Source organism: Chiloscyllium plagiosum, unplaced genomic scaffold (genome assembly GCF_037043375.1).
Source record: "Chiloscyllium plagiosum isolate Xiang-an unplaced genomic scaffold, Cpla_swu_hap1 HiC_scaffold_45, whole genome shotgun sequence".
Lineage (NCBI taxonomy): Eukaryota > Metazoa > Chordata > Chondrichthyes > Orectolobiformes > Hemiscylliidae > Chiloscyllium > Chiloscyllium plagiosum.
Genome location: NW_028270183.1, coordinates 20,827,141 through 20,899,229, shown reverse-complemented (window position 1 = coordinate 20,899,229; position 72,089 = coordinate 20,827,141).

Sequence of the window (72,089 nt, the reverse complement as noted above, 5' to 3'; positions counted from 1 at the left end):
CCTCCTCACTCTCCACAGGAGTCGTACCGGAGCATTGGAAGGAGGCGAATGTTGTTCCTTTTTTCAAGAAAGGTAATAGGGAAATCCCTGGCAATTACAGACCAGCCAATCTTACATAATTAGATTAGATTACTTACAGTGTGGAAACAGGCCCTTTGGCCCAACAAGTCCACACCGACCCACCGAAGAGCAACCCACCCAGACCCATTCCCCTCTTCACCGAACACTATGGGCAATCTAGCATGGCCAATTCACCTAACTTGCACATCTTTGGACTGTGGGAAGAAACCGGAGCACCTGGAGGAAACCCATGCACACACAGAGAGAACGTGCAAACTCCACACAGACAGTTGCCTGAGGCAGGAATTGAACCCAGGTCTCTGGTGCTGTGAGGCAGCAGTGCTAACCACTGAGCCACCGTGCCGCCCCTTACATCTGTGGTCAGTAAGGTTTTGGAAGAATTCTGAGGGATAGGATTTATGACTATTTGGAAAAGCATATTGTGATTAAAGGCAGTGAACATGGCTTTGTGAGGGGCAGGTCATTCCTCACAAATCTTACTGAGTTCTTTGAGGAGGTAACAAGACAGATTGATGAAGATGGAGCAGTGGATGTAGTGTAGATGGACTTCAGCAAGGCATTTGATAAGGTTTCCCATGGTAGGCTCATTCATAAAGTCAGGATGTATGGGATAAAGGGAGATTTGCTATCTGGATTCAGAATTGGTTGGCTGACAGAAGGCAGAGAGTGGTTGTAGATGGAAAGTATTCTGTCTGGAGGACAGTGTTGAGTGCGATCCCACAGGGCTCTGTTCTTGGGCCTCTGCTCTTTGTCGTTTTTATAAATGACTTGGATGAGGAGGTGGAGGGGTGGGTTAGTAAATTTTGCAGATGACACAAAAACTAGCCACCAGGATACATGAACACCAACTAGTCACAAAAAGACATGACCCTCTCTCACTAGTATCCTTACATATGGATGAGGAAGGACGTCACTTCGACCGGGGCAACACACCCATCCTAGGACAAACCAAACACAGACACGCACAAGAATTCCTAGAAGCATGGCATTCCAACCGGAACTCTATCAACAAATACATCGAGTTAGACCCCATCTACCACCCCCTGAGAAAAGGATCAGGAAGTGACTTCACCACAGGAAATAACATCACCACAGGAAATGACATCACCAACTCAAAGAAACCCAAACATATAAATAGAAAGCAAGAATTTTCAGCAGTGCTTCGCTTGAGGCCCACGAAATGTCTGGAAACGATCCTTCAAGCTTGGCGAGCAAACCTATGTCCAAAAGATGTCACAAAGGTTGGAGGTATCGCTGATAGTATTGAGGGCTATTGCAGGCTGCAACACAACATGGAAAGGATGCAGAGCTGGGCTGAGAAATAGCAAATGTTGTTCAACCTGGATAAATGTGAAGTGATGCATTTTGGAAGGTCGAACTCGAATGCTGAATATAAGATTGAAGACAGGATTCTTGGCAGTGTGGAGGAACAGGGGGATCTTGGTGTTCAAAGTAGTCATCCTAGTGGATAGGGTTGTGAAGAAAGCATATGGTGTTTTGGCTTTCATTAACAGGGAGATCGAGTTTAAGAGCCACAAGGTTTTGCTACAGCTCTACAAGTCCCTGGTGAGACCACACTTGGAATATTGTGTTGAGTTCTGGTTGCTCTACTATACGAAAGATACAGAGGCTTTGGAGAGGGTGCAAAGGAGGTTTACCAGGATGTTGCCTGGACTGGAGGGCTTGCCTTATGAAGAGAGGATGACCAAGCTCAGACTTTTCTCTCTGGAGAGAAGGAGGAAGAGAGGAGACCTGATTAGATTAGATTAGATTAGATTACTTACAGTGTGGAAACAGGCCCTTCGGCCCAAGAAGTCCACACCGACCCGCCGAAGCGTAACCCACCCAGACCCATTCCCCTACATTTACCCCTTCACCTAACACTACGGGCAATTTAGCATGGCCAATTCACCTGACCTGCACATTTTTTGGATTGTGGGAGGAAACCGGAGCACCCGGAGGAAACCCACGCAGACACGGGGAGAATGTGCAAACTCCACACAGTCAGTCGCCTGATCGAGGTATACAAAGTAATTAGTGGAATAGATAGAGTCAATAGCCAGAGACTTTTCCCCAGGGCAGGATTGACTGGCCACGAGGGATCATAGGTTTAAGATAATTGGGGAAAGGTATTGAGGGGACGTCAGAGGTAGGTTGTTTATGCAGAGTTGTGAATGCATGGAATGCGTTGTCAGTGATGGTGGTGGAAGCAGAATCATTAGGCACATTTAAGCGATTGCTGGACATGCACATGGATAGCAGTTAGTTGAGGGGTGTGTAGGTTAAGTTATTATATTTTACATTAGGATTAATGCTTGACACAACATCATGGGCCAAAGGGCCTGTTCTGTGTTGTACTTTGCTATGTTCAACCACTTCTGCTGGCAGCTCATTCCATATGCATATTGCCCTGATATACATGAATAATCTGGAAGAGGGCACTGTTGGTATGATCAACAAGTTTGCAGATGACACAAAGAATGGTGGGGTAGCAGAAAGCATAAGGGACTGTCAAAGAAAACAGGAGGATATAGATAGACTGGAGAGTTGGGCGAAAAAGTGGCAGATGGATTTCAATCCAGACAAATGTGAGGTGATGCATTTAGGCAAGTCTAATTCTACAGCGAATTATACTATGAATGGAAGAGCCTTGGGAAAAGTTGATGGGCAGAGAGATCTGGGAGTGCAGGTCCATTGTACCCTGAAGGTGGCTGCACAGGTGGATAGAGTGGTCAAGAAGGCATATAATATGCTTGCCTTCATCGGACGGGGTATTGAGTATAAGGGCTGGCAAGTCATGTTAACATTGTACAAGACATTGGTTCGGCCGCATTTAGAATACTCTGTACAGTTCTGGTCGCCACATTACCAAAAGGATGTGGACGCTTTGGAGAGGGTGCAGAGAAGGTTTACGAGGATGTTGCCTGGTATGGAAGGTGCTAGCTATGAAGAGAGGTTGAGTGGGTTAGGTTTGTTTTCATTAGAAAAAAGGAGATTGAGGGGGGACCTGATTGAGGTTTACAAAATCATGAAGGGTATAGACAGGGTGGATAGAGACAAGCTTTTTCCCAGGGTGAAGGATTCAATAACGAGGGGTCAAGGTTTCAAGGTGAGAAGTGGAAAGTTTAAGGGGGATACACGTGGAAAATACTTCACATAGAGAGTGGTGGGTGTCTGAAATGTGTTGCCAGCAGAGGTGGTAGAGGCAGGCACGGTAGATTCATTTAAAATACGGCTGGACAGATGAATGAGTAGGTTGGGAGCAGAGGGATACAGATGCCTAGGAATTTGGTGACAGGGTTAGACAGTAGATTTGGATTGGCTCAGACTTGAAGGGCTGAAGGGCCTGTTCCTTCGCTGTAAATTTTCTTTGTTCTTTGTTCTTTATTCTCTATATAAAAAAGTTGCCCCTCAGGTTCCCTTTCATTCTTTCCCCTCTAACCTTAAACTGATGCTCTCCAGTCCATGATTCCCCAACCCTGGGAAAAGAATTGGGTGCATTCATTGTATCCTTGCCTCTCATGATCTTATACACTTCCATAAGTCCTGACTTGTCCAACCTCTCCCTGTAGCTCAGACTGTTGAGTTAAGGCAACATCCTTGTAAATTTCTTCTCCACTGTTTCCAGTTTAATTACATCCTTTTTGTAGCAAGATACTGATAAACATGAAACCATTGCTGATTATCAGAAACACCCATCTGATTCAGTAATGTATTTTAGAGAAGAAAATTCCCATCCTTATCTGGTCTGGCCTACATGTGACACATTTTCAGCTACATGTGACACATTTTCAGCTACATGTAACACACTTTCAGCTACATGTAACTCCAGACCCACAGCAATATGGTTGAGATTTAACCACCCTCTGGGCAATTAGGGATGGTTATTAAATGCTGGCCAGTGAAGCCCACATCTCATGTACGAATTAAACATATGATTTGATCCGTTCTGTTCTCACATTTATATAGGCCACCTGAGATAGCAACAGTCACTGCAAAGTATCTTAAGTGCCTTCTAACAGAGGAATTGCTTTCCTCAGCACATCCAACCCATTCAATGATTGCAGGTTAGTCTGAGCATGAAGTCTTCCTTAGCGAGTTGATGGAGAGCTCCTCTCTGTTCTGAATCGAGGAGACAGAGCCTCGAAGGCATTGGCTGGTGAAGATTAGAGAACAATGGATGAATAAAGATACTGAGGTTCTGGTCAAGAATAAAAGTTAATCATATGTTGATCATATATATATTGGGTTCAAATGAATCTCTTTAAAAATATAAAGAGCTTGGGGCCTTCTTAAGAGGGAGATCAGGAAGGCAAAGAGAAGATCTGAGGTGGCCTTAGCAAATACAATAAAAAGATAATCCAAATAGATTCTACAAGTACATTAACAGCAGGAGAGCAACTAGAGAGAGAGAGAGCAGGACCATTTAAAGATCAAAGAGGTTGACTTTATGTTGAATCTCAGGAGATGGGAGCAATACTAAATGAATGCTTTGCATTAGTTTTTTATTGTGGAGGAAAATATGGAGGCTAGAGAACTCAAGGATATAAATATTGATGTTTTGAAAACACTTTACATTAGAGATGAGGAAGTGCTGGAGGCCTTAGAAAATACCTCAGTGGATAAATCTCCAGGATCTGATGTAAAGTATCATAGGACGTTGTGGGAAGCGAGGGAGGAAATTGCTGGGCCCTTTGCAGTAATATCTGGATCATCTATAGCCATGGGTGAGGTGCTGGATGATTAGCAATGGCTAATGTTGTGCCCTTGTTTAAGAAAGGCTGAAAGGGGAAGCTTGGGCACTGTAGACCTGTGGGTCTGGCATTGGTGGTGGGTGAGTTGTTGGAGGTGATTCTGAAAGATGGGATTCATATGCATTTGGAAAGGGAAGGAATGATTAGGAATAGTCAGCATGGTTTTTTTTGTGAGAGAAATCATGTCTCACAAACTTGATTGAATTTTTTGAAGATGTAATGCACAAGATTGATGAGGACAAAGTGGTAGACTTTATTTACTTGAACTTTAGTAAAGCCATTCTGCATGGTAGACTAATTAGTAAAGTTAGAGCTGAAAATGTGTTGCTGGAAAAGCGCAGTAGGTCAGGCAGTATCCAGGGAACAGGAGAATCGACGTTTCGGGCAAAAGCCCTGAAGAAGGACTTATGCCCGAAACGTCGATTCTCCTGTTCCCTGGATGCTACCTGACCTGCTGCGCTTTTCCAGCAACACATTTTCAGCTCTGATCTCCAGCATCTGCAGACCTCACTTTCTCCTAATTAGTAAAGTTAAGTCACATCGGATTCAGGGTGAGCTCGCTAATTGGACACAAAATTGCTTTAATGGCAGGAAACAAAGCGATGGTGGAGGGTTGTTTTTTGAGACTGGAGGTCTGTGACCAGCGGTGTTTCACAGGAATCGGCGTTGGGTGCACGTTTATTTGCAATTTATATAAATGATTCAGATGAGAATACAGAAGACTTGGTTAATAAGCTTGTGGATAACACCAAGATTGTTGGTGTAGTGGACAGTGAAGAAGGCTATCTATGATTACAAAGAGATCTTGGTCAATTGGGTCAATGGGCTGATGGAGTTTAATTTGGATAAATGCGAGGTACTGCAGTTTGGTTAAACAAACACAAGTAGGACTTATACAACTAGAAGTAGGGCCTTGAGTAGTGTTGGAGAATAGAGGGACCTAGGGATTCAGGTACATAATTCTTTGAAGTTTACACTATATGTAGACAAGGCGGTTAACATTTAGCTTGCTTGCCCTTATTGCTCAGATCTTTGAGTACAGTAGTTGGGACATCATGTTGAGGTTGTCCAGGATGTTGGTGAGGCCTCTTCTGGAGTACTGTGTGCAGTTCTCATTGTCCTATTCCAGGAAGGCTATTATAAAGCTGGAAAGGATTCAGCAAAGATTTTACAAGATGTTTCCAGGAATAGAGGGTTTGAGTTATCATGAAAGGCTGGACAGGCTGGGCTTTTTTTCACTGGTGCACAGGAGGTTGAGGGGTGACCTTAAAGAGGTTTATAAAATCTTGAGGGGTGTGGATAAGATGAATGGCAGCTATGTTTTCCCAATATTAAGTGAGTGGGCAAGGGTCTGACAGATATGGCAGAGTACAGTATTGGTCATCCTACCTTTTGGTAGGGATAACAGCAAAATGGACCAGCACTTAAATAGTGTATAGTTGCAGCATGCTGCTGTGCAGAGGGACCTGGGTGTCTTTGTACATGAGTCACCAAAAGCTGGTTTGCAGGTGCAGCAGGTAATTAAGAAGGCAAATAGAATATTGTCCTTCATTGTTAGAGAGATGGAGTTTAAAAATAGGGAGGTTATGCTGTAGCTGTATAAGGTGCTGGCGAGGCTGCATCTGGAGTACAGTGTGCACTTTCAGTCTCCTTACTTGAGGAAGGATGTACTGGCATTGGACGGGCTGCTGAGGAGATTGTTCCAGAATTGAGAGGGTTGGCATACAAGGAGATATTGAGTAGACTGGGACTATATTAATTGGAATTTAGAAGGGGGGGGGGGCAATCTTATAGAAATATACGACGCAGGGAAGTATTTTCCATTGAACGGTGAAACAAAAACCAGGGGGCATAGCCTCAAAATAAAGGGGAGCAGATTTAGATCTGAGTTGAAGAGGAACTTCTTCACCCAGAGGGTTGTGAGTCTGTGGAATCCCCTGCCCAGTGAAGCGGTTGAGGCTCCCTGGCTGAATGTTTTCAAGGCAAGGGTACATAGATTTTTGATCAGGAAAGACATGGGATGCGGTGAGTGGGCAGGTAAGTGGCAATTGAGTCCATGAGAGGATCAGCCATGATCTTATTGAATGGCAGAGCAGGCTCAAAGGGCCAGATGGTCTACTCCTGCTCCTACTTCTTATGTTCTTATTTCAAGACGAGAGGGTATATTTTTGAGGCGAGGAGAAAGATTTAAGAAAGACACGAGGGGCACAGACAGTGGTTCACTCGTGAAATGAACTTCCAAAGGAAGTGGTGGTTGTGGGTACAGGTACGATATTTAAAAGACATTTGGATATGTTCATGAATAAGAACAGATATTAGCCAAGCGCAGGCAGGTGGAGCGAGTTTAGTTTGGAATTATGATTGGCATCTGAAGGCTCTGATTCCTTTCTGTATGACTCTTTGACTCTCATCATCTCCCAATTTCTTTTTTATATATAGGTATTTACAGGATGTGGACCTTGCTGGCTGAGCCAACGTTACTGAACCATCTCTTATTCCCCCTCGACAAAGTAGTGGTGAGCTGCCTTCTTGAACTGCCGCAGTCCATGTGCTGGAGGTAGTTGGACAAAGACACAAGGAAATTGATTTGACAAACATTGCTGGGGCTCCCGTGATGAGCAGGAATATGTGGACCTAACCTTTGAACATTATTGGCCTGGGCAAGCAATTTCAGACCTTTTTCCTGGAATTTCCCAGGCTTTGTTTCTGGGAAGGCACATCGTTATAGATAACCCTTTAATCTCTAACCCAGTAGTATTAGACAACAATGCCCAAGCTATTTGTAAGTATTAAAGCTACACAATGAAACAACACAAATCTCTGATACAATTTGGGGATAATATTGAACAATTGCAAATCTTCCACCAATGTGGGCTGTACAGTGTTGCGTTATCTCTTCACATATGGGGAGTGATGAATGGCAGTAAATTAGCACTGCATCACATTACTTTTGTAACCAGATCTGCAATCAACATAATTTATTTTTATTGACAGGAAGTTACTGTGGGGAATGATGAATGACATCAATTCAGTGCTGTTTTAATTTTATATAAACAGCTCCGAACAGTGAGATCTTGATTGATGTTCAAGGGAGATTGCAACAGTTTGCGAAGGCTTTCGGAACAGCTCCTTGGTTTTCCATGTGAATTCATTCTCAGGATGTGGCCATCATTGACCTCCATTGCTGTCCTGAGTTGCCCATCAAAGGGGGCAATGGTTCATCTGAAGTGCAGCAATTTGAGAGGCGCACCAGCTCACTTTAAAGGCAGTTCACAGTCACTCCTTGGTGTGGGACTGAAGTCACATACAGGTAAAGAAGGGTGGGTCCCTCTGCTTCAGGATTATTAGTGAATCATTTGGATTTTAACTATGTTCTGACTATGTCATGATAACGTTACACATTTTGAAATAACTCCACAGAGCATCGTCTCCTGTCACCAAGTCACCTTTGATTAACACAAGAAGGGTCTTTGACACTGATCCAGCTCCTTCAGAGCCAGCTCTCAGAACAAAAATAACCTCTCATGCTTTTGTTTATATCTGTCATACACAAGAACGTACGAACTGGGGGCAGGAGTAGGCCATCTGTCCTCTCGAGCCTGCTCCACCATTCAATAAGATCATGGTTGATCTTTTTGTGGACTCAGCTCCACTTACCCGCCCTCTCACCCTAACCCTTAAATTCTTTCCTGTTCAAGGGTCTATCTTTGCCTTAATAACATTCAATGAGGCGGCCTCAACTGCTTCACTGGGCAGGGACTTCCACAGATTCACAACCCTCTGGGTGAAGAAGTTCCTCATCAACTCAGTTCAAAATCTGCTCCCCCTTATTTTGAGGTGAAGCCCCTTGTTCTCGTTTCACCCACCAGTGGAAACAACCTCCCTGCTTGTATCTTATCTATTCCCGCTGTAATTTTATATGTTTCTATAAGACCCACACCTCATTCTTCTAAATTCCAATGAGTATAGTCCCAGCCTACTCAATCTCTCCTCATCTGCTCGAAATATCGATTCTCCTGCTCCTCGAATGCTGCCTGACCGGCTGTGTTTTTCCAGCACTACACTCTTTGAATCTGATTTCCAGCATCTGCAGTGCTCACTTTCTCCTAATCACTCCTCATAAGTCAACCTTCCCAACCCCAGAACCAACCTGGTGAACCTCCTCTGCGCTCCCTCCAGTGCCAGCACATCCTTTCTCAAGTAAGGAGACCAAAACTGCACACAGTATTCCAGCACCCTATATAGCTGTAACATAACCTCCCTATTTTTGAACTCCATCCGTCTAGTAATTTGTTTTCTTAAAAACCTGCTGCACCTGCAAACGTTTTTGTGATTCATGCACAAGTAAACTCAGGTCCCTCTGCACAACAGCATGCTGCAATTTTTTACTGTTTAAATAGTAGTCCATTTTGCTGTTATTCCTATCAAAATGGATGACCTCACATTTGCCAATATTGTACTCCACCTGTCAGATTCTTGCCCACTCATTTATCTGTATTTCTCTGCCAACTTTCAGTCTCCTCTGCACCCTTTGCTCTACCACTCATCTCATCTGTCAGTCGGGGCTCCCTGACACGACCAGATTATTCTGTGAGGTCCACCTGGCTGACCTAGATTAGATTAGATTCCCTACAGCGTGGAAACAGGCCCTTCGGCCCAACAAGTCCACACCGACCCTCCAAAGAGTAACCCACCCAGGCCCATTTCCCTCTGACTACGGGCAATTTAGCATGACCAATTCACCTCACCTGCACATCTTTGGCCTGTGGGAGGAAACCGGAGCACCCGGAGGAAACCCACACAGACACGGGGAGAATGTGCAAGCTCCACACAGACAGTCGCCCGAGGCTGGAATCGAACCTGGAACCTTGGTGCCGTGAGGCAGCAGTGCGAACGCCTGAGCCACCGTGCTTCCAGAAGTCACATAGTTGCCTGACTACGACCATTAAAATGGTGTTGGACCGCTATTACAGGTCACATTGGGAAAGAGATCATACTTGCAAAAGAAATCAGATAAATTCTGTTCGTGATTATTGTACTGAATTGTAAGATTCTTGTCCTGGAGCTCCACTTATATGTTGGAAACAAATTGATTGTGATCTCAAAGTTAAAAATCACACAACACCAGCTTATAGACCAACAGATTTATTTGGAGGCACTAGTTTTCGGAGTGCTGCGTCTTCATTTGGTGGTTGATCACAACCAGGAATGGTCTCATTTCGGATGAAGGGCTTTTGCCTGAAACATCGACCCTCCTGCTCCTCGGGTGCTGCCTGACCGGCTGTGCTTTTCCAGCACCACACTCTCTAATCAAATCTCTAGCATCTGCAGTCCTCACTTTTGCCTCTAGCCTGGTGCTGTGTGATTTTTAACTTTGTCCAGTCTAACACCAGCACCTCCAAATCATTGTTATTTCAGCATCAATTACAATGGGAACTTTTTTAGAATTCAACTAATCCTCGGGCCACACAATGGATCCTACAACTGGTGTGAGGATTCAAAGTTTGTGAGTAAGCAGGCGATCAGAAATGTGTTATAGGGAATCCCACCACAGCTGACTTTGCTGCGGGAATAATGATTAATGAAAGTTGACATGGCAACATTGGTTGTGTTACGACTGGCTTTGAGATAGTTTGTCAACACACCAAGCGTTACTCTGAGAGACATCATCAGGGAGAGAATATTATCACCAGGGAGACGGAGAAAGACAAATCAGCTGAAGGACTGTTGTATGAAACATGATTCCCAAAGGCCATAACCTGCAGTACTGTAAAAGCAAAACAAAGGAGCCCTCAATCCCTCCCAAAGTCCATCTGTCTTTCAATTATTCAACTACAGAAGCCATCACAGCTGTTAACTTTTAGCTTCACTTGTCAATTTCAGAAAGAGAAATCTTCAAGCAATCAAGCCTTAAAATGAAAGCAATACTTAAATATAACTATCGTTTATCCGTACCTACTTTTAATCTTTGTAGCTGTATTTCAGCTAATAAGGGTCATTTTCAACTTGGTAGCTTTCAGTAACAGTTGTGCCATGAAATAACCTTTTCACCTTGTTTGAGACAAACGCTTTGCTTTTCAATTGTAAGACTCAAAACTGAGAGGGTGCTCAAAGAGCTATGCAAGTTTAAACGTTATAGGCCACTCATTTAGGGTGGCACGGTGGCTTAGTGGTTAGCACTGCTGCCTCACAGCACCAGGGACCTGGGTTTGATCCCAGCCTCAGGCAACTGTCTGTGTGGAGGTTGCACATTCTCCTCGTGTCTGCGTGGGTTTCCTCCGGGTACTTTGGTTACCTCCCACAATCCAAAGATGTGCAGGTTATATGGAGGAAATGGCTTGGCTCAGGGATAAGCATTTGTCAATGGAGCCAACTTAACCCAGAGTAAGGTTGAGTCCATGTCTTAACAGATCGGTTCAGAGGGAATGTTTAGGCGGGTTGACCATGCCAAATTACCCATTGTGTCCAGGGATGTGCCAGCTAGGTGGGTTAGTCATGGGAAATGCAAGGTTTTGGGGAATAAGGAGAGCGGCTGGGTGTGATGCCGTTTGGAGGGTTGGTGTGGATTTAATGGGTCGAATAGCCTGCTTCCACACTGTAGGGATTCTGTGACTCTGCAGACACCCCTGGTGTTTGTAATCAATTCAGGTTCTTAAATTTCCCTGTGGGTTTTGAACCCATGTTCATTGCGTTCATACACCAGTGTGCCAGCTGCATCCATTCAAGGTGAAGGAAAGTGGATAGGAAAGTGGAGTTGAGGATGAGATGAGATCAAACATGATCACATTAAATGGCAGAGCAGGCCAGAGGGGCTGAATGATCTCCTCCTGCACTGATTTCATACATTCCTACTTCACAATCAGCAACACCTCTCTTCTCCCATTCTTTCTCAATAAATGTCCTCCTGCGATGCTGCTTAATGTTCTTTTGCCTGAATGAGTCCATCAAAACTTTGATTTGGAGGTGCTGGTGTTGGACTGGGGTGGACAAAGTTAAAAATCACACAACACCAGGTTATAGTCCAACAGGTTTATTTGGAAGCACTTGCTTTCAGAGCGTCGGTCCTTCACAACAAGCTGATGAAGGAGTGGCGCTCTGAAAGCTAGTGCTTCCAATTAAACCTGTTGGACATTAAAACCTTCAATGCTTATGCTTGTCTTTCGCTGGTCTTATTTTCCCATCTTTCACTTCCCCAAGGTCGTTTGCAGGTTCAATTTCCTGTCTATTATCATGCAGAATGATTGTTGGATTAGAGGCAAATTTGGACATGGGTGAACAAAACACACAGTGAGGTTGTAGTGGGAATTACAGTATTATTATTTATTAAAACCATATCAATGCACTTGACTGTCTTGTGCTGGGGTAATGCACTCAAGAGACACTCAAGTATTAGCTGTCCCGCAGTACAGGGAGCACTTGTCTAGTGTTTCTTGCCTTCTGTTTGCACAGGCTGCCCTTTGGAAATGGCTTGGCTCAGGGATCAGCATTTGGCAATGGAGCCAACTTACCCCAGAGTAAGGTTGAGTCCATATCTTAACAGACCGATTCAGAGGAAACATTTACAAACATTTGCACCAACACATTGCTCAGAATTGTGCACCAGCATTATAGATATTTTCTAGTCAACCTGGTCATGGTGGCTCAGTGATTAGCACTGCTGCCTCACAGTGCCAGGGACTCAGGTTCTATCGCACCCTCGGGCGACTGTCTGTGTGGAGTTTGCATACTCTTCCCTGCGTGGGTTTCCTTTGGACGCTTTGGTTTCCTCCCACAGATCAAAGATGTACAGATTAGGGTGGTATGACGATGCTATATTGCTCATGATGTTCAGGGATGTGTAGGCTAGGATGGTTCACCATGGTAAATTGGGTAGGGAGTTGGATCTGAGTGGGTTCCTCTTCAGAGGGTTGGTGCGGACTCAGTGGCTGAATAGCCTGCTAATACACTGTAGGGATTTGTGTCACGAAATAGCTTTGGAACATGTGGCATTTGAACCTAGGTTTCCCAGCTCAGAGGTATGGACACTATCGGTGTGCAACAAGAGCACCAGCATTATACACTTCCCATCACTCACACCAGTCCACCTGGTCCCCTCAATGTAATTGTAGCCTGGAGGGGTGGAGAAGGCAGCATACCTGGATGAATATCGCGTTGTTAACCTCTTATCTGTTTCAAGAGAAATAATAATGAGAGCTTACTTTTATATTGCATCTTTCATGATCTATCAGAAGGTGGTGGGCTCACCACAACATGGAATGGATGGGTTTGAATTAGAGATGGTGCAGAGGAGATTTGCCAGGATGTTGCCTGGCCTGGAGGGTCTGAGCTATGGGAAAGATTGGATAGGCTGGGATTGTTTCCTTGGAGGTCGAGCGGGGACTTGACAGAGGTGTATAAGATTATGAGGGACATTGATAGGGTGGATAGGAAGGCAATTTTTCCATTAGTAGAGGGGTCAATAACCAAGAGTACAGATTGAAGGGAAGAGGTAGTAACCTAAAAGGAGAGTTGAGAATTCTTTTCACTCAGATGCTGGTGGGCGTGTGGACCCCTCTTCCTGAAAGGGTGATTGAGACAAAAATTTTCACAATATTGATGCAGAGTTTAAATATTCACTTACATTGCAGTAGCCTTCAGAGCTATGGGCCAGAAGCTGAAATCTGGGATTGGTGTTGCGTGATCTTTGTTGATAGGCATGGACATGATGGGCTGAATGGCTTCCTTCTGTGTTGGAAATGTCTATGAGTCAGGTCACAGAGAGTGTAGCACTGCAATCTTGGTGCAGTGCAGAGGGTGTGCACTGCCAGAGGTGCCATCATTTTAATGAGGTACTGAAATAAAGTCCCCTTTGACATATGGGATAGACCTAAAAATGTCTGTAACAACCTGAAAACGAGCAAGGGAACTCCCCTTGAAACAAAATTTACTCCTCAGCTATTATGAGCAAAGCAGATTTTCTGGTGATCTGTACATTACATTTGGTTGAGCTCGCTGTGCACAAGTTGACTGCCTTTTTGCTACGTTGCTACACTTCAGAAGTATTGAATTGAGAGTAGATGTTTGGTGATCTCTTGAAGTCACACAGTCATAATGCTCTGTAGCACAGATAAAGGTCTTTCGGCCCTTCACGGCTGTGCCTGTTAAAAGCAATTACCTGATTATTCTAATTGTATTTCTAGCACTTGACCCCTAGCCTTTTGTGCTCTGGCATCTCAAGAACAAATCTAAATACTTTTTCAATGTTCTGAGGATTTCTGTCTCTCCCACTCCTACAGACAGTGATGAAATTTTCCTCACACCCCCCTCTAAACCACCTAACCCCTACCTTAAATTTATGCCTCCTTGGTCATTGACCTCTCCGCCACGGTTCTTCCTGCCTACCCTATCTATGCCCTCCATAATGTTAAACAACTCAATCATGTCACCTCTCAACCTCCTCTGCTCCAATGTCTGTCCAATCTCTCTCACCTCAATCCATTCAAACCAACAAAGGGTGCAACAGAAATGGGAATCCCGCATTCATATTCTTCTCTCAGTTTCTAACTTTAATAAGATGAACATCATCATTGTTGGTAGATCCTCGCAGATGAGGGTGACTCTTTTCCACTCTCGGGGTGAGTCTGTAGGAGGCCGTACAGAGTGTTGAGACTACTGCAGGTTCTGTTACACTTGGGGCAGAAGGTGGTTGTGGGAAGGGGTGGGTGGGGCGTTGGTGTAGCAGTGCACTCCTTTTCCTGTTTTCGCCCGGCGTCCACTTTCTCCCGACGGCGAATCCCGAGGTGCTCGACGCCTTCCTGGATGCTCCTCCTCCACTTCGGGACAGTCTTGGCCCAGTGATTTTCCAGGTGTCGGTGGGAATGTCGCACTTTGCCAGTGAGGCCTTGAGGGTCTCAGCTTCCTCTGTCTGCCTGGGGCTCACCTGCCGTTTCCAAGCTGGGAGTAGAGCACCTGCTTGGGGAGTCTGGTGTTGGTCATGGGGACAATGTGCTCAGCCCAATACGGCCAATCAAGAGTGTGGTCAGCGCCTCGATGCTGGGGATATTGGCTTCAACATTGTACACTGCTGCGTGCCACCTTTGACTACACACGCACGCACACACACACACGCACACACACACATGTGTGCATACACACACACGCACACACACATGCACACACACGCGCGCGCACACACACACGTGTGCATACACACACACACACACACGTGCACACACACACACACGACTGGAATTTGTCAATTCTTCAGCACTCAGATCTCACACCGATAGAGAAGGAGCTACAAATAAACTGGGGGGGAGGCAGCATTTATCTGGAGCTGGTTCAATTGCACTCGCTCACTGATAAAAGGATCACGTGCTGAAGTAGTGAGCTCTGTGTCGATCCTCCCGTATAAATCATTCGCAGCACAGCCCGTGCTCATCCAGCATGGTTTCTCTTCTACCTGGATGCAATATGCATTATGCAGAGCAGTGTGCAGGAGGCTGTGACACTCTCTGATAAGTACAGCACATTATCAAAAGGAAGCTGTGCGTTTTGTCACAATGAATTTAATCGTACATGGATTCCAGAGGCAGCCGGCCATATGACAAGCTGCAGTTAGTGATGGTTCTCCTGTCGTTAACTCTCTCACTTAACACCAACTTAATGCCTAGCCCTAAATATGTTCCCAACTAAGGCGCCTTTCTGAAGAATACAGGCAGCCGGCTGCTGGTAATCGTGACTCTGGCAATATCAGGGTTGATGGTGCTGGTTTTGCAAGCAAACACATGGGCAGTTCAAGGCCCACTCGCAGTTATAAAACTGAAACCAATAATTGGAGCTGTCTGTGGATCAGTATCAATGAGGAGGAAGTGGACAAGAGCTGCTCAACGAGTTCGGTTCTCTTATCCTAACGTGGCTGTGGAGATTCTGATCGATTTAAGTACAAGTCATTCTTTAATACGCGTGTTTCGTTAATGCAAATTCACTGTAACGTGAATACAGCGCCAACACTTTAAGCGTTGTTTCTAAAGGGCGATTTTTTGACAACGCAGGGTTGCACAAGGATGTAACCATCGCGTTATGGAATAACTGATTGCAGAACAATTTTCACACCTTCCAAAGTGATTTTACATCCATACTTACACAAATAATCATTATCAGGAATTCTACTGTCAAGATCTTATATACTGATGACTAAAATATCCAACCCCATTCCTGCTGTAATTTGCGAACATTTTTTTTTTCCTTTTATTTATTGCAACTTTGTTTGAGGTCCAAGAATGATTTTCTTTAGTTTTTAACAAGCTTCAGAAATATCATCCAGTTATATACTGTCCCCGTCAAACACTCCCAGGACAGGGACAGCACAGGGTTAGATACAGAGTAAGGCTCACTCTTTACTGTCCCCGTCAAACACTCCCAGGACAGGGACAACACTGGGTTAGATACAGAGTAAGGCTCCCTCTGTACTGTCCCCATCAAACAGTCCTAGGACAGGGACAGCACAGGGTTAGATACAGAGTAAGGCTCACTCTTTACTGTCCCCGTCAAACACTCCCAGGACAGGGACAGCACTGGGTTAGATACAGAGTAAGGCTCCCTCTATACTGTCCCCGTCAAACACTCCTAGGACAGGGACAACACTGGGTTAGATACAGAGTAAGGCTCCCTCTATACTGTCCCCGTCAAACACTCCCAGGACAGGGACAACACTGGGTTAGATACAGAGTAAGGCTCCCTCTATACTGTCCCCATCAAACACTCCCAGGACAGGGACAACACTGGGTTAGATACAGAGTAAGGCTCCCTCTATACTGTCCCCGTCAAACTCTCCCAGGACAGGGACAGCACAGGGTTAGATACAGAGTAAAGCTTACTCTACACTGTACCCCATCAAACACTCCCAGGACAGGGACAGCACAGGGTTAGATACGGAGTAAAGGTCTCTCCATTTGTTTAAACTGAAATTAAAGCCTCCTCCAAATTGTCCTCATCAAACACTCCCCAAACAGGGACAGCATGGGGTTAGACACAAAGTAAAGCTCTCTCTACATTGTCCCCCATCAAACATGCCCAGGACAGGGACAGCACTGAGTTAGAGACAGAGTAAAGCTTCCTCTACATTGGTCCCATCTGACACTCCCAGGTTAGGGACAGCTTTGGGTTAGATGCAGATAAACAAAGCTGTACCAATTGGACTAATTTGTCATTTAAAGCACATGCACGTACAATGATTAATGGCAGGGTCGGGTTCTGATGTTTCTACAGCCCAATAGCCAATCACACAGTCATGGCCTGGCTCTGTTTACATCCTCCTGTTGCCTGACCCTCACAGGGGGACTCTGACAGTTCACAGCTCCACACTCTATTTTAAGCTCCAATTTAAGTGTCCCGCTCATCATCAAAGCGTGCCTGGTCACCGCCCATTCAAACTTGTGTTCCGGCCAGTACTTGTCTTGCCTTATCCCAAATCTGTGAAATACCTTCGGTGACCTGGTGTAAACTCATACGTGGCGATGGGGAAACAGAGGCTGTGGACACACCAGCACAGCAGGACTTGGTACCTTCAGGAGAGGGAAACAGACTCTGAAAGAAAGAAAGAGTTCCCGTTGATTTGCACATCTCTTAAGGAATGTGAAGCTGTTGGCAGCCGGCTGTCGTTGTATGATTATCTGCAGACAGATGGTTTTTTTTTAAACACTTGATTAATGAAGCTTTCACCCCAGTGACAGATGGAGAGAAAAGGAAACCAGCAACCGAAACAGATTTGGGCATTTTTTTGCTTTCTGTCTGTCTGTGCCGATGGGGATTGAAAGACTCATTTCGTAAAGTTGTGATGGTGCTGTGCTTTTCACCCAAGAGCCTTTGCAAGTATGCCAACGATAACACGCTGATAGAGTCCAAAGAGTGATATGGAGCAGAGATCTTGTCTCTGAGGTAGAAGCTCCAGAGTCGATTCCCACTCCGAGTTTGATTCTTGGATTTGATGGCCAAAGAGGTGTGTTCATGACCTGGGCAGAGACATTTGAACGTCTGTCTGAACATTCTTCCAGCGCAAGCCAATGATAGGGCAGTACCCTATCAGCCACTCGATGTAGAGAAGATTGGAGCCTCTGCTCACAGCTCCAGGAGACAACATGCATATTTCCAAGGCAGTTTGGATTCCCTGAGGGACTACCATCAAGGGATGGAGTTTGTTTGTTGGGACTAGAGTCTTACAGCATTTAACCTGATCAGTAAAATGTATGCCAATGACCAGCAAGCTCACTACCACCTTTGGATAAGTGTATAGTTCAATGCCCTATGAAGCTGGATTCAAATCTCACTCTCAAAAGCTGCATGTTCTATCTTGGATAATGCTGTATGGTGCTAGGACTTTTGCCTTTTATTAGTAATCAAGCACCTAATGTCTCTCTCGAATAAGTGTAAAATGATTGAGTGAAGGCAAGTCATTCAGTTTCCCAACCAATGTTCATCCCTCAACTAACAATATTAGGGCGTATATTGCTGACGGAGCTTTTCTGTTTGGCATATCACTTGTATGATTGCATACAGGTTCATAGCTCCTTGAAAGTGGAGTCTCAGGTAGAGAGGGTGATGAAGAAGGCTTGCTTGCTTTCATTGAATAGAGCATTGAGTATAGGGTTGGGAGGTCTTGTTGAAGCTGTACAAGGTTAGGTCACCTGTGGAGTACGGTGTGCGGTTCTGGTCACCAGAAAAGATAATATTAATCTGAAAAAGAATACGGATGCGACCTGGACTGGAAGGGTTGAATGATAAGAAGAGATTGGATAGGCTGGAACTTTTATACCTGGAGCTTAGGAGATTGACAGGTGAGCTTATAGAGGTCTATAAAATAATGAGAAGCATAGATAAGGTAGATAGCCAACAGCTTTGCCCCATGGTAGGCGAGTCTAAAACTAGAGGGCATAGGTTTCAAGTGAGAGGGGAGAGATACAAAAGGGTCCAGAGAAGCAATTTTTTTTTCACACAGAAGGCGGTGAGTGTCTGAAAATGCTGCAAGAGTTAGTGGTGGAGCTGAGTACAATTTTGTCATTTAAGAACATTCGAACAGGTCTATGGATTGGATAGGTATGGAGGGATGTGGGCCAAACACTGACAAACGGAGACTAGATAAATTGTGAAAAATGGGTGGCATGGACAAGTTGGGCAAAAGGGCCTGTTTCCATGCCGTGGGTCTCTATGACTCCAACAGTGCAGCCTTCTCTTGGTGGTGCAGTGGAAACGTAAATTGAGATTTTGCACTCAAACCACTGGGGAGGAATTTGAAATCACAACTGATTCAACTGCGAGTGAGCCTAACTAGCTGCTGCCCTCATTGACGTCATGCCAAGGATGTTTGTGAGTAACCCTTTCGCCAAACAGCAGCCCGTGTACATACGAAGGTTGGAGAGATTCCAAAACAATGGAACAATATATGATTGGGCCCTGATGGGAAATCAATGCTAACCTCGTCTTTTACGAAGAGCTATGAGAATCGTATCAGTTTTAAAGTTTAATGCAATCATCTTATCATCAAATTGCTTCATGGAGATAATATTTATGCAAAGTAAAACCATCGCAGGCTCATCGAAGTGTGCAAATTGAATGCCGTCACATGGCCTCAATGTCTCCTCAGGGAATATAAAATAGTGTCGATTTGATTAGGCCCCTCATAGAAAGGGACAATCATTATTGGCTTATCTGTGGATCCATCAATCTTGGTGCAGTTAGCCCTCAGTCCAAATCAGTGTAAAGAGTACGAGTAGGCCATTCTGCCCCTTTACCATTCAATAATATTGGATTGTGAAGTCAAGCCCCTATTTCTGGCCTACCCCTACTAACCTTTCACCCCTTTGCTAAATCCCTTGCTAATCTATCTAAGGCTGTATTAATATTATTGCAAGCTTCCAGCTGGAAGAGAGTTCCAAAGAATCAAGGCCTCCTGAGAATTTTTTTTTTGCCTAATCTCTGTTTTGAAGTTAGAGAGCTCTCTCTCTCTACCTCTCTGCCTCAGGCTGGTACTTAAGTGGCTTCTCCTCATTTTTTGTTATTCAGAACGCAGATTACTCAAGCTGGTCGTTGGTCAGCTGAGGAGATGTATGTTGCTAAGCTTGCCTGCCACAGAAAGGTTGTGGCTCTGCGTGCAGACCAAACCTCGATTCTGTCACTTTCTGACCACTATCAAAGCAAAGATTGCACAATATCGAAGCTGTCTTTTAAAATAATAAGAGCTGAAAATGTGTTGCTGGAAAAGCGCAGCAGGTCAGGCAGCATCCAAGGAGCAGGAGAATCTTCCTGAAGAAGGGCTCATGCCCGAAATGTCGATTCTCCTACTCCTTGGATGCTGCCTGACCTGCTGCGCTTTTCCAGCAACACATTTTTCAGCTCTGATCTCCAGCATCTGCAGTCCTCGCTTTCTCCTTTTAAAAAAATAAATACCGTTCATGGGATATGGAAGGTCCCAGTTCAGCTTAGCAGTTAGGTGTCATAGAATCGCAACATCACAGGCTTTCAGCCTATTGTCTCTCCGAGTTGCCATTCTGACTTTCCCCCATAACCCTAGCATATCTCTCCTGTTTAAATGATCATCAGATGTCATCCTGAGTGTGTCAATCAATTCTGGCTCCGCTACAATTTCCAGCACTACAGTTCAGACCTGGGTCATTCGCTGTGTGAAGGCAGTTTCACCCCTTGCTTGCAAGTGCCCTCTTTTCCCTCAATCCTCTTATGAGACGGAACAGTTTTCTTCTCTCTAATTTGTCCCAGTCGCTCAAAACCTTTTGTTCTAATGGGTCAGAACCTCTCTTCAGGTAGAATCCCTACACTGTTGGAGTAGACCATTCAGCCTATTGACTCTACACTGACCTTCAGAAGAGCATCCCGCCCAGATCTACCCAATCCCTGTAACCTTGCATTTCCTGTGGCCAATCCACCTAGCCTGTACATCCTAACATGGCCAATTCACCTGACCTCCACATCTTTGGACTGCGGGGAGGAAACCAGAGCACCCAGTGGAAACCCACACAGATACAGTGAGAATGTGCAAAATTCATACAGACAGTCACCAAAGGATGGAATCGAACCTGGGTCCCTGGTGCTGTGAAGCAGCAGTGCTAACCTCTGAGCCACCATACCACCCTGTAGAGCAGTCCCAACCTCTATTCTCATACGTATCCACATTTCTGAGTGACCTGGACTCACATATAGATCAGGGAAGGTAAGGATTGCAGACTTCCTTCACAAAAGGGCAACAGTGGAACAGATGGGTTTTTACAACATCCAAAACTGGTTAGATAATCACCATTTGACGAGTTTAATTCCAGATATTTTTGTAATTTCAATTAAATCCATGGCTCCAGAACTTTAGAAACGTAGGAAATAGATGCAGGAGTAGGCCACTCGGCCCTTCAAGCCTGCACCACCATTCAGTACCATCATGGCTGATCATGCAATCTCAATATCCCACTCCTGCTTTCTCACCTTACCCCTTCAACCCTTTTGCCACAAGGACCACGCCCAGCTCCCTCTTGGATATATCTAAGGAACTGGCCCCAACAGCTTCCTGTGGGAGTGAATTCCACAGGTTCACAACTCTCTGAGTGAAGAAATTCTCCCTCATCTCAGTCCTGAATGGCTTACCCCTTATTCTTAGACTGTGACCCCCAATGCTGGACCTCCCCAACATCGGGAACATTGATCCGACATCTAGCCTGTTGAGTCCTGTCAGGATTTTATATGTTTCTATAAGACACACACCCCCTTCATACTTCGAAATTCCAGTGAGTACAAGCCCAGTCGGTCCAGCCTTCCTTCATATGTCAGTCCTGCCATCCCAGGAATCAGTCTGGTGAACCTTCACTGGACTTTCTGAATAGCCAATACTGTCCTTCCTCAGACTAGGAGACCAAAACTGCACACAATACTCAAGGTGTGGCCTTGCCAAGGACCTGTACAACAGCAGCAAGACATCCTTACTCCTATACTCAAATCCTCAAAGCTTGGGTGGAGGCCAGTGAGTGTAATTTCCATCAGTTCTTGATTGATAAGGGGATGAAAGGTCACAAGGGGGAACACAGGAGAATGGGGTTGAGAAACACATCAGTCATGATAGAAAAGTGGAGCAGACTTAAGAGGCTGAACGCCCTCATTGTGCTCCTATATCTGATGGTCTTGTGGATTCTAGTTTGGTGACATTGCCAGTGCAGCATCACCTCTCCCTGTCTCTTTACTCTGTGAGTGAAAATAGTGTGTGCCTCTATGAGATCGCAAGTAATGAGCTCGGCGACAAATACATGAAAAGAGAATATCTGCTGGCTGTTGATATGATTACAATGCAATCAGCGGGTTCGCACACTGTCGTACGCACGTCAGTGAAGTGAAAGTGATTCGAGAAAATTGCCTGAAGGCTTTGATTATGTTGCTGCTTGGTAATGTGTTGTGTCTGCCTTCATTATTTCCTCCCGGTCATTTCTACTACTTCACACACTGATAAATCCAGTTTGCGTGATCGTCCATTGGCTGGGCCCAGCTCTGTTCAGCACGAGCCAGCATTGCTAAGATTCTGAGTCTGCTGTCTGAACCGTCCCTGACATCCATCAGTTGCTTCACCCGCACTCTTAACCTTGCCAACTCTGACAATGAGGATCTTGAGTAGGCCTTTCCGTTCCTCGAAGCTGCTCTGCTATAGTTTGGATCTGATTGCAGCTTCAACTCCACATTCTTGCCTTCTCTGGATAACTTTTGACTCCCTTGATCATCAAGATATTATCTCCCACTACCTCAAAAATAGTCAATGAGTCCACTTTCAGGAGGAGAGCATTTTGACAACTCACTGTCCTCTGACAGAAATGTTCAGCATGTCCTTAAAGACTCTTACCAATTTTCATAGATGCACCATAGAAAGCATTCTAACCAGGATGCAAGACAGCTTGGTGTGGCAACTGCTCTGCCCAGAACTGTAAGAAACCATAGAGAGTTGTGAACATAGCCCAGTCCATCACGCAAAGCAATCTTCCATCTCTTGACTCCATCTATACTTTTCACTGCCTCAGGAAGGCAGCCAACATGATCAAAGACCTCTCCCACCCCGGCTATGATCTGTCTTCCAACCTCGTCCATCGGGCAGAAGATACAAAACACGCGTAACAACAGGTTCAAGAACAGATGTTACGAGACTTCTGAATGGAGCTCTCAAAGTTTAAATTTAACGTTGATCTCACTCTTTGCACACCTTCTCTGCAGCTGTAACACTGTATTCCTCGCTCTGTTCTATGACCCTAATGCACTTTGTATGGTATGATCTGTCTGACCTGCGTGTAAAACAAAACTGTTCACTGTACCTAGGTACTGTGACAATAATAAATCAAATCAAATCAAATGAATGAGGGGCATGGATAGGGTAAGTAGACAAGGTCGTTTCCCTCACTTCAGGGAGTCCAGACCTTGAGGGCATTGGTTTAGAGTGGGATGGGAAAGATTTAAAAGTGACCTAAGGGGCAACTTTTTCAGACAGAGGGTGGTGCATGTATGGAATGAGCTGCCAGAGGAAGTGGTGGAGGCTGGTATAGTTACAACATTTGAATGGATGGATATATGAATAGGAAGGATTTAGAGGGATATGGGCCAAGTGCTGGCAAATGAGACTAGATTAATTTAGGATAGCTGGTCAGCATGGACGAGTTGGACCAAAAGGTCTGTCTCCATGCTGTACATCTCTATGACTTTATCACTCTAAACGGAAGACCCCCCATATCTATCAACTGTGCCTCCTCATTTTCAACTCTCCTTCAAGGAGAAACATCTTCTCAACATCCACTCTATCTAGTCCCTTCAGAATCTTATATGTTTCAATAAGATCACTCCTTACTGTTTTAAACTTCAATAGACACTGAACAAATCTTTATCCATGAGGCAACTCCCTCATTCTATGAGTTATTGAGAAACCTTGGCCTGACTGCTTCTAAAACCATTGCATCTATTCTTATGTTAAAGAGTAAAAAGTCACTATAATTCTACTCTGTCATTAGCGAGGGACAGCTAGTGATGAGTTAACATGGAGTCACCACAATTCAGGCAAAGAGAAAGGCTGAGGAGAGTACTCCATGTTGACGACAGCTGGTACACAAATTGAACCCACAATGTTGGCATCATGCTGCATCGCCAACTAGCCGTCCAATGAACTGAGCTAATCTTAAAGAAGGCGACCAGAACTGTGCGCAATTCTCCAGATGTGGTCTCACCAATTCCCTGCACAACTGTAGCAAACCATCCTTATCGTCACCAGGACTGGCACAGCATACCCGGCACTGCCAAGGCTGCCACTAGCAGCCAGTCCTGAAGACGTGCTACACCCAAAACGTCAACCTCTGCACTTGCTGATGCTGCCTGGCTCGCTGTGTTCTTCCAGCCTCCTGCCTGTTCACTTTGAATTCCAGTATCTGCAGTTTTTTTTTTGGTCACTAACAGAAACACTGGCATCACAAACAACATCCAAGCCGGCCAGAGAACCAGTCAAAGCAGAAAGGTTCAAACGTATTGAGAGTCATTGGGTAGCAACTCTTGTCTGCAAACTCTGGGTTCTCATCCCACTCCCATGAGTTAATCAGGTATCTGACCTTGAGGTGTTTGATGGAAGGTGTTGAGAAACTATTTTTCCCCATCTAACTGTTGGGGTGGTGGGAAGTATGAAGGCATTTGATACCCTATTCAGGTATTTTTACCCCTTGCTAGACTTAAAATTCAACGTAAAGACGGGAAATAGGAACTGGAGTAGGCCATTCAGCCCTTCAAGTCTGCTGTGCCATTCATTATGATAATTGTTGATTATCCAATTCAATAGCCTGTCTTAAACCCGATAACCTTTATCCCCAAGTGTTTTATCCAACTCTGTCTTGAAGACAGTCAACGTTTGGCCTTGACTGCTTTCTATAATGGAGAGTTCCTCAGGTTCCCCACTCTCTGATTGAAGAAATTTCTCCTCATCTCAGCCCGAATGGGGCTACCCCTGCATCCTTAGACTGTGAATGGTCTTTGTCTGGTGCTGATGAGGTGCTTCACAATATTCTCCTCATTAGGGTGGTGGTGAAGAAGGAAACGTTTGCATTTGTGTGACGCCACGTCCAGCCATCTCAATGTGCAGTGTAAACGAGGGCAGTCTGAGAGATTCTTGGAGCTGATGTTTTCCAGGTGAGACAGGACTGCCTTCCCAGGTGGGTGGAAAAGATCTCAGGGTACTATTTTGACAATGACCAGGGACCCCTTGGCTATATCTTAACCAATATTTACCCCCCAGCAAACAACACTGAAACAGATTTTGAATCTCTACAGTGTGGGAACAGGCCTTTTGGCCTAACGGGTCCAACTCGATCCTCTGAAGAGAAACCCATTCCCCTACCCCATTACTCTGCATTTCCTCTGACTAATGCACCTAACCTACACCTCCCTGAACACTACAGGCAATTTCCCATGGCCAATCCAGCTAACCTGCGCATCTTTGGACTGTGGGAGGAAACCGGAGCACCCGGAGGAAACCCACGCAGACACGGGGAGAATGTGCAAACTCCACACAGACAGTTGCCCGAGGCTGGAATTGAACCCAGGTCTCTGGCACCGCGAGGCAGCAGTGCTAACCACTGAGCCACCGTACTGCCCCCAGAGAGCCAGATGAACTGGTTACAATCACATTGTTAATTGTGGAGGCTTATTGCTCACATACTGGCTGCCATTTCTCCAATATTGCAACAGTAATGACACTTCTGAACTAATTTATTAGCGGTGAAGGCAGATTGGGTGTCCTGAAGAGGCAGTGTGCAAATGCAATCTTTCCTTTGTTTTATCATCACGAAGAGAGTCATTGCTAAGAACCTCACCAGCATCATAATAAGGACATTCAAGTGTCCTGCTATTCAACTGGGTGATAGTTAACATGCACCTTAATGGCACTGACATGCTCTAGCTGTGTAATACCAAGCTAATAAAAGAGCATTATTAATCTCCATCTTAAAATGGTCATGTCCTTGATGTTTGGAGGAGAGAGTTCATATTTTTACACGCACGTGTGAAGAATTGCTTCTTCGTATTCTGTTATTTTCATGTGGTGTGTTACTTCATAAAATAAATGTGGCTGGAGTCAGGATTTCTCAAAGCAATTCTGTGTTTACATTGGCACTAATTCTGGACTTTTTAACTAAGTATGAGGTCATTTATATCAATGCCTTGGATGTGAACATAGGAGGTATAGTTAGTAAGTTTGCAGATGACACCAACATTGGAGGTGTAGCGGACAGTGAAAAAGCTTACTTCAGACTACGATGGGATCTTGATCAGATGGGCCAATGGACCGATGATCAGCAGATGGAGTTTAATTTCGATAAATGTGACGTGCTGCATTTTGGAAAGGCAAATCAGGGCAGGACTTATACAGGTAAAGGTAGGGTCCTGGGGAGTATTGCTGGACAAAGAGACCTTGGAGTGCAGGTTCATAGTTCCTTGAAAGTGGAGATGCAGGTAGATAGGATACTGAAGAAGGTGTTGGGTATGCTGTCCTTTATTGGTCAGAACATTGAATACAGGAGCTGGGAGATCATGTTGTGGCTGTACATGACTTTGGTTAGTCCACTGTTGGAATATTGCGTGCAATTTTGGTCTTCCTCCTATTGGAAGGATGTTGTGAAACTTGAAAGGGCTCAGAAATGATTTATAAGGATGTTGCCAGGGTTGGAGGATTTGAGCTACAGGGAGAGGCTGAACAGGCTGGGGCTGTTTTCCCTGGAATGTCGGAGGCTGAGGGGTGACCTTATAAAGGTATTTATAGCAGTGACCTTATAAAATCATGAGGGGCATGGTGAGGGTACAAGGCAAGGTCTTGTCTTTGGGGAAGGGGATTCCACAACAAGAAGGCATCAGTTTAGGGTGAGAGGGGAAAGACTTAAAAGGGACTTAAGGGGCAACGTTTTCATGCAGAGGGTGGTGCGTGTATGGAGTGAGCTGCCAGAGGAAGTGGTGGAGGCTGGTACAATTACAACATTTAAAAGGCATCTGGATGGGCATATGAATAGGAAATATTTAGAGGGTTATGGGCCAAGTGCTGGCAAATGGGACTAGATTAATTTAGGATATCTGATTGGCATGGACCAGTTGGACCGAAGGGTCTGTTTCCGTGCTGTACATCTGTATGATTCTATGGTTAGAAGCTGTTCCCTCTCACCCCATTCATCACTTCCCTCACAGCAACACCATTCACATGAAATCTTACGTACATACTCAAGCTTAAACATTTTGCCCTATATCTCCCCCCAAGACTGTTTTGAAAGCAGTCGAGGCCAGAACATAATATGGTTTCAATACAGCATTGGATAAAGCACTTCCATTCATAGAGTCATAGAGTTATTCACAGCATGGAAACAGACCCTTCGATCCAACCAGTCCATGTCGAACATAATCCCAAACTAAACCAGGCCCACCTGCCTGCTCCTGGCCTATATCCCTCCAAACATTTCGTATTCATGTATTGGGGCAAAAGGGCATGGGGGAAATGGTTATTGAGTTGGATGATCAACCACAATCATATAATATGTGCACAGACTCCTACAAGTCTCAGTTCTGAGTGACCTAATTCCAATTTTATGCTTATGTTTCTTGGTTTTGGATCCCCCATTCACTCACAGGCAGCCGCCCCACTATCGCCCCCACCCAAAGAAAAGAGGAAATGATTTATTTCGATCTATTCTGTCAAATCCTTTCATCATCTTTAAACCCAAAAGCACGATCACCAAGACCTGCAAGAGCAATACCAGATCCAGCCCTATTGAAAGACCATGGGGAGGTGTGATCTCTAGTTGCTATCCACACCGCCTTAAGGAGTGGGCTAGTGTAAAATCCAAGAACAAAAACAAAGTTAGACATTGAAGGCAAGGTGGTGGGCCTTTCTGTCTGAAGACAACAGATCAGAGTCTTCTGAGAACACAGAAGTGTTTTTTTACATAATTGGGATTTATTATTGTCATGTGTACTGAGACACAGTGCAAGGTGATGTTTTGCATGCTAACCAGATAAATCATACCTTGCATAACTACATCAGAGTAATAGAATAGAGAAAGATCAACTCTAATATATGGGAGGTCTTTTCCTAAGTCTGCTAACAGTGGGGAAGAAGCTGTTCATGAATCTGTTGGTACAGTTAATCAACTCTGTGCCTGCTCTTTGGAACAAGCTAACTAGTTAATTCCTCCTCGCTTGGTCTTTCACTGAGATGGTGAATCATAGCACCCTTGCAATGCAGGAAGGGGCCAAGACCTCCCATATATTAGAGTTGATCTTTCTCTATTCTATTACTCTGATGTAGTTATGCAAGGTATGATTTGTCTGGTTAGCATGCAAAACATTACCTTGCACTGTGTCTCAGTACACATGACAATAATAAATACCAACTATGTAAAAAAACACTTCTGTGTTCTCAGAAGACTCTGATCTGTTGTCTTCAGACAGGAAGGCCCACCACCTTGCCTTCAACATCTAACTTTGTCTTTGTTCTTGGATTTTACACTAGCCCACTCCTTAAGGCAGTGTGGATAGCAACTAGAGATCACACCTCCCCATGGTCTTTCAATAGGGCTGGATCTGGTATTGCTCCTGTAGGACTTGGTGATCATGCTTTTGGGTTTAAAGATGATGAAAGGAGCCAGCAGCCCACCCTATCCCCATAACCCCATTTTTCCCATGGCTGGCAAACCTAGCTTGCACATCCCTGGAACACTGAAGCCAATCTGGCATGGCCCATTCACCTAACCTGCACATCTTTGGACTGTAGGAGGAAACCAGAGCACCCGGAGGAAACCCACACAGACACGGGGAGAATGTGCAAACTCCACACAGACAGTCGCCCGTGAGTTGAATTGAACTGGGTCCCTGGCTTTGTGGGAGAGCAGTGCTAATCACTGAGCCACCGTGCCACTTAGCTGTTTCCATTTTGAAGGTCTATCGAATTTTCATCCAAAGGTTGCGTTGATTCTGTTTCTATCATTCTTCTGTCATCTCATTCTAAATTACTGTCACTGCGTTAAAATAAAGTCTCTTCATCTCTGGCTTAATTGTTTTCTCACCATGTCTCCTCTGGTGACCAGTGTTCCTATTGTTTCATTTCATTTTCTGACAGCTACTCCCTATATGAAGAGGAAGTGGAGACTTCTTGCCAGTTCTCCAACAGGGCAGGCAGACCAAAGCCCCTCAAATTATAGCAAGGAGACCCTCACTGTTATCTTATTTAAAGGCAATGATTTAATTGTTCAAATCATGAGGCTTGAAGCAAAACACGCTTTATTCTTACAACGCAGTTAAAATACAAACAAAAAATTGAATTGTCAAAACTTTAACTCTATTGATATACTTAAAAATAGTATATTACTTAACTTCTAATCATAAACTGTTCCAATATAGCAGCATCCCTTAAACAATTCCTTGGCAAAGGCAAATTCGGCAAAGCTAACGTACCTCACATATAATCTCCTCCAGTCCAGGGGAAAGGAACATTGATAGAAACAATCTGGCAGCAGAGAGAGTGCGCGAGCTTTTTTACTGCATCCGGGAGACAGCTTGATCCATCAACTTCAACAACCAACTCCAAAACCCAGTTGAAAACAAAACTAAAACCATGCGTTTGTTTGAGGCTGACTTCACCTTCTCATGCTTCTCTTGTCTAATTTGAAAAAAAAAACACTCAGGGAGCTCAAAGCTGCTTACCCATTGCTTCTAAAGCAGACGTTCCCCTACCACTGCGGCAACAAATCCCTCTCTGCAAGAGAAGCAGCACACAACAAGTCCCTCTTAAAGGCACAGTATCATCACATAAGGTCTGCATTATCACCTGCTCTGCACTCTCTACCCTGTCTCTCTGTCTCGATCTGTCTCTCTCTGTCTCTCTCTCCCTCTCTCTCTTTCTCCCTCTCTTTCCCTCCTTGCATTTAGCAGTTGGCCACCGGCAACACTAAAGTGGAGATGCAACTGTTTCCCAGAGGAAAGGATGCTTTCACTCATGTTGTCGATTAGTTGGTTGGTGCTCAACGGTGAAGATATCTCTTATATACCTTACTGACAAGAATGTTGCTGTGAACACTTGAGAGTTGAGAGTTCTGGTCCAAACAAAAGTGTTTAATCTAATCTTTGTGCTAAACTATTGATTTGTCTCCTGTTTCTAAATCGATTGGATCTCAGGGATGCAGAGGACTGGAAAAAGCTATCTCAATCTATCCATTGGTTCCACAAATTCAAACACCACACAGCCGGCCGACTCTAATCCCTGAATTGATTTTCCCGCCTACTGCCTTCTCATATCCCCTTCGGGCAATGATTAATGTTATCGGTTTCATGTTCTTCTGGTCCAAACATTCCTCACTCTCAGAATGAAGTGACTCCTGTCTTCACCAACCTGTCTGTCCTTTTATTGGCCCTTTCTTCCCAGGCTCCAAAAGGTTCAAAGGTCTTTCAGCACCCTCAATATCTCAGCAACAGCCCCTCTCCATTTCCGTAACGGTTTATCCAACGACTTAGCGTGCCCAAGATCCAGTGATAGTCGATAGTGAACAGCACTGAAGGTCATACCAAAGATTGGCTAAGACAATAAGAACTAGGAGCAGGAGTAGGCCATTCAGCCCCTCGAGCCTGCTCTGCTATTTGATACTATCCTGGCTGGTCTCACCTTGTCCTCAACTCCACTTTCCAGCCCACTCTCTGTAACCTTGCACTACTGATTAAAAATCTGTCTATCTCCTCCTTAAGTTTACTTAATGTCCCAGCATTCACTGCACTCTGGGCTAGTAAATTCCAAAGATTTATGACTCTTTGAAATAAGTAATTTCTCCTCATCTCTGTTTTAAATCTGCTACTCTTTATTCTAAACCAATGGCCTTTCATTCTAGATTGCCTCACACAAGAAAATATTCTAACATCTTGTAGATCTCAGCTAGATCTCCTCTCATTCTTTTAAATTCTAGAGAGGACAGGCCAACACTACTCAATCTCTCCTCACAAGACAAACATCTCAACATTGGGATTAATTGATCAAAACTCCTCTGAGCTGCATCCAAAACAATTATGTGCCTACTCAAGTAAGGGGACCAAAATTACGCATAATACTCCAGGTGCGGTTTCACAAATGCTTTGTACAGTTGCAGCAAGACTGAGAGTCACAGAGTCAAACAGCATGGAAACCTTTGGCTCAACCAGTCCATGCTAACCATAATCCTGAACTAGTACCACCTGCCTGATCCTGGCCCATATCACTCCAAACCTTTCCCATTCATACACTTACCTAAGCATCTTTTCAACATTGTAATTGTGCCTGCATGCATCACTTCCTCTGAAGTTTATTCCACACACGGACCATCCTCTCAACCTCCTATGCTCCAGTGAAAAAAGATCCCAGCCTATGCAACCGTTCTTATAAGGAACATATGAATAGAGACATGCAGCGAATTTTGTTCTTGCTACCTAGTTAGTGGCTGATTTGTCTCAACTCCTTCTTCTTTTATGTCCTTTGATAATATTACTGACAAAATATTTATCAGTTCCATTCTTGGAAATCTGGATTGTCCCGCTGTGCAGGGGAATTTGAGATTTTCACAACATTTTCTTTGAATAGCTTGGTGCTGATTTTACTCCTAACTGGTCTGACTTTCATTTTATTGTCAAATCTCCATCGCCTGGACTCCTGTGACAGAGGAGATAGATTATCTGTCATAAGGAATTTCAGTTGTAAAGAACGATCAGACAAGTTGGGACCGTTTCCCTTGAAGAACAAAACGTTGATTGGAGATTTGTCAAGGAAGCCAAGAGAGTAAAGAGGGAGAAACGGTTCCCACTCGGAATGAGAATGAGACAGGGGCGAGATTGAAAGGAATTGGGAAAAGAAGCAGATGAGGATGAGCTTTTTCACGCAGTGAGTAGTCAGAAATAGGTTACTGCAGGTTATGATGCAGGAACGTTCAATCCGAGCACTCTAAAAGGAATTAGACTTTGATTTGCAAAGGGTTCCAGACAAAAGGCTGGAGAGTGGCACTGAGTGAATGACTCACTCAGAGAGCTGGGACATGCACAATGTGCTGCATGGCCCACTGCCGTGACAATTCTGTGATTCATTTACTGTAACAAAATGTATCACAATAAATATTTAAGGACGATCAGGAAGAAGAGCCTCAATATCACCCCTCAAGCGTGTCTCCGCAATTCAATAAAATCACAGCTGATCATTCAACTTTTCTCCTTAATTTCTATATTCCTTGATTCCCGTGTGTCTAAAAATCTATTGATCTCAGCCTTCACCATGCTTAACGGCTAAATGTCCACAGATACTAGGGTAAATATTTAGAAGCCTCGGGGTGAAGATATATAAGCTTATCTCAGTCCTAAATGACCAATCCTTTATCCTGAGTTTATGAGCCATTACTCCAAGTGGATGACAACTTATTTCAAATATCACCCCTCAATCTTCTACGCTCAGGAAATACAAACCAAGTTTATGTCACCTGTACTCACATCTGCTGGGATCATATCATGTGCCATTATGTTCTTGAAATACAAATTTGAGCCCTCTGTTAGAATGTAGTGTATCTGCCAGTAATTACTTTTAAACATTTCAGTGTGAACCTAGACCTCCATGTAAAAAGCTATAGTTCCACATAAAGGATGATAGGCATCTCTGTTCCTCACAAGTGTCAATCATGGGGAGGAGACAGGGCCTTCCTGATTTACTACAGTAAATGAACCTGTTCAGTTTATTCGACACCACACTCTGCTCAGCTAAGCTAATTGGCCTGCAAACTCCACATCACTCTAAGTGCTTCATTTGGGGGAGTACGCGACTCAGTGGTTAACACTGTTGAGTTCCAGTGCCAGGGACTTGGGTTCAATTCCAGTCTCGGGTGACTGTGTGGAATTTGCACATTCTCCCCGTGTCTGTGTGGGTTTTCTCTGGGTGCTCTGGTTTCCTCCCACAGTCCAAATATGCGGAGATTAGGCGGATTGGCCAAGCCCATAGTGTTCAGGGATGTGCAGACGAGGTGGATTAGCCATGGGGAATGCAGGAATTGGGTAAGGTGCTGGGTCCAGGTGGGACGCACTTTGGAGGGTCAGTGTGGCCCCACTGGGCTGAATGGCCTCTATCTATCAAGAGAGTCAAAAAGTGTGGTGCTGGAAAAGCACAGCCAGTGAGGCAGCATCTGAGGAGCAGGAGACTCGATGTTTCGAGCAGAAGCGCTTGTGATACCTGGTTCTCCAACGTTTCTGAATTCTCTGAAGAGACAGAAGAACTTTGAAAGTTGACGACTGAGTGGGAAGGGTAAAAATGATCTCAAGGGTAGTTGGACAGCTATTAAAATCACTGGCCTAATTATCAAGCATTAATATTGAATGTGGATTCCTGCTGATGGAATAAAAAAAATCTTGTGAACATACAAAAGGAGTAAAATGGTTAAAATTGCCCTTTCTTCAGAGTCTGAAGGAAGTCTGCCTGTGTGAGAAGGAAATCATTAATGTTCATCAAGATAGGTGGAGATGAAAGAAAGCCGTACTGTCTAAATTTAGGAAGTGGGACATAAATTAATTCATGATTAGTAGAATAATTATTAGGAAACACATGCTTAACCAAAGGGTGGTAAAAATGTGGAACATTTTCCTGTTAAAGGTGGTAGAAGTTAGCTCAACTGTTAATTGTTTCTCTGAAGTTATTATACTCTTCGTCATCAAAGTTTTCAACAGACGCAGAACCAAGGTAAGTGGATGGCATTTTAGCCATGATCTTACTGAGGCCATTGCTGTAACAACTCAGCAAGTCTGTTTGTATCTGCAGAGAGATGGTTTGAGTCCAGTATGACTTTTACAAAATTGGATGGCAGATTACCCATCGCAATTTGGCAGACTCTGAACTGCTCTCTCAATATTTTCTAATTAACCCTGGTCAGGGATGTTATTATACACTTCTGTAGTATGTGGAAGTTAAACCCAGGGTCACCCGGACCAGAGGCAGGGGCACTACCACTGTGCTACAAGAACGTTCTGAACAATCGTTTAAAATGGCAGAGCAAGCATCTCAGATCGGGGTAATTATAGATAAGGAACAAAGGCTTGTGTCATTAATAATGACCATATCCCATTAAAAAGAATGACAGAGAGAAAAAACAACAATGATGATGCTTCAATAGTCCCTGGTTGGAAAGACATCTGGGGTATTCATGAAATACAATTGAAATATAAGTTGCTTGTCAGCAGGCGTGACTGAATGACCCACTAAGCTGGTGAGAGTGACAAGAGTTACAACTTCAATGTCACAGTAAACTCTCCTCTACAAAAACTCAGCAGGTCTGGCAGCATCTGAGGAGAGATGAATGATGTTTCAAGTCCTCTGACTCTTCCTCAGAACTGACCGTAGCAAGGAAAGTGATGTTATTTAGTTTAGATTCCCTACAGTGTGGAAACAGGCCCTTCAGCCGAACAAGCCCACACCAACCCTCTGAAGAATAATCCACCCAGACCCATTCCCCTACCCAATATTTACCCTTGACTAATGCACTTAACACTTTGGGCAACAGCCAATTCACCTGACCTGCACATGCTTTGGAATGTGGGGAAAACCCAGAGCACCTGGAGAAAACCCACGCAGACACGGGGAGAATGTGCAAACTCCACACAGACTGTCACCCGAGGCCAGAATCGAACCCTGACGTGTGAGGCAGCAGTGCAAACCACTGAGCCACAGTGCTGCCCCATTTATGCTGATGGCAGGGGGTGAAGGAGGAAAGGAATGAATGGATATTCAGAGATAGAAAGACAGTTAGGGTGACAGAGGGATGATTACTAGTGAGCCAAGGAAGGGAAAAAGCTGACAACGGGGACAATGAGTCGGTGCAAATGGTTTATTTGAAAGCAGTCCATGTCATGACAAATTATGGGGTGGGTCAAGGACAGGCCTTAAAGTTATTGAACTTGATATTGAGTCTTGAAGGCTGTAGGATCCCCAAGTGGAGAATGCGTTGCTGTTCTTCCAGCTTGCACTAAGCTTCACTGGAGCACTGCAGCAAGCCTGAGACAGAGATGTTGGCCAGGGAACAGGGTGGAGTGATAAAGTGGCAGGCAACTGGAACTTTGGAGTCATTGTTACGGACAGAACAAAGGTGTCCCGCAAAGTGGTTGCCCAGTCTGCATTTCATCTCCCCATTGTGGAGGAGAGGAACCCACCCGTTCAGGATTTGAGTGGAGTGGTGGCTCAGTGGTTAGCACTGCTACCTCACAATGCCAGGGACCCAGGTTCAATTCCAGCATCAGGCACTGACTGTGTGGACTTTGCGCATTCTCCCTGGGTCTCTGTGGGTTTCCTCTAGGTGCTCTGCTGTCTTCCCACAGTCCAGATATGTACAGGTTTGGTGGGTTAGCCATGGTAAATTGCCCAGAGTGTGCAGGTTAAGTGGATTGGCCATGCTAAGTTGCCCCATAGCATCCATGGATGTGTAGGTTAGCCATGGTAAAAAACCAATATGGGAATTTGAGATGGGTCTGGGCAGGCTGCTCTTTGGAGGGTTGATGCAGACTTGATGGGCAGAATGGCTTCTATCTGTACTGTAGGGATTCTATGAACCCATTTTCACCAACTCATTTTTCCCATTATCAGTTTTCCCTTTCCCTGGCTCACCACATCCTTTGGCTGCCTCACTGTCTTTCTCTCTCATTCTGGGCTCTATCTCCACCTAAAGGAGATATCTGAAGGAAGGTCGTGAAACACCAAACTGTGCTTTCTTTCCACAGATGCTGCCAGACCTGCTGAGTTTTCCCAGTAATTGCAGCTTTTGTTTCTGATTTCCAGTATCTGCAGCGAGAGCCATAGAGTTACAGTTATTCTGCATGGAAACAGACCGTTTGGTCCAACTCATCCATGCTGACCAGATATCCTAAATTGATCTAGTCCCATTTGCCAGCACATGACTCATATCCCTCCAAACCTTTCCTATTCATATACCCATCCAAATGCCTTTTAAAGTTGCAATTGTACCAGCTTCCACCACTTCCTCTGGCAGCTCATTCCATACACACACCACCCACTGTGTGAAAATATTGCCCCTCAGGTCCCTTTTAAATCTTACCCCTCTCACCTTAAACCTATGCCCTCTAGTTTTGAACTCTCCTACCCTGGGAAAAAGACGTCTATTTATCCTATCAATGTCCCTCATGATTTTATAAACCTCTATAAAGTCCCCCTCAGCCTCCGATACTCCAGGGAAAACAGCCCCAGCCTATTCAACCTCTCCCGATAGTTCAAATCCTCCAAACCTGGCAACATCCTTGTAAATTTTTTCTGAACCCTTTCAAATTTCACAACATCTTTCCTATGGCAGGAAGACCAAAATAATTTTTTTTTCATTTCTACCAATTGCTCACTCCTTTTGCCCCTCCTACTCCTGTCATCAGCATAGATGCCATCTTTTCCTAGCTGCCATGATTTCGGAAGAAGGAGGGTCACTGGATTTGAAACATTAACTCCCTTTCACTCTCCACCGACACTGCCAGACCTGCTGAGTTTCTCCATCACTTCCTGCTTTCATTTCAGATCTCCAGCATCTGCAGTTCATGGTTTTACGTGAAACTTTCTTTCAGCTGAATCAACAACTGACTGACCAAAGCAGAAAATTAACATAAAAACTTTCTCAAAGATTTGGGAAGCGTATAAAAGGAGAGATGACTGATAATCATTTCTGAGCTAGCTGATGGCAATGGGAGAGTCAAAGTTGTTAATTAAGCAGGAACAGATGGACCATTATCTCAGTTTTGATGTTGGGACTTCTGACTAGAAAGAACATTCTGGAAGCTGGATTCTGAGTCAGTCTTTGAATTCTTTGCTGTGAGAAACTTCACTCTACAGCAGACTTAACGACATGTGCGGGTAATTAAAGACACTGGCTCTCTGATTTTAATGGGAGACATGGAGTGTTCATGGGGGTGATGATTGGTCAAGTCGTGATGCAGATCCAATTCAATGAAGGCTCTTTGTCTCTCATTTCCTGCCAGGACTACTATCCGGAGAAGCTAGTTGGTTGTCAGAAAATCCCAGTCGGACACTCAGGATGGGGGTGGAATTAGAAGATTGGAGCCTAGTGAGGAGGCGGTGCTGAACTCACAGAGTAGCAGTGAAGAGGGACCAAGGAAATGAACAGGGCATAGTCATCAGGCCACGGGAGAAGATTGCCAAGAGGGGCATGGGAAACTCACTTCCTGACTGTCCACATGCAGTGCCCTGTCGGGCATAAGCTTGCTGTGTCTTTTATCTCCAACCTCTCTGAAGCTCCTGGTTACCTATACTCCTGACCTAAGAGCCCTTAAACTTAAAATGGCTCTTGAAAATCTGAGATGGGGAGCTCATTTACAAGTTGCAAAATGCAGGTATCACAATGACGGACTTGCCTTTCTGGATTAGGCTGTTCAAGCAAGCAGGCATGTGCACAAAGGATTGAGGCTGGGTTTGTACCAGAAACAAAAAAACAAAAAGGCTGGAGATCACAGCCGGTCAGGCAGAGTCCATGGGGAGAGAGCAAGCTAACGCTTCATGTCTAGTTGACTCTTCATCAGAGCTGACGTGAACTGTGGAGGGGTCAGGGTTTATACACTAGTGGGGGGGATGGGGTTGGGGGTTGGGAGTGCTGGGGGAGGTAGTGCAGATTAAGTGATCGGAATGTGGGAGTGGCAGAACAATGGTGTGCCCAACCATCAAACCGGAAGGAACAGGCAGTCCCATGGAATCGGTGGAGGGGAGAGAGGACGTGGTGACAGAGAATGTGACAAGTAAAATGAAAAGAAAGGGGAGGAATAGGAGTGGCTTCACACTCTGAAGATGTTGACCTCTATATTAAGTCCAGAAGGTGGTAAAGCCTGAAGGTGAAATGTTGTTCACCAAGCTTGGCGCAGTGCTCGTTGAAGCACTGCAGCATGCTGAGGGCAGACGAGCAGGCATGCAAGCAGGACGCTGGGTTAAAATAAGGGTTCAGAAAAGACTTACAAGGATGTTGCCAGGGTTGGAGGATTTGAGCTACAGGGAGCGGCTGAACAGGCTGGGGCTGTTTTCCCTGGAATGTCGGAGGTTAAAGGGTGACCTTCCAGAGGTTTACAAAACTATGAGGGGCATGGATAGGGTAAATAGGCAAAGTCTTTTCCCTGGGGTCGTGGAGTCCAGAACGAGAGGGCATAGGTTTAGGGTGAGAGGGAAAAGGTATAAAAGAGACCTACGGGGCAACGTTTTCATACAGAGGGGGGTACGGGTATGGAATGAGTTGCCAGAGGAAGTGTTGGAGGCTGGTTCAACTGCAACATTTAAGAGGAATTTGGATGGTTATATGAATAGGAAGGGTTTGGAGGGATATGGGCCGGGTGCTGGCAGGTGGGACTAGATTGGGTTGGGATATCTGGTCGGCAAGGACGGGTTGGACCGAAGGGTCTGTTTCCATGCTGTACATCTCTACAACTGTTTTGGCCCTGGGAGCTGGGTTTCATGTATTTATCGACTTTATACCTCCCTCACATTTTTATGGCTGTTATTAAGGTATTTAAATTTTGTGAGTGACTTTAGGATATGGAATTAACTTGAGAGCCTGCTGTTAGGCCATGCAATAGTGCTTAGCCATTATGAGCTTATGCATGCTGATAGGACAGGCTAAATAAGGTGAATTGAAGAAGGGAAATGGGATGTTGGTCTCCATAGCGAGAGGATTGAAGTACAGGAGAGCAGGGATGTCTTGTTGCAATTGTACAGGGTGTTGGTGAGACCATACCTGGAGCATTGTGGGCAGGTTTGGTCCCTGTATCTGAGGAAGGGTGTTCTGGCTACAGAGGGAGGGTAACAAAGGTTTACCAGACTAATTCCTGGGATGGCAGCACTGATTGTTGAAGAGACATTTGCTCAGCTGGAGTTTATGATTAGATTACCTACGGAAACAGGCCCTTCGGCCCAACAAGTCCACACCGACCCGCCGAAGCGCAACCCACCCAAACCCATTCCCCTACATTTACCCCTTCACCTAACACTACGGGTAATTTAGCGTGGCCAATTCACCTAACCTGCACATTTTTGGACTGTGGGAGGAAACCGGAGCACCCGGAGGAAACCCACGCAGACACGGGGAGAATGTGCAAACTTCACACAGTCAGTCGCCTGAGGTGGGAATTGAACCCAGGTCTCTGGCACTGTGAGGCAGCAGTGCTAACCACTGAGCCACCATGCCGCTGCAGAGTATGGAAGAATGAGAGGGAATCTCACAGAAACAAATAAAATTCAAGCAGGACTGGACTGATTAAAATTGGGAGCATGTCCCCAATGACCTGGGAGTCCCTAACCAGGGGGTCACAGTCTAAGGGTACTGGGTAGGCCTTTTAGGACTGAGATAAGGAGAAATGTCTTCACCCAGTGAGTAGTGAGCCTGTGGAATTCTCTGCCACAGAAAGCGATTAAGACCAAAACATTGAATGTTTTCAAGACAAAATTAGGCAGAGGGTAAGGGGGTCAAAGGGTTTGGGGAGAAAGCGGGAACAGGGGAATGAGTTGGATGATCAGCCACTGTCGTTCTTCCTCGAACATTCACAATATCCGACTCTAACCAGAATAAAACAGATAGTGCTGGAAAAACTGAGCAGGTCTAGCAGCATCTGAAAAGAGAAACCAGGGTTAACATTTCGAGTCCAGAGACCCTTCCTCAGAACTGATGATACCTAGGGAAATGTTGGTCTATCTGGAGAAGATTTAGTGGTGGTTGGGGAGGGTAAGGAGTAAATAATCGGTGGGGATAGAATTCACAAAGAAAGAAAAGAAAAATGGGTGGCACAAGGGCTCAGTGGTTAGCGCTGCTGCCTCACAGCACGAGGGACCCAGGTTCAATTCCAGCCTCAGGCGACTCTCTGCATGGAGTTTGCACATTCTCCCCGTGTCCGCGTGGTTTCCTCCGGGTGCTCCGGTTTCCTCCCACAGTCCAAAGATTTGTGGGTCAGGTGAAATGGTCATGTTAAATTGCCCGTAGAGTTAGGTGCATTAGTCAGGGGGAATGGGTCTGGGTGGGTTGCTCTTCAGAGGGTCGGTGTGGACTGGTTGGGTCGAAGGGCCTGTCTCCACACTGTGGGGAATCTAATCTAATCACTTTGAATAGCGGAGCAGGCTTGAAGGGCTGAATGGCCTACTCCTGCTCCTGTTTTGTATATTTCTAAACTGGAGACTTCAGAAGAAGAGCCTTTCACAACTTACAAATGTCCCAAATTAGTTGACAGAGATTGAAGTACTTTAGAAGTGTATTTGTTGCCCCAACAGCAGTGCAATTTGCTCCTGGCCAGAAATATCAACACAGAAATGACGTGATAAATTGTTCAAGGAGTGGCAAGGATGATGTAGGACACTGGGGAAACCTTTACTATAAAACAGCTTTAGGGGATGTTTTTATCTACAAGGACAGTCTCAATCCCTTGATTATAGAATTGGAATTAGAATCCCTACCTTCGGCCCAACAAGTCCACACCCACCCTTCAAAGAATAATCCATCCAGATCCATGCCCCTACTCTACATTTGCCCCTAATTAATGCACCTAATTTGCACATCCCTGAGCACTCTGGGCATTTTAGCATGGCCAGTTCACCTGACCTGCACATCTTTGGATTATGGGAAGAAACTGGAGCATCTGGAGGAAACCCATGCAGCCTCAGGGAGAACGTGCAAACTCCATACAGGCAGTCCCTGAAGGCTGGAATCAAAATGGGGTCCTTGGCACTGTGTGGCACTGAACCGCCAACATCGATTATGAAGAATGTTACTTTCAACAGCCCAATATTCCTTCTCTGTTGTTTTGGTGATTCATATGCGTGCCCATATTCAAGATTCATCAAGTGGGTAGAGTGGGGCTTGAACCCATGACCTTCTGTTGTTGATACAGTAGCTGCAGGATATCCACAGCAAGGTTGTTGGAAAGGTTCCGGGCCCAAAGGCTTGAAAAGCAGAATGTTAAATGACTATGTTGCTGGATATCGTAATGCACCTGGACATCTTCAGGGAAATATCCAATATGGGAATGCTACTGAACAGCAAAGTGAAACGTGACTCCAATATATTTAAACAATGGAAAGATAAGGCACATCATTGAGAAACTATCAGCCAGATTATCAACTGAGTGGACAATGAAGCTCCAAGAGGATCAGAGAATTAGATTAGATCAGATCCACTATATTGTCAAAACAGGCCCTTCGGCCCAACCAGTCCACACCGCCCCTCCGAAGAGTATCCCACCGAGACCCATTTCCCTCTGACTATTACACCTAACACTACCGGCAATTTAGCATGGCCAATTCACCTGACTTGCACATCTTTGGACTGTAGGAGGAAACCGGAGTACCTGGAGGAAACCTACGCAGACACGAGGAGAATGTGCAAACTCCACACAGACAGTCGCCCAAGGCTGAAATCGAACCTGGGACCCTGGTACTGTGAGGCGGCAGTGCCAACCACTGAGTCACCATGCCGCCCGAATGATAAGCCTAGCTATGCAAACGGCATGTTAGGCTTAACAACGCTGCTTGAAATCTTCAAGGCTGGTAAACTATGCAGGCTGTCAATTTAGCGAGGCTAAAGTCTTTCAGTAAAATACCAAGCAAGAGTGCGCAACATAGAAAGGCAAGCACTCGGAGGGAGGACAGAAAATTAACCTGATGAGTCAAAAAAGCAAATAAGAGACTTGCTGAAGAAGTGATGCAGAGGGCTGATTACTGAGTATGGGAAAGGAGGATGAGATGCAGCCATGGCTCAGGGTAGAGAAGAGATTGCAGGGTACTGCAGGCAACTGATAAGGGAGCACTGTGTGGAGGGGACAAGAGGGCACTGTCTGGAGCGAATTAGTAGGCACTGTATGGAGGGGATTAGTGGGCACAGTGTGGAGGTCATAGAGCACACTGCCTGAAGGGAAATAGTGGGCACTGTGTGGAGGGGACAGGAGGACACTGTGTGAAGTGGACGGGTGGGCAATGTGTGGAGGGGAAGAGTGGGTACTGTGTGGTGGGAGCGAGACGGTACTGAATGGAAGGCATTGTGGGCACTTTGTGGAGGGCATAGTGGGCACTGCTGTGGAGGGCATAGTGGGCACTGCTGTGAAAGGGAGCTGGAAATATTGCGTGGAAGGAATTATGGGCACTTTGTAGGGGACCACTGGGGACTTTGTGCAGGGGACTAGTGGGCATTGTGCGAGGGGGAATAGTGGGCACTGTGTGGAAAGGAATAGTTGGCACTGTGTGGTAGGGAATAGTGGGCACAGCATGGTGGGAAATTGTGAGCACTGTGTGGTGGGGAATAGTGTGCACTGTGTGGTGGGGAATAGTGTGCACAGCAATTTGGGGAATAGTGAGCACTGTGTGGAGGGAATAGTGAGCACTGTCTGGTGTGGAATAGTGAGCACTGTGTGATGGGGAATAGTGAGCACTGTGTGATGGGGAATAGTGAGCACTGTGTGGTGGGGAATAGTGGGCACTGTGTGGTGGGGAATAGTGAGCACTGTGTTGTGGGGAATAGTGAGCACTGTGTGGTGGGGAATAGTGGGCACTGTGTGGTGGGGAATAGAGTGCACTGTGTGGTGGGGAATAGTGAGCACTGTGTGGTGTGGAATAGTGGGCACTGTGTGGTGGGGAATAGTGAGCACTGTGTGGTGTGGAATAGTGAGCACTGTGTGATGGGGAATAGTGAGCACTGTGTGGTGGGGAATAGTGGGCACTGTGTGAAGGGATTCTGGATCAGTGGTGCTGGAAGAGCACAGCAATTCAGGCAGCATCCGACGAGCAGCAAAATCAACGTTTCGGGCAAAAGCCCTTCATCAGGAATAAAGGCAGAGAGCCTGAAGCGTGGAGAGATAAGCTAGAGGAGGGTGGGGGTGGGGATAGAGTAGCATAGAGTACAATAGGTCAGTGGGGGAGGAGATGAAGGTGATAGGTCAGGGAGGAGAGGGTGGAGTGGATAGGTGGAAAAGGAGCTAGGCAGGTCGGACAAGTCCGGACAAGTCATGGGGACAGTGCGGGCTGGAAGTTTGAAACTAGGATGAGGTGGGGGAAGGGGAAATGAGGAAGCTGTTGAAGTCCACATTGATGCCCTGGGGTTGAAGTGTTCCGAGGGGGAAGATGAGGTGTTCTTCCTCCAGGCATCTGGTGGTGAGGGAGCGGCGGTGAAGGAGGCCCAGGATCTCCATGTCCTCGGCAGAGTGGGAGGGGGAGTTGAAATGTTGGGCCACGGGGCGGTGTGGTTGATTGGTGCGGGTGTCTCGGAGGTGTTCCCTAAAGCGCTCTGCTAGGAGGCGCCCAGTCTCCCCAATGTAGAGGAGACCGCATCGGGAGCAACGGATACAATAAATGATATGAGTGGATGTGCAAGTAAAACTTTGATGGATGTGGAAGGCTCCTTTAGGGCCTTGGATGGAGGTGAGGGAGGAGGTGTGGGCGCAGGTTTTACAGTTCCTGCGGTGGCAGGGGAAAGTGCCAGGATGGGAGGGTGGGTTGTAGGGGGGCGTGGACCTGACCAGGTAGTCACGGAGGGAATGATCTTTGCGGAAGGCGGAGAGGGGTGGGGAGGGAAATATATCCCTGGTGGTGGGGTCTGTTTGGAGATGGCGGAAATGTTGGCGGATGATTTGATTTATGCGGAGGTTTGTAGGGTGGGAGGTGAGCACCAGGGGCGTTCTGTCCTTGTTACGGTTGGAGGGGTGGGATCTGAGGGCGGAGGTGCGGGATGTGGACGAGATGCGTTGGAGGGCATCTTTAACCACGTGGAAAGGGAAATTGCAGTCTCTAAAGAAGGAGGTCATCTGGTGTGTTCTATGGTGGAACTGGTCCTCCTGGGAGCAGATACGGCGGAGGAATTGGGAATACGGGATGGCATTTTTGCAAGAGATAGGGTGGGAAGATGTGTAATCCAGGTAGCTGTGGGAGTCGGGTTTGTAAAAAATGTCAGTGTCAAGTCGGTCATCACTAATGGAGATGGACAGTTCCAGGAACGGGAGGGAGGTGTCAGAGATGGTCCAGGTAAATTTAAGGTCAGGGTGGAATGTGTTGGTGAAGTTGATGAATTGCTCAACCTCCTCGCGGGAGCACGAGGTGGCGCCAATGCAGTCATCAATGTAGTGGAGGAAGAGGTGGGGAGTGGTGCCGGTGTAATTACGGAAGATCAACTGTTCTATGTAGCCAACAAAGAGACAGGCATAGCTGGGGCCCATACGTGTGCCCAGGCTACCCCTTTGGTCTGGAGGAAGTGGGAGGATTCAAAGGAGAAATTGTTAAGGGTGAGAACCAGTTCGGCCAAATGAATGAGAGTGTCGGTGGAAGGGTACTGTTGGGGACGTCTGGAGAGGAAAAAACAGAGGGCTTGGGGAATAGTGGGCACTGTGTGGTGGTGATTAGTGGGCACTGAGTGGTGGGGAATGGTGGGCACTGTGTGGTGGGGAATAGCGGGCACTGTGTGGTGGGGAATAGTGGGCACTGTGTGGTGGAGAATAGTGGGCACTGTGTGGTGGGGAATGGTAGGCAAAGCATGGTGAGGAATAATGAGCACTGGGTGGAGGGAATAGTGAGCACTGTGAGATGGGGTATAGTGAGCCCTGTGTGGTTGTGAATATTGCGCACTGTGTGGAGGGATTAGTGAGCACAGTGCAGTGGGGAAGAGTGGGCTCTGTGTGATGGGGAATAGTGCGCACTTTGTGGTGGGGAATAGTGGGCACTGTGTGGTGAGAAATAGTGAGCACCGTGTGGAGGGAATAGTGAGCACTGTGTGGTGGGGAATAGTGGGCACTCTGTGATGGGGAATAGTGAGCACTGTGTGATGTGGTATAGTGAGCACGGTGTGGTGGGGAATAGTGGGCAAAGCATGGTGAGGAATAATGAGCACTGTGTGGAGGGATTAGTGAGCACTGTGTGGTGGGGAATAGTGAGCACTGTGTGGTGTGGAATAGTGGGCACTGTGTGAAGGGGAATAGTGAGCACTGTGTGGTGGGGAATAGTGGGCAATGTGTGGTGTGGACTAGTGGGCACTGTGTGGTGTGGAATAGTGGGCACTGTGTGGTTGTGAATATTGAGCACTGTGCCGAAGGGAATAGTGGGCTCTGTGTGGTGAGGAATAGTGAGCACTGTGTGGTGTGGAATAGTGGGCACTGTGTGAAGGGGAATAGTGAGCACTGTGTGGTGGGGAATAGTGGGCAATGTGTGGTGTGGACTAGTGGGCACTGTGTGGTGTGGAATAGTGGGCACTGTGTGGTTGTGAATATTGAGCACTGTGCCAAAGGGAATAGTGTGCTCTGTGTGGTGAGGAATAGAGTGCACTGTGTGGTGGGGAATAGTGAGCAATGTTTGGAGAAGAATTGTGGGAACTGTGTGGTTGTGAGTATTGAGCACTGTATCGAAGGGAATAGTGGGCTCTGTGTGGTGGGGAATAGAGTGCACTGTGTGGTGGGGAATAGTGAGCACTGTGTGGTGTGGAATAGTGGGCACTGAGTGGTTGTGAATATTGAGCACTCTGTCGAAGGGAATAGTGGACTCCGTGGAGTGGGGAATAGTGAGCACTGTGTGGTGGGGAATAGTGATCGCTATGTGAATGGGACTAGTGGGCGCTGTGTGAATGGGACTAGTGGATGCTGTGTGATTGGGACTCATGGGCACAGTGTTTATGGGACTCATAGGCACTGTGTGTATGGGACTCATGGGCATTGTGTGTATGGGACAAGTGGGCACTGTGTGAATGGGACAAATGGGCACTGTGTGAATGGGACTAGTGGGTATTCTGTGTGAATGGGACTTGTGGGCAGTATGTGAATGGGACTAGTGGGTACTCCGTGAATGGGATTAGTGGGCACTGTGTGATTTGGACTAGTGAGTACTTTGTGAATGGGATGAGTGGGCACTGTGTGAATAGGATTAGTGGTCATTGTGTGAATGGGACTTGTGGGCACTGTGTGAATGGGACTAGTAGGTATTCTGTGAATGGGACTAGTGGGCACTGTGTGAATAGGATTAGTGGTCATTGTGTGAATGGGACTAGTGGGCACTGTGTGAATGGGACTAGTAGGTATTCTGTGAATGGGACTAGTGGGCACTATGTGAATGGGATTAGTGGGCACTTTATGTACGGTTCTAGTGGGGATTGAGGGAACGGGACTCGTGAGTGTTGTGTGAATGGGGCTAGTAGGCAATGTGTGTATGGGAGTATTGGGCACTGTGTGGATGGGACTAGTGGGCGCTATGTGAATGGGGCTAGTGGGTGCTGTGTGAATGGGACTTGTTGGCACTGTGTGGGTCGGACTAGTGGGCGTTGTGTGAATGGGACTAGTGTGCGTTGTGAATGGGACTAGTGGGCTCTGTGTGAATGGAATTAGTGGGTGCTATGTGAATGGAATTTGTGGGTGCTGTGTGAATGGGCCTTGTGGGCACTGTGCGAATAGGACTAGTGGGTATTCTGTGAATGGGATTAGAGGGCCCTGTGTGAATGGGATTAGTGGGCCCTGTGTGAATGGGATTAGTGGGCCCTATGTAAATGGGATTAGTTGACGCTGTGTCAATGGGACTAGTGGGTATTCCGTGAATGGGATTAGTGGGCATTGTGTGAATGGGGCTAGTGGGTACTTTGTGAATGGAATTAGTGGGCACTGTGTGAATGGGATCCGTGGGCACTGTGTGAATGGGGCTAGTGGGTGCTGTGTGAATGGGACTAGTGAGCACTGTGTGAATGGGACTAGTGGGACATTCTGTGAATGGGACTAGTAAGCACTATGTGAAGGGGATTAGTGGGCACTTTTTGTAAGAGGCTAGTGGGCATTGTGTGAATGGGACTCATGGGCATTGTGTGAATGGGACTAGTGGGCGCTGTGTGGATGGGACTAGTGTGCGCTGTGTCAATGGGACTAGTGGGAGCTGTTTGAATGGGAATCATGGGCACTGTGTGAATGGGATTAGTGGGCACTGTGTGAATGGGATTGGTGGGCGCTGTGTGAATGGGATTAGTGGGCATTTTGTGAATGGGATCAGTGGGCGCTGTGTGAATGGGACTAGTGGGCACTGTGTGAATGGAACTCGTGGGTACTGTGTGAATGGGATTAGTGGACGGGGTATGAATGGGACTAGTGGGCGCTGTGTAAATGGGGTTAGTGTGCACTGTGTGAATGGGATTAGTGGCCGCTGTGTGATTGGGACTCATGGGCACTCTGTGTATGGGCCTCATGGGCACTGTGTGTATGGGACTCATGGGCATTGTGTGTATGGGACTAGTGGGCACTGTGTGAATGGGACAAATGGGCACTGTGTGAATGGGACTAGTGGGTATTCTGTGTGAATGGGACTTGTGGGCAGTATGTGAATGGGACTAGTGGGTATTCCGTGAATGGGATTAGTGGGCACTGTGTGATTTGGACTAGTGAGTACTTTGTGAATGGGATGAGTGGGCACTGTGTGAATGGGATGAGTGGGCACTGTGTGAATAGGATTAGTGGTCATTGTGTGAATGGGACTAGTGGGCACTGTGTGAATGGGACTAGTAGGTATTCTGTGAATGGGACTAGTGGGCACTTTGTGAATGGGACTAGTGGGCACTTTGTGAATGGGATTAGTGGGCGCTGTGTGAAAGGGACTAGTGGGCACTGTGTGAATGGAACTCGTGGGCACTGTGTGAATGGGATTAGTGGACGCGGTATGAATGGGACTAGTGGGCGCTGTGTAAATGGGGTTAGTGTGCACTGTGTGAATGGGATTAGTGGGCGCTGTGTGATTGGGACTCATGGGCACTCTGTGTATGGGCCTCATGGGCACTGTGTGTATGGGACTCATGGGCATTGTGTGTATGGGACTAGTGGGCACTGTGTGAATGGGACAAATGGGCACTGTGTGAATGGGACTAGTGGGTATTCTGTGTGAATGGGACTGGTGGGCAGTATGTGAATGGGACTAGTGGGTATTCCGTGAATGGGATTAGTGGGCACTGTGTGATTTGGACTAGTGAGTACTTTGTGAATGGGATGAGTGGGCACTGTGTGAATGGGATGAGTGGGCACTGTGTGAATGGGATTAGTGGTCATTGTGTGAATGGGACTAGAGGGCACTGTGTGAATGGGACAAGTAGGTATTCTGTGAATGGGACTAGTGGGTACTATGTGAATGGGATTAGTGGGCACTTTGTGTATGGTGCTAGTGGGCATTGAGGGAATGGGACTCGTGGGTGTTGTGTGAATGGGGCTAGTAGGCAATGTGTGTATGGGAGTATTGGGCACTGTGTGGATGGGACTAGTGGGCGCTGTGTGAATGGGGCTAGTGGGTGCTGTGTGGGTTGGACTAGTGGGCGTTGTGTGAATGGGACTAGTGTGTGTTGTGTGAATGTGACTAGTGGGCACTGTGTGAATGGAATTAGTGGGTGCGATGTGAATGGGATTTGTGGGTGCTGTGTGAATGGGCTTCGTGGGCACTGTGCGAATGGGACTAGTGGGTATTCTGTGAATGGGATTAGTGGGCGCTGTGTGAATGGGATTAGCGGGCCCTGTGTGAATGGGATTAGTTGGCCATATGTGAATGGGATTAGTGGGCACTATGTGAATGGGACTAGTGGGTATTCCGTGAATGGGATAAGTGGGCATTGTGTGAATGGGGCTAGTGGGTACTTTGTGAATGGGATTAGTGGGCACTGTGTGAATGGGACCCGTGGGCACTGTGTGAATGGGGCTAGTGGGTGCTGTGTGAATGGGACTAGTGAGCACTATGTGAATGGGACTAGTGGGTATTCTGTGAATGTGACTAGTAAGCACTATGTGAATAGGATTAGTGGGCACTTTTTGTAAGAGGCTAGTGGGCATTGAGTGAATGGGACTCATGAGCATTGTGTGAATGGGACTAGTGGGCGCTGTGTGAATGGGACTAATGGGCGCTGTGTCAATGGGACTAGTGGGAGCTGCTTGAATGGGATTAGTGGGCACTGTGTGAATGGGATTGGTGGGCGCTGTGTCAATGGGATTATTGGGCACTTTGTGAACGGGATTAGTGGGCGCTGTGTGAATGGGACTAGTGGGCACTGTGTGAATGGGACTCGTGGGCACTGTGTGAATGGGATTAGTGGACGCGGTATGAACGGGACTAGTGGGCAATGTGAATGGGACTTGTGGGCACTGTGTGAATGAGATTAGTGGACGCTGTGTGAATGGGACAAGTGGGCGCTGTGTGAATAGGTTTAGTGTGCACTGTGTGAATGGAATTAGTGGGCACTGTGTGAATGGGACTAATGGGCACTGTGTGAATGGGTTTATTGGGCGCTGTGTGAATGGCACTAGTGGGCAATGTGAATGGGACTTGTGGGCACTGTGTGAATGAGATTAGTGGACGCTGTGTGAATGGGACAAGTGGGCGCTGTGTGAATAGGTTTAGTGTGCACTGTGTGAATGGAATTAGTGGGCACTGTGTGAATGGGACTAATGGGCACTGTGTGAATGGGTTTATTGGGCGCTGTGTGAATGGCACTAGTGGGCAATGTGAATGGGACTTGTGGGCACTGTGTGAATGAAATTAGTTGACGCTGTGTGAATGGGATTAGTGGATGCTGTGTGAATGGGATTAGTGGACGTTGTGTGAATGGGCCTCGTGGGCACTGTATGAATGTGACTAGTGGGTATACTGTGAATGGGATTAGTGGGCGCTGTGTGAATGGGATTAGTGGGTACTTTGTGAATGGGATTAGTGGGCACTTTGTGAATGGGACTAGTGGGTATTCTGTGAATGGGATTAGTGGGCACTGTGTGGATGGGACTAGTGGGCGCTATGTAAATGGGACTTGTTGGCGCTGTGTGGGTGGGACGAGTGGGCACTGTGTCTATGGGATTAGTGGGCTCTATGTGAATGGGTTTAGTGGTCGTTATGTGAATGGGACTAGTGGGCGCTGTGTGAATGGGACTAGTGGGCGCTGTGTGTATGGGACTCATGGGCACTGTGTGTATGGGACTCATGGGCATTGTGTGTATGGGACTAGTGGGCACTGTGTGAATGGGACAAGTGGGCACTGTGTGAATGGGACAAATGGGTGTTCTGTGTGAATGGGACTTGTGGGCAGTATGTGAATGGGACTAGTGGGTATTCCGTGAATGGGATTAGTGGGCACTGTGTGATTTGGACTAGTGAGTACTTTGTGAATGGGATGAGTGGGCACTGTGTGAATGGGATGAGTGGGTACTGTGTGAATGGGATTAGTGGTCATTGTGTGAATGGGACTAGTGGGCACTGTGTGAATGGGACAAGTAGGTATTCTGTGAATGGGACTAGTGGGCACCATGTGAATGGGAATAGTGGGCACTTTGTGTATGGTGCTAGAGGGCATTGAGGGAACGGGACTCATGGGTGTTGTGTGAATGGGACTAGTGGGCAATGTGTGTATGGGAGTATTGGGCACTGTGTGGATGGGACTAGTGGGCGCTGTGTGAATAGGGCTAGTGAGTGCTGTGTGAGTGGGGCTAGTGGGTGCTGTGTGAATGGGACTAGTGTGCGTTGTGAGAATGGGATTAGTGGGCACTGTGTGAATGGAATTAGTGGGCTCTATGTGAATGGGATTTGTGGGTGCTGTGTGAATGGGCCTCGTGGGCACTGTGCGAATGGGACTAGTGGGTATTCTGTGAATGGGATTAGTGGGCACTGTGTGAATGTGATTAGTGGGCCCTGTGTGAATGGGATTAGTGGGCCCTATGTGAATGGGATCAGTGGACGCTGTGTGAATGGGACTAGTGGGTATTCCGTGAATGGGATAAGTGGGCATTGTGTGATTGGGGCTAGTGGGTACTTTGTGAATGGGATTAGTGGGCACTGTGTGAATGGGACCCGTGGGCACTGTGTGAATGGGGCTCGTGGGTGCTGTGTGAATGGGACGAGTGAGCACTGTGTGAATGGGACTAGTGGGTATTCTGTGAATGTGACTAGTAAGCACTAAGTGAAGGGGATTAGTGGGCACTTTTTGTATGGGGCTAGTGGGCATTGTGTGAATGGGACACATGGGCATTGTGTGAATGGGACTAGTGGGCGCTGTGTGAATGGGACTAGTGGGCGCTGTGTCAATGGGACTAGTGGGAGCTGTTTGAATGGGAATCATGGGCACTGTGTGAATGGGATTAGTGGGCACTGTGTGAATGGGATTGGTGGGCGCTGAGTGAATGGTACTAGTGGGCACTGTCTGAATGGGATTAGTGGGCGCTGTGTGAATGGGATTAGTGGGCACTGTGTGAATGGGATTAGTGTGCACTTTGTGAATGGGATTAGTGAGCGCTGTGTGAATGGGACTAGTGGGCACTGTGTGAATGGGATTAGTGTGCGCTGTGTGAATGGGATTAGTGGGCGCTGTGTGAATGGGATTAGTGGGCACTGTGTGAATGGGATTAGTGGGCACTTTGCAAATGGGATTAGTGGGCGCTGTGTTAATGGGATTAATGGGTGCTGTGTGAATGGGATTAGTGGGTGCTGTGTGAATGGGATTAGTGTGCACTGTGTGAATGGGACTAGTGGGTACTTTGTGAATGGGATTAGTGGGCACTGTGTGAATGGGACTAGTGGGCACTTTCTGAATGGGATTAGTGGGCACTATGTGAATGGGACTAGTGCGCACTTTGTGGTTGGGATTAGGGGGCACTGTGTGAAAGGGACTAGTGGGCACTTTGTGAATGGGATTAGTGGGCACTGTGTGAATGGGATTAGTGTGCGCTGTGTGAATGGGATTAGTGGGCGCTGTGTGAATGGGATTAGTGGGCACTGTGTGAATGGGATTAGTGGGCACTTTGTGAATGGGATTAGTGGGCGCTGTGTTAATGGGATTAATGGGTGCTGTGTGAATGGGATTAGTGGGTGCTGTGTGAATGGGATTAGTGTGCACTGTGTGAATGGGACTAGTGGGTACTTTGTGAATGGGATTAGTGGGCACTGTGTGAATGGGACTAGTGGGCACTTTCTGAATGGGATTAGTGGGCACTATGTGAATGGGACTAGTGCGCACTTTGTGGTTGGGATTAGGGGGCACTGTGTGAAAGGGACTAGTGGGCACTTTGTGAATGGGATTAGTGGGCACTGTGTCAATGGGATTAGTGGGCACTTTGTGAATGGGATTAGTGGGCACTGTGTGAATGGGGCTAGTGGGCACTTTGTGAATGGGATTAGTGGGCACTGTGTGAATGGGATTAGTGGGCACTTTGTGAATGGGATTAGTGGGCACTGTATGAATGGGACTCGTGAGTATTCCGTGAATGGGATTAGTGGGCACTGTGTGAATGGGACTAGTGGGTACTTTGTGAATGGGACTAGTGGGTACTTTGTGAATGGGACTAGTGTGTACCTTCTGAATGGGATTAGTGGGCACTGTGTGAATGGGACTAGTGGGCACTTTGTGAATGGGATTAGTGGGCACTGTGTGAATGGGACTAGTGGGTACTTTGTGAATGGGATTAGTGGGCACTGTGTGAATGGGATTAGTGGGCACTGTGTGAATGGGACTAGTGGGTACTTTGTGAATGGGATTAGTGGGCACTCTATGAATGGGACTAGTGGGTACTTTGTGAATGGGATTAGTGGGCGCTGTGTGAATGGGATTAGTGGGCACTGTGTGAATGGGACTAGTGGGTACTTTGTGAATGGGATTAGTGGGCACTGTATGAATGGGACTAGTGGGTACTTTGTGAATGGGATTAGTGGGCACTGTGTGAATGGGACTAGTGGGCACTTTGTGAATGGGATTAGTGGGCACTGTGTGAATGGGATTAGTGGGCACTTTGTGAATGGGATTAGTGGGCACTGTATGAATGGGACTCGTGAGTATTCCATGAATGGGATTAGTGGGCACTGTGTGAATGGGACTCGTGAGTATTCTGTGAATGGGATTAGTGGGCACTGTGTGAATGGGACTGGTGGGTACTATGTGAATGGGATTTGTGGGTACTATGTGAATGGGACTAGTAGGTATTCTGTGAATGTGATTAGTGGTCATTGTGTGAATGGGGCCCGTGGGCACAGTGTGGATGGGACTAGTGGGCGCTATGTGAATGGGGCCAGTGGGTGCTGTGTGAATGGGACTTGTTGGCGCTGTGTGGGTGGGACGAGTGGGCACTGTGTCTATGGGATTAGTGTGCGCTGTGTGAATTGGACTAGTGAGCGTTGTGTGAATGCGACTAGTGGGCGTTGTGTGAATGTAACTAGTGGATGCTGTGTGAATGGGATTAGTGGGCGTTGTGTGTATGGGACTAGTGGGCTCTGTGTAAATGGGACTCGTGGGCACTGTGTGAATGGGATTAGTGGGCTCTATGTGAATGGGTTTAGTGATCGCAATGTGAATGGGTTTAGTGATCGCAATGTGAATGGGACTAGTGGGCGCTGTGTGAATGTGACTCTTGGGCACTGTGTGAATGGGATCAGAGGTCATTGTGTGAATGGGATTGGTAGGTATTCTGTGAATGGGACTAGTGGGCACTATGTGAATGGGATTAGTGGGCACTGTGTGAATGGGATTAGTGGGCACTGTGTGAATGGGATTAGTGGGCACTTTGTGAATGGGACTCGTGAGTATTCCGTGAATGGGATTAGTGGGCACTGTGTGAATGGGACTAGTGGGTACTTTGTGAATGGGATTAGTGGGTACTGTGTGAATGGGATTAGCGGGCACTGTGTGAATGGGACTAGTGGGTACTTTGTGAATGGGATTAGTGGGCACTGTATGAATGGGACTAGTGGGTACTTTGTGAATGGGATTAGTGGGCGCTGTGTGAATGGGATTAGTGGGCACTGTGTGAATGGGACTAGTTTGCACTGTGTGAATGGGACTAGTGGGTACTTTGTGAATGGGATTAGTGGGCGCTGTGTGAATGGGATTAGTGGGCACTTTGTGAATGGGATTAGTGGGCGCTGTGTGAATGGGATTAGTGGGCGCTGTGTGAATGGGATTAGTGGGCACTTTGTGAATGGGATTAGTGGACACTGTGTGAATGGGATTAGTGGGCACTGTGTGAATGGGATTAGTGGGCACTTTGTGAATGGGACTATTGGGTACTTTGTGAATGGGATTAGTGGGCACTGTGTGGATGGGACTAGTGGGCGCTATGTGAATGGGACTTGTTGGCGCTGTGTGGGTGGGACGAGTGGGCACTGTGTCTATGGGATTAGTGGGCTCTATGTGAATGGGTTTAGTGATCGCTATGTGAATGGGACTAGTGGGCGCTGTGTGAATAGGACTAGTGGGCGCTGTGTGTATGGGACAAGTGGGCGCTGTGTGTATGGGACAAGTGGGCACTGTGTGAATGGGACAAATGGGCATTGTGTGTATGGGACAAGTGGGCACTGTGTGAATGGGACAAGTGGGCACTGTGTGAATGGGACAAATGGGTATTCTGTGTGAATGGGACTTGTGGGCAGTATGTGAATGGGACTAGTGGGTATTCCGTGAATGGGATTAGTGGGCACTGTGTGATTTGGACTAGTGAGTACTTTGTGAATGGGATGAGTGGGCACTGTGTGAATGGGATGAGTGGGTACTGTGTGAATGGGATTAGTGGTCATTGTGTGAATGGGACTAGTGGGCACTGTGTGAATGGGACAAGTAGGTATTCTGTGAATGGGACTAGTGGGCACCATGTGAATGGGAATAGTGGGCACTTTGTGTATGGTGCTAGAGGGCATTGAGGGAACGGGACTCATGGGTGTTGTGTGAATGGGACTAGTGGGCATTGTGTGTATGGGAGTGTTGGGCACTGTGTGGATGGGACTAGTGGGCGCTGTGTGAATAGGGCTAGTGAGTGCTGTGTGAGTGGGGCTAGTGGGTGCTGTGTGAATGGGACTTGTGGGCAATGTGTGTATGGGAGTATTGGGCACTGTGTGGATGGGACTAGTGGGCGCTGTGTGAATGGGACTTGTTGGCGCTGTGTGGGTTGGACTAGTGGGCGTTGTGTGAATGGGACTAGTGTGCGTTGTGAGAATGGGATTAGTGGGCACTGTGTGAATGGAATTAGTGGGCTCTATGTGAATGGGATTTGTGGGTGCTGTGTGAATGGGCCTTGTGGGCACTGTGCGAATGGGACTAGTGGGTATTCTGTGAATGGGTTTAGTGGGCACTGTGTGAATGGGATTAGTGGGCCCTGTGTGAATGGGATTAGTGGGCCCTATGTGAATGGGATCAGTGGGCATTGTGTGATTGGGGCTAGTGGGTACTTTGTGAAAGGGATTAGTGGGCACTGTGTGAATGGGACCCGTGGGCACTGTGTGAATGGGGCTCGTGGGTGCTGTGTGAATGGGACGAGTGAGCACTGTGTGAATGGGACTAGTGGGTATTCTGTGAATGTGACTAGTAAGCACTAAGTGAAGGGGATTAGTGGGCACTTTTTGTATGGGGCTCGTGGGCATTGTGTGAATGGGACACATGGGCATTGTGTGAATGGGACTAGTGGGCGCTGTGTGAATGGGACTAGTGGGCGCTGTGTCAATGGGACTAGTGGGAGCTGTTTGAATGGGAATCATGGGTACTGTGTGAATGGGATTAGTGGGCACTGTGTGAATGGGATTGGTGGGCGCTGAGTGAATGGTACTAGTGGGCACTGTCTGAATGGGATTAGTGGGCGCTGTGTGAATGGGATTAGTGGGCACTGTGTGAATGGGATTAGTGTGCACTTTGTGAATGGGATTAGAGAGCGTTGTGTCAATGGGACTAGTGGGCACTGTGTGAATGGGATTAGTGTGCGCTGTGTTAATGGGATTAGTGGGCGCTGTGTGAATGGGATTAGTGGGCACTTTGTGAATGGGATTAGTGGGCGCTGTGTGAATGGGATTAGTGGGTGCTGTGTGAATGGGATTAGTGTGCACTGTGTGAATGGGACGAGTGGGTACTTTGTGAATGGGATTAGTGGGCACTGTGTGAATGGGACTAGTGGGCACTTTCTGAATGGGATTAGTGGGCACTGTGTGAATGGGACTAGTGCGCACTTTTTGGTTGGGATTAGGGGGCACTGTGTGAATGGGACTAGTGGGCACTTTGTGAATGGGATTAGTGGGCACTGTGTGAATGGGGTTAGTGGGTACTTTGTGAATGGGATTAGTGGGCACTGTGTGAATGGGGCTAGTGGGCACTTTGTGAATGGGATTAGTGGGCACTGTGTGAATGGGATTAGTGGGCACTTTGTGAATGGGATTAGTGGGCACTGTATGAATGGGACTCGTGAGTATTCCGTGAATGGGATTAGTGGGCACTGTGTGAATGGGACTAGTGGGTACTTTGTGAATGGGATTAGTGGGTACTGTGTGAATGGGATTAGTGGGCACTGTGTGAATGGGACTAGTGTGTACTTTCTGAATGGGATTAGTGGGCACTGTGTGAATGGGACTAGTGGGCACTTTGTGAATGGGATTAGTGGGCGCTGTGTGAATGGGATTAGTGGGCACTGTGTGAATGGGACTAGTGGGTACTTTGTGAATGGTATTAGTGGGCACTGTATGAATGGGACTCGTGGGTACTTTGTGAATGGGATTAGTGGGCGCTGTGTGAATGGGATTAGTGGGCACTGTGTGAATGGGACTAGTGGGTACTTTGTGAATGGGATTAGTGGGCACTGTATGAATGGGACTAGTGGGTACTTTGTGAATGGGATTAGTGGGCACTGTGTGAATGGGATTAGTGGGCACTTTGTGAATGGGATTAGTGGGCACTGTATGAATGGGACTCATGAGTATTCCGTGAATGGGATTAGTGGGCACTGTATGAATGGGACTCGTGAGTATTCCGTGAATGGGATTAGTGGGCACTGTGTGAATGGGACTCGTGAGTATTCCGTGAATGGGATTAGTGGGCACTGTGTGAATGGGACTAGTGGGTACTTTGTGAATGGGATTTGTGGGTACTATGTGAATGGGACTAGTGGGTATTCTGTGAATGTGATTAGTGGTCATTGTGTGAATGGGGCCCGTGGGCACAGTGTGGATGGGACTAGTGGGCGCTATGTGAATGGGGCCAGTGGGTGCTGTGTGAATGGGACTTGTTGGCGCTGTGTGGGTGGGACGAGTGAGCACTGTGTCTATGGGATTAGTGTGCGCTGTGTGAATTGGACTAGTGAGCGTTGTGTTAATGCGACTAGTGGGCGTTGTGTGAATGTAACTAGTGGATGCTGTGTGAATGGGATTAGTGGGCGTTGTGTGTATGGGACTAGTGGGCTCTGTGTAAATGGGACTCGTGGGCACTGTGTGAATGGGATTAGTGGGCTCTATGTGAATGGGTTTAGTGATCGCAATGTGAATGGGTTTAGTGATCGCAATGTGATTGGGACTAGTGGGCGCTGTGTGCATTGGACTCATGGGCACTGTGTTCATGGGACTCATGGGCACTGTATGTATGGGACTCATGGGCACTGTGTGTATGGGACAAATGGGCACTGTGTATTCTGTGTGAATGGGACTTGTGGGTACTTTGTGAATGCGATTAGTCGATACTGTGTGGATGGGACTAGTGGGTATTCCGTGAATAGGATTAGTGTGCACTGTATGACTTGGACTAGTGTGTACTTTGAGAATGGGATGAGTGGGCACTGTGTGAATGTGACTCGTGGGCACTGTGTGAATGGGATCAGAGGTCATTGTGTGAATGGGATTGGTAGGTATTCTGTGAATGGGACTAGTGGGCACTATGTGAATGGGATTAGTGGCCACTGTGTGAATGGGATTAGTTTGCACTGTGTGAATGGGATTAGTGGGCACTTTGTGAATGGGACTCGTGAGTATTCCGTGAATGAGATTAGTGGGCACTGTGTGAATGGGACTAGTGGGTACTTAGTGAATGGGACTCGTGAGTATTCCGTGAATGGGATTAGTGGGCACTGTGTGAATGGGACTAGTGGGTACATTGTGAATGGGATTAGTGGGCACTGTGTGAATGGGATTAGTGGGCACTGTGTGAATGGGACTAGTGGGTACTTTGTGAATGGGATTAGTGGGCACTGTGTGAATGGGACTAGTGTGTACTTTCTGAATGGGATTAGTGGGCACTCTGTGAATGGGACTAGAGGGCACTTTGTGAATGGGATCAGTGGGCACTGTGTGAATGGGACTAGTGGGTACTTTGTGAATGGGATTAGTGGGCGCTGTGTGAATGGGATTAGTGGGCACTGTGTGAATGGGACTAGTGGGTACTTTGTGAATGGGATTAGTGGGCACTGTATGAATGGGACTAGTGGGTACTTTGTGAATGGGATTAGTGGGTGCTGTGTGAATGGGATTAGTGGGCACTGTGTGAATGGGACTAGTGGGTACTTTGTGAATGGGATTAGTGGGCACTGTATGAATGGGACTAGTGGGTACTTTGTGAATGGGATTAGTGGGCACTGTGTGAATGGGACTAGTGGGCACTTTGTGAATGGGATTAGTGGGCACTGTGTGAATGGGATTAGTGGGCACTGTGTGAATGGGATTAGTGGGCACTTTGTGAATGGGATTGGGGGCACTGTGTGAATGGGACTAGTGGGCACTTTGTGAATGGTATTAGTGGGCACTGTGTGAATAGGATTAGTGGGCACTTTGTGAATGGGATTAGTGGGCACTGTATGAATGGGACTCGTGAGTATTCCGTGAATGGGATTAGTGGGCACTGTGTGAATGGGACTAGAGGGCACTTTGTGAATGGGATCAGTGGGCACTGTGTGAATGGGACTAGTGGGTACTTTGTGAATGGGATTAGTGGTCGCTGTGTGAATGGGATTAGTGGGCACTGTGTGAATGGGACTAGTGGGTACTTTGTGAATGGGATTAGTGGGCACTGTATGAATTGGACTAGTGGGTACTTTGTGAATGGGATTAGTGGGCGCTGTGTGAATGGGATTAGTGGGCACTGTGTGAATGGGACTAGTGGGTACTTTGTGAATGGGATTAGTGGGCACTGTATGAATGGGACTAGTGGGTACTTTGTGAATGGGATTAGTGGGCACTGTGTGAATGGGACTAGTGGGCACTTTGTGAATGGGATTAGTGGGCACTGTGTGAATGGAAGTAGTGGGCACTTTGTGAATGGGATTAGTGGGCGCTGTGTGAATGTGACTCGTGGGCACTGTGTGAATGGGATCAGAGGTCATTGTGTGAATGGGATTGGTAGGTATTCTGTGAATGGGACTAGTGGGCACTATGTGAATGGGATTAGTGGCCACTGTGTGAATGGGATTAGTTGGCACTGTGTGAATGGGATTAGTGGGCACTTTGTGAATGGGACTCGTGAGTATTCCGTGAATGAGATTAGTGGGCACTGTGTGAATGGGACTAGTGGGTACTTAGTGAATGGGACTCGTGAGTATTCCGTGAATGGGATTAGTGGGCACTGTGTGAATGGGACTAGTGGGTACATTGTGAATGGGATTAGTGGGCACTGTGTGAATGGGATTAGTGGGCACTGTGTGAATGGGACTAGTGGGTACTTTGTGAATGGGATTAGTGGGCACTGTGTGAATGGGACTAGTGTGTACTTTCTGAATGGGATTAGTGGGCACTCTGTGAATGGGACTAGAGGGCACTTTGTGAATGGGATCAGTGGGCACTGTGTGAATGGGACTAGTGGGTACTTTGTGAATGGGATTAGTGGGCGCTGTGTGAATGGGATTAGTGGGCACTGTGTGAATGGGACTAGTGGGTACTTTGTGAATGGGATTAGTGGGCACTGTATGAATGGGACTAGTGGGTACTTTGTGAATGGGATTAGTGGGTGCTGTGGGAATGGGATTAGTGGGCACTGTGTGAATGGGACTAGTGGGTACTTTGTGAATGGGATTAGTGGGCACTGTATGAATGGGACTAGTGGGTACTTTGTGAATGGGATTAGTGGGCACTGTGTGAATGGGACTAGTGGGCACTTTGTGAATGGGATTAGTGGGCACTGTGTGAATGGGATTAGTGGGCACTGTGTGAATGGGATTAGTGGGCACTTTGTGAATGGGATTGGGGGCACTGTGTGAATGGGACTAGTGGGCACTTTGTGAATGGTATTAGTGGGCACTCTGTGAATGGGATTAGTGGGCACTTTGTGAATGGGATTAGTGGGCACTGTATGAATGGGACTCGTGAGTATTCCGTGAATGGGATTAGTGGGCACTGTGTGAATGGGACTAGAGGGCACTTTGTGAATGGGATCAGTGGGCACTGTGTGAATGGGACTAGTGGGTACTTTGTGAATGGGATTAGTGGGCGCTGTGTGAATGGGATTAGTGGGCACTGTGTGAATGGGACTAGTGGGTACTTTGTGAATGGGATTAGTGGGCACTGTATGAATGGGACTAGTGGGTACTTTGTGAATGGGATTAGTGGGCGCTGTGTGAATGGGATTAGTGGGCACTGTGTGAATGGGACTAGTGGGTACTTTGTGAATGGGATTAGTGGGCACTGTATGAATGGGACTAGTGGGTACTTTGTGAATGGGATTAGTGGGCACTGTGTGAATGGGACTAGTGGGCACTTTGTGAATGGGATTAGTGGGCACTGTGTGAATGGAAGTAGTGGGCACTTTGTGAATGGGATTAGTGGGCGCTGTGTGAATGGGATTAGTGGGCACTGTGTGAATGGGACTAGTGGGTACTTTGTGAATGGGATTAGTGGGCACTGTATGAATGGGACTCGTGGGTACTTTGTGAATGGGATTAGTGGGCGCTGTGTGAATGGGATTAGTGGGCACTGTGTGAATGGGACTAGTGGGTACTTTGTGAATGGGATTAGTGGGCACTGTATGAATGGGACTAGTGGGTACTTTGTGAATGGGATTAGTGGGCACTGTGTGAATGGGATTAGTGGGCACTTTGTGAATGGGATTAGTGGGCACTGTATGAATGGGACTCATGAGTATTCCGTGAATGGGATTAGTGGGCACTGTATGAATGGGACTCGTGAGTATTCCGTGAATGGGATTAGTGGGCACTGTGTGAATGGGACTCGTGAGTATTCCGTGAATGGGATTAGTGGGCACTGTGTGAATGGGACTAGTGGGTACTTTGTGAATGGGATTTGTGGGTACTATGTGAATGGGACTAGTGGGTATTCTGTGAATGTGATTAGTGGTCATTGTGTGAATGGGGCCCGTGTGCACAGTGTGGATGGGACTCGTGGGCGCTATGTGAATGGGGCCAGTGGGTGCTGTGTGAATGGGACTTGTTGGCGCTGTGTGGGTGGGACGAGTGAGCACTGTGTCTATGGGATTAGTGTGCGCTGTGTGAATTGGACTAGTGAGCGTTGTGTGAATGCGACTAGTGGGCGTTGTGTGAATGTAACTAGTGGATGCTGTGTGAATGGGATTAGTGGGCACTGTGTGAATGGAAGTAGTGGGCACTTTGTGAATGGGATTAGTGGGCGCTGTGTGAATGGGATTAGTGGGCACTGTGTGAATGGGACTAGTGGGTACTTTGTGAATGGGATTAGTGGGCACTGTATGAATGGGACTCGTGGGTACTTTGTGAATGGGATTAGTGGGCGCTGTGTGAATGGGATTAGTGGGCACTGTGTGAATGGGACTAGTGGGTACTTTGTGAATGGGATTAGTGGGCACTGTATGAATGGGACTAGTGGGTACTTTGTGAATGGGATTAGTGGGCACTGTGTGAATGGGATTAGTGGGCACTTTGTGAATGGGATTAGTGGGCACTGTATGAATGGGACTCATGAGTATTCCGTGAATGGGATTAGTGGGCACTGTATGAATGGGACTCGTGAGTATTCCGTGAATGGGATTAGTGGGCACTGTGTGAATGGGACTCGTGAGTATTCCGTGAATGGGATTAGTGGGCACTGTGTGAATGGGACTAGTGGGTACTTTGTGAATGGGATTTGTGGGTACTATGTGAATGGGACTAGTGGGTATTCTGTGAATGTGATTAGTGGTCATTGTGTGAATGGGGCCCGTGGGCACAGTGTGGATGGGACTCGTGGGCGCTATGTGAATGGGGCCAGTGGGTGCTGTGTGAATGGGACTTGTTGGCGCTGTGTGGGTGGGACGAGTGAGCACTGTGTCTATGGGATTAGTGTGCGCTGTGTGAATTGGACTAGTGAGCGTTGTGTGAATGCGACTAGTGGGCGTTGTGTGAATGTAACTAGTGGATGCTGTGTGAATGGGATTAGTGGGCGTTGTGTGTATGGGACTAGTGGGCTCTGTGTAAATGGGACTCGTGGGCACTGTGTGAATGGGATTAGTGGGCTCTATGTGAATGGGTTTAGTGATCGCAATGTGAATGGGTTTAGTGATCGCAATGTGTTTGGGACTAGTGGGCGCTGTGTGAATTGGACTCATGGGCACTGTGTTCATGGGACTCATTGGCACTGTATGTATGGGACTCATGGGCACTGTGTGTATGGGACAAATGGGCACTGTGTATTCTATGTGAATGGGACTTGTGGGTACTTTGTGAATGCGATTAGTCGATACTGTGTGGATGGGACTAGTGGGTATTCCGTGAATAGGATTAGTGTGCACTGTGTGACTTGGACTAGTGGGTACTTTGAGAATGGGATGAGTGGGCACTGTGTGAATAGGATCAGAGGTCATTGTGTGAATGGGATTGGTAGGTATTCTGTGAATGGGACTAGTGGGCACTATGTGAATGAGATTAGTGGGCACTTTGTTTATGGTGCTAGTGGGCATTGAGGGAATGGGACTCGTGGGTGTTGTGTGAATGGGACTAGTGGGCAATGTGTGTATGGGAGCATTGGGCACTGTCTGTATGGGACTAGTGGGCACTATGTGAATGGGGCTAGTGGGTGCTGTGTGAATGGGACTTGTTGGCGCTGTGTGGGTCGGACCAGTGGGCGTTGTGTGAATGGGACTAGTGTGCATTGTGTGAATTTTACTAGTGGGCACTGTGTGAATGGAATTAGTGGGTGCTATGTGAATGGGATTTGTGGGTGCTGTGTGAATGGGACTCGTGAGCATTGTGTGAATGGGATTTGTGGGTGCTTTGTGAATGGGACTCATGGGCACTGTGTGTGTGTGACTAGTGGGCACTGTGTGAATGGGACTAGTGGGCACTGTGTGAATGGGACTAGTGAGCATTGTTTGAATGGGACGTGTGGGTGCTGTGTGAATGTGACTAGTGGGCACTGTGTAAATGGGATTCGTGGGTGCTGTGTGAATGGGATTAGTGGGCACAGTGTGATTGGGAATATTGGGCACTGTGTGAATGGAACGATTGGGTGCTATGTGAATGGGACTATTGGGAGTTGTGTGAAGGGGACTAGTGGGCACTGTATGAATGGAACTAGTGGGTGCTGTGTGAATGAGACTAGTGCGCACTGTGTGAATGGTACTAGTGGTCACTGTGTAAATGGGACTAATGGGCGCTAGGTGAATGGGATGAGTGGTTGCTGTGTGAAAGGGACATGTGGTTGTTGTGCGAATGGGACTTGTGGGCACAATGTGATTGGGACTCATGGGCACTTTGTGAATGTGACTAGTGGGCGCTTATGATTGGGACTAGTGGGCACTGTCTGAATGGGACTCACAGGTGCTGAGTGAATGGGATTAGTGGGTGCTATGTTAATGGTACTAGTGGGTGTTGTGTGAATGTGACTAGAGGATGCTGTGTGAATGGGACTAGTGGGCACTGTATGATTGGGACTCGTAGGCGCTGTGTGAATGAAATTAGTGGGTGCCATGTTAATGGTACTAGTGGGTGTTGTGTAAATGGAACTCGTGGGCACTGTGTGGATGGGACTAGTGGGCACTGTGTGAATGGGACTAGCGGGCGCAATGTGAATGGGACTAGTGATCGCTCTGAGAATGGGACTGGTGGGCACTGTGTGAATGGGACTAGTGGGCGCTGTATAAATGGGACTAGTGGGTGCTGTGTGAATGGGACTAGTGGGCACTGTGTGAAATGGAACTAGTAGGCACTGTGTATGTGGGACTAGTGGGCGCTGTGTGAATGGGACTAGTGGGCAATGTGAAATGGAACTAGTAGGCACTGTGTATATGGGACTAGTGGGCACTGTGCGAATGGGACTAGTGGGCACTGTGTGAATGGGACTCATGGGCATTGTGTGAATGGGACTAGTGGGTGTTGTGTGAATGGGACTTGTGGGCACTGTATGTATGGGACTAGTGGGCACTGTGTGAATCGGTCTAGTGGGCGCTATGTGAATGGGACTAGTGGGTGCTGTGTGATGGGACTAGTGGGCACTCTATGTATGGGACTAATGGGCACTGTGTGAATGGGACTAGTGGGCACAGTGTGATTGGGACTAGTGGGCGCTGTGTGAATGGGACTAGTGGGTGCTGTGTGAATGAGACTAGTGCACACTGTGTGGATGATACTCGTGGTCACTGTGTGAATGGGACTCGTGGGCACTGTGCATATAGGACTAATGGGCGCTATGTGATTAGGTCGAGTGGGTGCTGTATGAATGGGATTAGTGGGCACTGTGTGAATGGGACTGGTGGGTACTGTGTGAATGGGACACGTGGGCACTGTGTGAATGGGATTAGTGGACGCTGTGTGAATGGGACTAGTGGGCGCTATGTAGATGGGATTAGTGTGCACTGTGTGAATGGGATTAGTGGACGCTGTGTGAATGGGATTAATGGGCACTGTGTGAATGGGACTAGTGGTCACTGTGAATGGGACTTGTGGGCACTGTGTGAATGGGACTAGTGGGCAATGTGAATGGGTCTTGTGGGCACTGTGTGAATGAGATTAGTGGACGCTGTGTGAATGGGATTAATGGGCACTGCGTGAATGGGACTAGCGGGCAATGTGAATGGGACTTGTGGGCACTGTGTGAATGAGATTAGTGGACGCTGTGTGAATGGGATTAATGGGCACTGTGTGAATGGGACTAGCGGGCAATGTGAATGGGACTTGTGGGCACTGTGTGAATGAGATTAGTGGACGCTGTGTGAATGGGATTAATGGGCACTGTGTGAATGGGACTAGTGTGCACTGTGTGAATGTGATTAGTGGACACTGTGTGAATGGGACTAGTGGACGTTGTGTGAATGGGCCTCGTGGCCAATGTGTGAATGTGACTAGTAATTCTGTGAATGGGATTAGTGGGCGATGTGTGAATGGGATTAGTGGGCCCTTTGTGAATGGGATTAGTGGGCACTGTGTGAATGGGATTAGTGGGCACTGTGTGAATGGGATTAGTGGGCCCTTTGTGAATGGGATTAGTGGGCACTGTGTGAATGGGATTAGTGGGCACTGTGTGAAATGGAACTAGTAGGCACTGTGTATGTGGGACTAGTGGGCACTGTGTGAATGGGACTAGTGGGCACTGTGTGAATGGGACTTGTGGGCACTGTATGTATGGGACTAGTGGGCACTGTGTGAATCGGTCTAGTGGGCGCTATGTGAATGGGACTAGTGGGTGCTGTGTGATGGGACTAGTGGGCACAAATAAGTAGAATGGATGGCTTTGAGGTATGTAGAGAAGAGGTGTTGGAAATCCTGGAAAAGGTGAAAATAGATAAGTCCCCTGGGCCTGATGGCATTTATCCTAGGATTCTCTGGGAAGCAAGGGAGGAGATTGCAGAGCCATTGGCCTTGATTTTTATGTCCTCTTTGTCTACAGGAGTAGTGCCAGAAGACTGGAGGATAGCAAATGTGGTTCCCTTGTTCAAAAAGGGGAGTAGGGATAACCCTAGTAACTATAGGCCGGTGAGTCTCACTTCTGTTGTGGGCAAAGTCTTAGAGAGAATTGTAAGGGATAGGATTTATGCACATCTGGATAGGAATAATGTGATCAAGGATAGTCAGCATGGTTTTGTGAAGGGCAGGTCGTGCCTCACAAACCTTATTGAATTCTTTGAAAAGGTGACGAAGGAGGTTGATGAGGGGAAAGCGGTAGATGTGGTATATATGGATTTTAGTAAGGCGTTTGATAAGGTTCCCCATGGTAGGCTACTGCAGAAAATACGGAGATATGGCATTGAGGGTGAGTTGGAGGTTTGGATTAGGAATTGGCTGGATGGAAGAAGACAGAGGGTAGTAGTTGATGGCAAAGTTTCTTCATGGAGTGCCGTCACTAGCGGTGTTCCGCAAGGATCTGTTTTGGGACCATTGCTGTTTGTCATTTTTATAAATGACCTGGAAGAGGGGTTAGAAGGTTGGGTGAGCAAGTTTGCGGATGATACGAAAGTCGGAGGAGTTGTTGACAGTGAGGAAGGATGTGGCAGGTTACAGCAGGATATAGAGAAGCTGCAGAGCTGGGCAGAAAGGTGGCAAATGGAATTCAATGTAGCTAAGTGTGAGGTGATTCACTTTGGGAAGAGTAACACAAAGATGGGGTACTGGGCTAATGGTCGGATACTTGGTAGTGTGGATGAGCAGAGGGATCTTGGTGTCCATGTACACAGATCTCTGAAAGTTGCCACCCAGGTAAATAGTGCGGTGAGGAAGGCATATGGCGTATTGGCTTTTATTGGTAGAGGAATTGAGTTCCGGAGTCCTGAGGTCATGATGCAGTTGTATAAGACTCTGGTGCGGCCGCATCTGGAATATTGTGTGCAGTTTTGGTCGCCATACTATAGGAAGGATGTGGAGGCACTGGAACGGATGCAGAGGAGGTTTACCAGGATGTTGCCTGGTATGGAAGGAAGATCGTATGAGGAAAGACTGAGACACTTGGGGCTGTTTTCATTAGAGAAAAGAAGGTTTAGGGGTGACTTGATTGAGGTGTACAAGATGATTAGGGGGTTAGATAGGGTTGACAGTGTGAACCTTTTCCCGCGTATGGAGTCGGGTATTACAAGGGGGCATAGCTTTAAATTAAGGGGGGGTAGATATAGGACTGAAGTTAGGGGTAGGTTCTTCACTCAGCGAGTCGTAAGTTCATGGAATGCCCTGCCAGTAGCAGTGGTGGACTCTCCCTCTTTATGGGCATTTAAGCGGGCATTGGATAGGTATATGGAGGATAGTGGGTTAGTATAGGTTAGGTGGGCTTGGATCGGCGCAACATCGAGGGCCAAAGGGCCTGTACTGCGCTGTATTCTTCTATGTTCTATGTTCTATGTTCTATGTTCTATGTTCTATGTATGGGACTAATGGGCACTGTGTGAATGGGACTAGTGGGCGCTGTGTGAATGGGACTAGTGGGTGCTGTGTGAATGAGACTAGTGCACACTGTGTGGATGATACTCGTGGTCACTGTGTGAATGGGACTCGTGGGCACTGTGCATATAGGACTAATGGGCGCTATGTGATTAGGTCGAGTGGGTGCTGTATGAATGGGATTAGTGGGCACTGTGTGAATGGGACTAGTGGGCGCTATGTAGATGGGATTAGTGTGCACTGTGTGAATGGGATTAGTGGACGCTGTGTGAATAGGATTAATGGGCACTGTGTGAATGGGACTAGTGGGCAATGTGAATGGGACTTGTGGGCACTGTGTGAATGAGATTAGTGGACGCTGTGTGAATGGGATTTGTGGGCACTGTGTGAATGGGACTAGCGGGCAATGTGAATGGGACTTGTGGGCACTGTGTGAATGAGATTAGTGGACGCTGTGTGAATGGGATTAATGGGCACTGTGTGAATGGGACTAGCGGGCAATGTGAATGGGACTTGTGGGCACTGTGTGAATGAGATTAGTGGACACTGTGTGAATGGGATTAATGGGCACTGTGTGAATGGGACTAGTGTGCACTGTGTGAATGGGATTAGTAGACACTTTCTGAATGGGACTAGTGGATGTTGTGTGAATGGGCCTCGTGGCCAATGTGTGAATGTGACTAGTGGTAATTCTGTGAATGGGATTAGTGGGCGATGTGTGAATGGGATTAGTGGGCCATTTGTGAATGGGATTAGTGGGCACTGTGTGAATGGGATTAGTGGGCACTGTGTGAATGGGATTAGTGGACGCTGTGTGAATGGGACTAGTGGGCACTTTGTGAATGGGATTAGTGGGTACTGTGTGAATGGGACTAGAGGGTATTCCGTGAATGGGATTTGTGGGCACTGTGTGAATGGGACTCGTGGGCACTGTGTGAATGGGGCTCGTGGGTGCTGCGTGAATGGGACGAGTGAGCACTGTGTGAATGGGGCGAGTGGGTATTCTGTGAATGTGACTAGTGGGCACTATGTGAAGGGGATTAGTGGGCACTTTTTGTATGGGGCTAGTGGGCATTGTGGGAACGGGACTCGTGGGTACTGTGTGAATGGGACTAGTGGGTGTTGTGTGAAGGGGACTATTGGGCACTGTATGTATGGATCTATTGGGCACTGTGTGAATGGGGCTAGCGGGTACTGCGTGAATGGGATTAGTGAGCACTGCGTGAATGGAACGAGTGGGTATTCTGTGAATGTGACTAGTGGGCACTATGTGAAAGGGATTAGTGGGCACTTTTTGTACGGGGCTAGTGGGCATTGTGGGAACGGGACTTGTGGGTACTGTGTGAATGGGACTAGTGGGTGTTGTGTGAAGGGGACTATTGGGCACTGTATGTATGGATCTATTGGGCACTGTGTGAATGGGACTCATGGGAATTGTGTGAATGGGACTAGTGGGTGCTGTGTGAATGGGATTAGTGGGCACTGTGTGAATGGGACTAGTGGGAGCTGTTCGAATGGGAATCATGGGCACTGTGTGAATGGGATTAGTGGGCACTGTGTGAATGGGACCAGTGGACACTGTGTGAATGGGATTAGTGGGCACTGTGTGAATGGGATTAGTGGGCACTGTATGAATGGGACTCGTGAGTATTCCATGAATGGGATTAGTGGGCGCTATGTGAATGGGACTAGTGGGTACTTTGTGAATGGGATTAGTGGGCCCTGTGTGAATGGGACTAGTGGGAGATGTTTGAATGGGAATCATGGGCACTGTGTGAATGGGACTAGTGGGAGCTGTGTGAATGGGAATCATGGGCACTGTGTGAATGGGATTAGTGGACGTTGTGTGATTGGGCCTCGTGGGCACAGTGTGAATGTGACTAGTGGGTATACTGTGAATGGGACTAGTGGGCACTGTATGAATGGGATCAGTGGGCCCTGTGTGAATGGGATTAGTGGGCACTTTGTGAATGGGATTAGTGGGCCCTGTGTGAATGGGATTAGTGAGCACTTTGTGAATGGGATTAGTGGGCACTGTGTGAATGGGATTAGTGGGCACTTTGTGAATGGGATTAGTGGGCACAGTATGAATGGGACTCTTGAGTATTCCGTGTATGGGATTAGTGGGCGCTATGTGAATGGGACTAGTGGATACTTTGTGAATGGGATTAGTGGGCCCTGTGTGAATGGGACTAGTGGGTACTTTGTGAATGGGATTAGTGGGTACTGTGTGAATGGGACTAGTGGGTACTTTGTGAATGGGATTAATGGGCACTGTGTGAATGGGACTAGTGTGCACTGTGTGAATGGGATTAGTAGACACTTTCTGAATGGGACTAGTGGATGTTGTGTGAATGGGCCTCGTGGCCAATGTGTGAATGTGACTAGTGGTAATTCTGTGAATGGGATTAGTGGGCGATGTGTGAATGGGATTAGTGGGCCATTTGTGAATGGGATTAGTGGGCACTGTGTGAATGGGATTAGTGGGCACTGTGTGAATGGGATTAGTGGACGCTGTGTGAATGGGACTAGTGGGCACTTTGTGAATGGGATTAGTGGGTACTGTGTGAATGGGACTAGAGGGTATTCCGTGAATGGGATTTGTGGGCACTGTGTGAATGGGACTCGTGGGCACTGTGTGAATGGGGCTAGTGGGTGCTGCGTGAATGGGACGAGTGAGCACTGTGTGAATGGGGCGAGTGGGTATTCTGTGAATGTGACTAGTGGGCACTATGTGAAGGGGATTAGTGGGCACTTTTTGTATGGGGCTAGTGGGCATTGTGGGAACGGGACTCGTGGGTACTGGGTGAATGGGACTAGTGGGTGTTGTGTGAAGGGGACTATTGGGCACTGTATGTATGGATCTATTGGGCACTGTGTGAATGGGGCTAGCGGGTACTGCGTGAATGGGATTAGTGAGCACTGCGTGAATGGAACGAGTGGGTATTCTGTGAATGTGACTAGTGGGCACTATGTGAAGGGGATTAGTGGGCACTTTTTGTACGGGGCTAGTGGGCATTGTGGGAACGGGACTTGTGGGTACTGTGTGAATGGGACTAGTGGGTGCTGTGTGAATGGGATTAGTGGGCACTGTGTGAATGGGACTAGTGGGAGCTGTTCGAATGGGAATCATGGGCACTGTGTGAATGGGATTAGTGGGCACTGTGTGAATGGGACCAGTGGACACTGTGTGAATGGGATTAGTGGGCACTGTGTGAATGGGATTAGTGGGCACTGTATGAATGGGACTCGTGAGTATTCCATGAATGGGATTAGTGGGCGCTATGTGAATGGGACTAATGGGTACTTTGTGAATGGGATTTGTGGGCCCTGTGTGAATGGGACTAGTGGGAGATGTTTGAATGGGAATCATGGGCACTGTGTGAATGGGACTAGTGGGAGCTGTGTGAATGGGAATCATGGGCACTGTGTGAATGGGATTAGTGGACGTTGTGTGAATGGGCCTCGTGGGCACAGTGTGAATGTGACTAGTGGGTATACTGTGAATGGGACTAGTGGGCACTGTATGAATGGGATCAGTGGGCCCTGTGTGAATGGGATTAGTGGGCACTTTGGGAATGGGATTAGTGGGCCCTGTGTGAATGGGATTAGTGAGCACTTTGTGAATGGGATTAGTGGGCACTGTGTGAATGGGATTAGTGGGCACTTTGTGAATGGGATTAGTGGGCACAGTATGAATGGGACTCTTGAGTATTCCGTGTATGGGATTAGTGGGCGCTATGTGAATGGGACTAGTGGATACTTTGTGAATGGGATTAGTGGGCCCTGTGTGAATGGGACTAGTGGGTACTTTGTGAATGGGATTAGTGGGTACTGTGTGAATGGGACTAGTGGGTACTTTGTGAATGGGATTAGTGGGCACTGTGTGAATGGGACTAGTATGTACTTTGTGAATGGGATTAGTGGGCACTGTGTGAATGGGACTAGTGGGTACTTTGTGAATGGGATTAGTGGGCACTGTGTGAATGGGACTAGTATGTACTTTGTGAATGGGATTAGTGGGCACTGTGTGAATGGGATTAGTATGTACTTTGTGAATGGGATTAGTGGGTACTGTGTGAATGGGATTAGTGGGCACTATGTGAATGGGACTAGTGGGTATTCTGTGAATGGGATTAGTGGTCATTGTGTGAATGGGGCCCGTGGGCACAGTTTGGATGGGACTAGCGGGCGCAATGTGAATGGGACTAGTGATCGTTATGAGAATGGGACTGGTGGGCACTGTGCGAATGGGACTAGTGGGCGCTGTATAAATGGGACTAGTGGGTGCTGTGTGAATGGGACTGGTGGGCACTGTGTGAAATGGAACTAGTAGGCACTGTGTATGTGGGACTAGTGGGCACTGTGCGAATGGGACTAGTGGGCACTGTGTGAATGGGACTCATGGGCATTGTGTGAATGGGACTAGTGGGCGTTGTGTGAATGGGACTTGTGGGCACTGTATGTATGGGACTAGTGTACGCTATGTGAATGGGACTAGTGGGTGCTGTGTGATGGGACGAGTGGGCACTGTATGTAGGGGACTAATGGGCACTGTGTGAATGGGACTAGTGGGCACAGTGTGATTGGGAATAGTGGGCGCTGTGTGAATGGGACTAGTGGGTGCTGTGTGATGGGACTAGTGGGCACTGTATGTATGGGACTAATGGGACTAGTGGGCACAGTGTGATTGGGACTAGTGGGCGCTGTGTGAATGGGACTAGTGGGTGCTGTATGAATGAGACTAGTGCACACTGTGTGGATGATACTCGTGGTCACTGTGTGAGTGGGACTCGTGGGCACTGTGCATATGGGACTAATGGGCGCTATGTGATTAGGTCGAGTGTGTGCTGTATGAATGGGATTAGTGGGCACTGTGTGAATGGGACTAGTGGGCACTGTGTGAATGGGACTCGTGGGCACTGTGTGAATGGGATTAGTGGACGCGGTGTGAATGGGACTAGTGGGCGCTGTATAAATGGGATTAGTGTGCACTGTGTGAATGGGATTAGTGGGCAATGTGAATGGGACTTATGGGCACTGTGTGAATGAAATTAGTGGACGCTGTGTGAATGGGACTAGTGGGTACTTTGTGAATAGGATTAGTGGGTACTGTGTGAATGGGACTAGTGGGTATTCCGTGAATGGGATTAGTGGGCACTGTGTGAATGGGACTCGTGGGCACTGTGTGAATGGGACTAGTGAACGCTGTGTGAATGGGAC